The sequence below is a fragment of the Adiantum capillus-veneris genome, chromosome 27 (genome assembly GCF_014529385.1).
Source record: "Adiantum capillus-veneris isolate H3 chromosome 27, ASM1452938v2, whole genome shotgun sequence".
NCBI lineage: Eukaryota > Viridiplantae > Streptophyta > Polypodiopsida > Polypodiales > Pteridaceae > Adiantum > Adiantum capillus-veneris.
The window spans coordinates 104627870-104699958 of record NC_140957.1 but is presented as its reverse complement, the minus strand read 5'-3'; the positions used below and the strand labels follow the sequence as shown (position 1 = coordinate 104699958).

Genomic DNA, 72089 nt, shown 5'->3' with positions numbered 1-72089 from the left:
TGCGTGTTCTGCTCTGCGAATAGGCTGCGCATTCTGCTCAGCGAACAGCACTGCGAACAGTTCATCTTGCGCAGCTTTGGACAGCGAGCAGAGCAAGTCATTTAATGCAGCTTTGGACAGCGAGCAGAGCAGGTCTGAGATGCCACCAAGGAAAAAAATTTATTCCAGGTATGCCTTTGAAAGAAGGCACGCCGACGTGCCTTCTTCCATAAAGGATTATTAAACAATCTATTTTACTTTCTATGTCAAGGGCACGATATTTCTATGTCAAGGGCATGATAAAATCTGATTCTGTGTCATGGCACGATATTTGTGCATGGTGTTGTATTGAACAGTTTGCGTTCTATTTTGATTAATGAGCTCATGTAAAGAGAGCATTTCCAAAAACAAAAGATCGTTAGTTAAGGTTTCATGGCTCTTACTGAGCATGGAAATTTTCTCTTAATCTTAATCAAGGAGAGGGAAGAGAGGCTTCTCATAGCACTCCTAATTTAGTTTTAGTTTTGTCAATTTAGATGCTGGTTTGCTTTGATAGCGAGAAACTTTAAGTGGGTATGTTTGAAATTTTGGTTTCAACTCCTGAGAGAGGGCACGTCGACGTGCCTTGTTTCACGATCTAAAAAGAAAATGTTTGTTTCAACTCATGAGACAGGGCACGTCGGCGTGCCTTGTTTCATGAGTTGAATACGGGCTTTGTTTCATGAGTTTTGATTAAGAGTTTGGTTAAGAGTTTTCATTAAGAGTTTTCATTAAAAGTTTGGTTTCAACTCATGAGAAAGGGCACGTCGGCGCCCTGTTTCATGAGTTGAAAATGATGAGATCAAATGCTTCAAAGCAGACAGAAATCTCATCATAAAGAGTCTGATTATTAATCATAAAACAAGGCACATCGACGTGCCTTGTTTTGACAAAAGTTCTAAATCAATTTTTCTAGCCAAAAGTTCTAAAAGCTTGTTTTACTGCTAAGACAAGGCACGTCGGCGTGCCTTGTTTTGGACAACAAAAGAAGAGAAGTTAGATAAATTTGATAATTTTTGGGTTTGAAATATACACAATTTTTGAAGGTTTTTTATACAGTCTAAATAACATAAGGTTAGCTTTTGAATGAAGAAGTTGAATGTTTGATTTTCTCTTAATCGTTTTATTGCCAGCCCACAGAGAAGTGTTGGGTCCTCAAAGAGTCCCAGACCAGCAAGATTATCAAAAGAAGATGATGCTAACATGCCAAGTACGCTTTTGGATGATGTTAGCCATGTGATGGAGACTCAATTACATGATTTTGGTGATGCTATGGAAGAGGTTGATAGTCAGCCAAATACAGAAACTATTACACAGTGTGAGGATAGCATTCCTGCAGAGCTAGTGCCTCAAGAACAAGAACTTGCAATAGTTCCATTTGTGGTGATACCGGAGGTGGGGACTAATGAAAACAAAGAGGCTGAACTCTACTTGAACAAAGGAGAGGACATTCTAAATAGAACTAGGATGTTTACTTGTCATGAGTGTCCTCCGATTCCTCTTTGTAGAATGGTGACTCATGCTAAAGTAAGAGGTCTAAGAAATGAGGTTAGTAGTTTGAAAACAGCATTTGGCAAGGAGGGCTATGTTGCAGAGAAAGGGGCTTTTATTGTTTCCATATTGTCATGTTCACGTGAAGAGTACTTGGTGACCAAAGAGATCATGGAAGAATGGGACCCCATTTGGAAAGTTGTTAATAAGGAGTTTGAGCAGGAGATCGTTAGGTCTCCATACCTTGCATTTCTTTCCAACAAAATGTTTCTGGTTTGGGATGGAAATCACAGGCTTATGGCATGGACTAGTGCCATAAAAGAGCTCTTTTCTCGCACTAAAGAAAAGCATCAAAGAGTCTTATGTACGATCATTGATCCTTGCAAAGTTCCAGAGATTGCACTGCTTTCAACACTCCAACGGATGAACTAGTGAGTATCGAAACTCTTCTACAATACGATATATCTTTTGTTGTTCTTATCATGATTTATTTGTTTTGGCTTTGTGTAGCTTGAATATTCATGCTCTTGTCCCTACGTCATTAAGGGATGAGATTGTAAACTACATGAGTATATGTGAGGCAGACCATGAATCATATTTGAGTGATCTTCTTGATAAATATCAAAAGGTCATTGCACACATTAGGAAAAAGATGTCAAAGGGGTCTGAGCCTTGGTTTCCACTGACTCGAAGATACTTGGGAAAGTTAGTATACAATGTGAGTATTTATTTTTCTTCTTTGAGTATAACTTTGAAGGACACTATATATTTTGTGTGAGATTATAATTTATTTTTAATAGGTTCAAATGACAATGGCTCTAAGCAAGAAGTTGGACCAACTAAGATTGACAGTGTCTGAAGAAGAGCTTGGCAAAATTGAGAAGAAAGAGAGTGAGGAGCTTGCTCATCGATTTGGAGATAGGATTGGAAAGGTGAGCTAGCGGTTGTTAAGAAAGATAATTTTTTGCCTCAAATAGGACTCTTCATTCTTAATTTTATATGTATCAACTCTTTTGTGTATGTAGATTCTGAATATAATTGATCCTCGCCATGGAGACGTTTGGAAAGAAAAAGTTCTAGCACTTCGTTGGGATAGTGAGAGTTTTGCGACACTAGAAAAGTTGAATCTTATTGCTTTGTCTGATGTCGCTATTGATTCAAAGATACTTTGGCTTTCTCTCTTGGAAGCAAACAAGGCAACAAAAACTTTGTTTCACTTGCAAAGAGGAGACCACTTGTACAGATAGTATGTGAACAATTTTATCTTTTTCTATTTTGTTTGTTTTTCATGGTTTGGACGGCCAACCCTTTTGATTGTTTCAGTTGGATTCGAAGGGAGCTTTTGCTAGAAAAGGTGGGTAGAACTGCAGATACCATTCTCAAAGACTTCATTGACATTCCTGGAGGGTTGCTACTTCCTTAAGATTTTACTCTTGCTAACTACTACATGGAGGTGAAAATGGAGAAAAGGAAACCTTTGTTTCCTCTAGAGTCTCGTGGAGAGATTAGAGAGAAAGGTGTTCTCAACAAGGCACAAAGAATCCCAGAATTGTTGCAAAAAGTGGGGTAACGCTTGGTTTACAGGTCTAACTTTCTCCTCTCTACACCTTGTAATTTATATCTTATTTGAATAATTGTGAATATTTTACGAACATTATTTTGAGAAAGTATTCATCGCATAATGTATTTGTTTTCCTTTGGCTATATAGGTATTTCATTGCATTAAAGAGTAAAGAGCACATTAATTCCATTCCCATATTTTCTCGTAAGTGGGTGGATTTGAATGATGAAACAACATGTATGTATCCTGTGGAAATGCAAGGATTAACTTCTTGGGAAGTAGAGAACTGTCCATGGTGGATCGACCTTGAAAAAGGTCATATTCTAGCAAATGAGAAGGAGCCTTGGATCAAGCATGGAGGAGACAAGGAAAAGGGAGCAGAAAAGGCAAGGGTAGAGAAAGAAAGTGTTGATGTTAGAGAGAAGGGAAAAGCAAAAATCCAAGGTAAAGCCAAATCTTCTTATGTGTATGTTTGCTTTTGAGCGTTTGGTATGTGAAAGAATTTTTTTTTTTCTTAATCCTCTCTTTGTTCTTCTATGTATGCTTCTTTTTATGGTTTCTTTTTGGTTTACATAGATGAAAGCGACACTCTCAAGAAAAATCACATAAGCGTCTCTGAGAGCCTGGATGGTGGCTTGGGATATGAGCATGAGGAAGGCGTGGATGTTGTTGGTAAGAAGGATTTAATCTTATGTGTCTATGGCCATGCATATGTTAGCAGATTATGTAGTCACTCCATTTTGAAGTTTGGTTGTCTATTTTTAGGTAGTTCACTCTCTTTGAACGCACGGAAGTCAATGTTATTTGTACACAAGACTTGGGTTGCAGAGAATGGATTGAGATGTTCGGACTCTTTGTCTGTTGTGGGAGACTATGTGCTCATTGGTAAAGATTTTGCTGAGGGAAAGAAGAATAAAGTTTACTCGCAGATTCATGAACACGTTTTAAAACATAGAGTTGGATGCACTAAGTACACAAAGAAAGGTAGACAAGTGAAGTGGGTTGCAGATTTTGTTTTTCTTGATTTTCCTTATGGTCACGATTTGCATGGGTCATCCATACATCCTGCTTGGGACGAGCTTAGTGATGATCATGTGCGATATGGGATATCTCTATCTGCCGCCACACTCTCTGATTTCGGATGGATGTTGATAATGGGATCTACTGGAGGTAATTTTCTTGGTAGAAATCTCAAATTGATTTATTTTTTTAAATGTAATTTTGTAGCCATCGTATTGAAGGTGAGATTATGGGATTGGTGGAGCGGTATTGCCGAGTGTCAGGATTAGACATCTTCAGACGCATTATTGTGGTGCATCATACTCCATATGGTAGTATGACTCATTCTTCTTCTACCACAGAGGTTGGCAAAATTATTTTTTGTGTTCTCTAGTGCTTTTGTTATGTGTTTTACTTATTGACTATCTTATGCGCAGTACATGACCTCCATGATTTGGTTAGCTCATAGACATGGGCCGGTTCCTCCTGTGTTCCTTCGGGAGTCTAATTCACGTTTTGAGGCTCTAGGGATGAATCCTTAGGACTCAGTCATGTATCACTACCTACCCACAGAGGCTATGGCACGTACAGATACGGGCATGGAGTGGCGAGGTCTGATGCAGAGGAGTGTTTCTTTTGTTGCATGTTTCTTGGATATCCTATCTACACCAGATGCGATATGTTTGGAGCTTGGTTGTGGAACAGCTCCATTGTTGCAGGCATGCCTTGGATCTACACGTCTTTGTGTGTCCTTAGATCGGGACGATGGCATCATCTCATCTTTTGTGTTACCGCTATTGAGTAGCCACACAGCTCGATCATCCACCACTACATATACAGGGAGGGACGACGATGATGAGATTGATCCTCTTGGAGGGGTCACACCATACGAATAGTGAGAGTCTTCTACTTTATGGTCATCGTAGGGCATTGACTATTTCATACATTTGCATGTTTGTATCGATATTTATCTCTTTTGGAGTTTTCGATATTGGTAGTGGCCTTGTGGTTACTTTGTTATGCTTTTTTTTTTTAAGTGTGTTGCCAGACTATGCAGAGGCGATGGCTAGAAGCATGGAGAGAGATCCGCGATATGATGTGATATTACAAGAATGTCGAAGTTATAGTCTTTTGTTTGTAGATGATGAGTGCGACTCCACTTGATATATTTTAAATAGAGCAAACTGTAACACTCTTTCAGATGTGCATTTTTGAAGTTAAACTGTGTCTAAAACTTCTTAGTGTGTGTATCTTTCAAATTGTTTACTTTACATGCTATACTCAATATGCTTTTCATATATAAATGCATGTCTTTGTATAGTGATAAACACTAGATGTTCATGATTTCTATGATTACAAATTAGGGTTAATTTGTTTTATCAAAAAAGAAGGTTGTGAAGTGACAAGTCCTCCATCTAAAAGTGCTTGTTCATGTAGCTTTCAAATTCTTGAGATGTAATTGACTAGATTATCATGTCACTTTGTAGACTATGCAAACATCACAAGTTACTTTTGATTGTTTAAATGGGTGGACAAAGTGTTGATTTCTTTTTAGCAGAATGTGTTTGCCATCATATTATTATGTTCATATGTTTCACTTTTTCTCTTTTGCTACAATGAATACATGTCTTATACTTTATGTGAGGCATTCAACTTTTATCTTGTTTTGAAAAAATGTCTATGAAAGAGGTAGAAGTGCTTAGAGAATAACATTTTCTCATGGTTACTTTGTTATGTTTTTTTTTTTATATGTGTTGCTAGACTATGCATAGGCGATGGCTAGAAGCATGGAGAGCTATACGCAATATGATGTGAGGTTACAAGGATGTCGGAGTTATCGTCTCTTGTTTGTAGATGATGAGTGTGACTCCACTTAATATATTTTAAATAGAGAAAATTGTAAAACTCTTTAGTTTATATGAGATATTCAACTTTCATCTTGTTTTGAAAAAATGCAAAAGTGGCTAGACCAAAAATAGTGCTTAGAGAAAAACGTTTTGTCATGGTTCACTCGGAATCCACATTCGCTCGAAAGGTCTCGCTTGGAGAACGGTGACACTCCATTCATGTCACCTGCTGGGTTGTTTGGATTCTCATTGTTGGCATCTTCTTGAAGATCCAAGTGTTCTACAAAGTTGTAGAATTCATCTTCTTCTTCGTCTTTATTTTCTTGGATCACACTCACTACAAAGTAAGGAACAATATCATAGAAATCTTCATCACAAAACTTTGTTGTTGGACCGTCTTGAATAGCGCACACATCCAGAGTAGCCAAGATGTTCTCCCATTCAAGTGTCTCTAAAGCTTCTTCAGGAAAGGGTTTTGAGATATAATACTTATCTTCAATTTCACTTTCTAAAATACACTTCTCTCGCTTTAAACTTCCACATTGCAAAGCTCCACACATCCACAACTCTTTAGGCTTACCCAACCATACTAGAAGTTCTGATCATGCTACAGTAGTGGAATCAAACTCTTCTACTGGAGTTCTTCTCAATCCTTGTAACTATGGTGCTTAATATTTATTCTCATCGTGGTTTCCATCTGTCTCAGGTAGATATGGTCATAACCCCAGTCCTCGAACATTTTCAATTGTCGCATGAATGGTATTCCTAGAATGATATCATAGTTGTTCTTCTTGTCAAAATTAACAATAGCAAAGGTTTGCTCATATTCAATTCCACAATAAGTAGCAACTACTTTCTCTAGCAGTCTTATGGGCACTTCCGTGTGTCCGTCTGCAAGCTCAAGTTACATCCAGGTAGCCCTCACTGCTGTTTTTTCCTTTTTTTTTTAAGATCTCTTTCGTTGCAATGGCAACACTAGCTCCACTATCAAGGATTGCCATGGTTTTTCCACCTTGGAATTCCACAGGATGAGTGGTGTTCCCATCTTCTCCCTCATACTACTTGCCTACCTTGTTTACTGACATTGGCCGAGTGTTTAGCTGAGGCATTTCAAGCTCTTTGATCCCTTTCGCGATTTGAGTCATTGGTTTTCTTATTGAGTTAACATCACCCAAGAGTCTTAAGGAGGTCATTTCATCCATTCAAAAGGTGAATTATATGTCATGCTTCATTCACTTAGCCTCAGAACTACTTCACCCTTTGCAAAAGACACAGAAAGTAGAATTTGCATGGTCTGATGAGCTAGAAGAGTGCTTTTGTAACATTAAAGTCATTCTGTCAGAGCTACCAACACTCATGCCTCCTTGTTGGGAGTACACATTCTTTGTTAGCTCTAGTGTTGGAAAAGAAACAATTGGGGTTGTTTTGCTTCCCCACAGTACCAGGATGCGACCCATCTACTTTGCTAGTAGGGTCATGAATGCTTTGGAGAGACGCTACAGAGAAGCAAAACTCATGATTCTTTCTCTAATGTTTGCAGTGAGAAAATTTAGATCCTACCTACTACCAAAACCTTTTGTTATTCTCACAGCAGAAAAGTTGTTTCCTTGAGGTCATCTCAAATGAACCTTAGTACTAGGATCTCAAAGTGGAATACAATATTCAAAGAGTTTCAATATTCTTTCAAGGTAGAAGATAGTGTGCATGCACAATTGGTAGAGATTCTCATTTATAGGGTACATGAGAAGGAGATTAAGGTTCCTGAAGAATAAAGACCCTACCATTGCCACCACCAAAAAGTATTCCTAATGCTTTTACCTTGTTCTTTGATGGAGATTTTCGACGAGCCACAAGAAAAGGAGGGGGAGGGCTAGTGTTGCTCAACCCAAGTGGAGAGGTGGTCATGAAAGATAAGGTCAATCTACGAGGTTCAAGTAGCGACAATGAAGCAGAGTACGACATACTAATTCATGGTTTGAAAATGTGCATTAGCCAAGGTATACAACATCCCATGGTAAAAGGGGATGCACTTCTCATTGTGAAGCAGATTTCAGGCATTTGGGCATGCAAGAATGAAAGCCTAAGGACAAAATCTCATGCCATTCATAGGTTGGTTAATCTATTTGAAGAAGTGCAACTATATCATATTCCTAGGAAACAAAATGAAGGTGCCGATTTACTTGCACAACAAGAAATTACATGTGTTGAGAAAGAAGTGCACGTCATCATGGTGGCAAGAGATGTAAAGCAATCAAGATACCATGGATTTTAGTCATTGGCTCCAAATATGGCTACATTTTGGAGGGCGAGTTTCCCCAAGACTTCACAAAAACTCAGAAGAGGAGACTCATGAAGAAGGCAAGCTCTTATCTATTCCTAGAAGGCTCCCTCTATCAAAGAGGGCAGGATCAAGTGTGCAAAAGAGTACCAACTATTGAAGAAATTCCAGCCATTCTAAAAGGTTTGCATGAAGAGGCATGTGGTGGTCATTTTGCCTAAGAGTTAACCGTGAAGAAGATTTTGGTTGCAGGGTATGTTTGGCCAAGCCTGCATGTAGATGTCCAGCATTGGTGTAAAAGCTATCACAATTGTGAGGTAAATGGAAATAGAAGGTTGGTCTATGGTCCAAGGAAAATAGTGCTTGAAAATAAACCCTTTGAAAAGTGGGGCATTGATGCTATGGGTCCTCTTGCCTAGAACAAAAAATGGTAAACTCTACATTCTAGTGGTTGTAGAATACATGACTAGGTGGGTAGAGGCTCAAAGTGTGGAAAGGGTAAATGGAAAAATAGTGCGCAGGTTTGTCCACAATAATGTTTGTTGTAGATTTGACACACCTTTGGAAATTATTTCTTATAATAGTCCAAAATTCATGAAGGGTTTACTCACGGAAGTTTGTGAAGAGCTTCACATTGTCCATCATCATAGCACCCCTACTACCCACAGTCAAATGGTTTGGTGAAGAAGGTTAATGGTGTCATTGTAATCATCATTAGAAAGATGATGCAAAATAAGAAAAATTTGTGGGATGACTTCTTGTATGGTGCCTTGTGGGCATATCGAACCACATACAGGGAGGCCACAAAGTTCACACCATTTCACTTGGTTTATGGTCACATGGCAAAGGGGCACAAGATAATCAAGAAGCACATATGGATCAACTTCTTACCTTGGCTGAGCTTGAGTGGAAAAGAGAAGCATCTTAGACGTGCTACAAGAGGAAGGCTATGCAAGCAAAGAAGAAGCTTAATAAGAAGGTCAAGGACAAGGGGATCAAGGAAGGTGGGTTGGTGTTAAGGTATGACAATTCACTTGACAATAGCTTTTATGCCAAACTTAATACCAGATGGCAAGGTCCGAATGTGGTAAAAAAATCATTTAATTCAAATTACTATCTGCTCATAGATTAAGGTAACAAGGAGCATGCTAAGAAGGTGAATGTGTACCGACTAAAGCCCTACTCGAGTCGCACTCTACCAAAGGATTTGCAAGAGCATCACCACAAAGATATATCATTATGTAAGTCTTGTAGTTTGATTTGTGTCAGACAAGGTGAAGAAGAGCTACAAAGTGAAGATTTGTTTGAGGCACAAAACACGAGACCACTCTCATTGGAAAATATGCATTCTGACGGTACATGAATGTACCATCATCCTGGGGGAGGGCTTATGATAGCCGTTTTTTGGCTAATCAAAATTGCCATAGTGAGCTACCTCACCCTACCAAAATCCCTCAAACAATGTGGCTATCATCACACTTTCACTTTACATAGGCATGTGTGCGTTAGGGGACTTTTCCCATATCTCCTTAAAACCCTCAGCTAGGTAGTCATTGGGCTAGTTGAGCAAGAACAAATTTTTAAAATAAAAAAAATAAAATATATCATGGACCATTTGTGTATAAATATTCCATTGTATATAGGGCCTAAATATAAGGAATTGTCATAACTATTTTGGTATTTATTTAAATATTTCTACATAGATGTGCGTTATTTGCATATGTATGCTATGTACATTGACTCACCATTATCACAATGTTTCTTACCATTTTGTATACTCTGTATTCCATATAGAAATATTTTCATGCAAGCTTCTCTTATTTTTGGTGTGAATCCACTCCAAGGAAAAACCTCAAAAAATACCTTTCACCATTAGTCATGGCCTTTTACTAAATTCCTATTTTTTACAAGTATTTTTCCTTACGTCTTGTAAATAAATATACATCATTAAAAAACAAACGAGGACCCTCCTCATTTAATTTCCTATATTTTCATATATTTATTTTTTTATATACAACTAACACTATTCTAGATTTCATGAATTGTTTATATACTAATCTGTTTTTTTTTCATCATATCCATATATTGTATTTGTGCATAATCCACAACCATGCATGTTTTCAAACCTCTAGAAATCTATTAGGTCATGCTCTCATGCAAGGAGGGGCTCACCTTTGGAGCTTTATGCACATTCAATAAAAGGGGAGTCACTGAAGACTTTTTTTGTGAAGAAAAGTAGTCATTTTGGTGGGATTTTTTATATCTATCTCCACCTTGAATTTGAAGCGGAGACTAAAAGAAAAAATATGGACCAAAATCTGCATAATTATCTCAAAAAAAATTATTATTTTTGAAGCTACCACCGGTGAGATAGGAGTTTTTTTGTGGAACCCAGTCTGCCCACTTTTCTTACAAGTAACCCATAGTCTTCTCTCACCTCCTTTCCTACGTCCACACATACACACACACACACTCATTTCTCCCTATTCTTCACTCAAACCTACAACTTCCATGGTTTTCTCTCACCCTCTTCACCATTAGCCTCCCCTCTCACACCTATAGCTCTCTTTCGAAGCTCTACTTACATCCACCATCTCCATATCTCTCTATATTACTCCCATAGTACATTTTTATTCTACCCTTTCAAGAATGCATAAAAATTCAGCAACCCAACCATACTTAATCTCTCCAAAATGGGGGTTTTTCATTAAAAAAACCCCGTTCTCTTTGTGGTGATTCAACTATGGCGACGACGTGAAAAGAAGAAAAAGAAGAACGATGTTCACTTTCGACAATCTACGCACGGGTGAGTCCAAGATTCCTCAAGGATTCACCATCTCAAGGGTATACCCATCTCATTTACCCCCCTTTTCTCATCCTTCAAGTCATTTTACCCATTGTAAATATATTACTAACTTTTTCTAGTGTTTGCTAACACTAACTACTAACCTACTAACACAAACACCCATTAACCCAACTATAAAAAGAACCTTCCCTCAAGACACGTACATATAATAAAACTCTCTCTCTCTTCCCTAAAACCGTTTAGTTTCATTTTATCTACTATCAAGAATGCACTCTCTTGAGCCCACATCCATGACTCAAACAGACAAAGAAGGCCCGCAATGTTTTGATATTCAAAAGAAATCATAATCTTGATTTGATTAGCGTGTAAATAAAGTTATCGATAACCTTAATGAGGGGTCTCCAACCTATAAATAGGCCTCTTTCCTTCTTTTAAATTATCTCCAACATCTCACAAGCACCCCAATACTCTATACATGAGGAGAGACTTAGGTGTAGCAACCACTTTGTGAGCTTCACACTTTGTGTGAGAGAAGCTTTGATGGTACAGATTGCAAAGTGAGAGAGTGTGAGTGCCCTATCTCAAACCTCTATTGTACATGCTCTTCCATTATCAAAAATTGAGCTTTTGGTGCTTCAAAAGGCATGTCTTGGTTCTAGAATCGTCGTCCTTTCACTTGTGCTATGTGGTTGAAAGCAAGGTGACTCGTAACTTTTAGGTTTTGTCATTGAGCTTGTTTGATAAAGTGGTTAGTGTGTTTTCATTGCCAAGTTTCTTGTTCACTATAAGAGGGTTTTGTCGTGAGAGGTTTCCCAAACCCTAAGAGAGTGTGTGTGTGCTAGCAATGTTTACCATTCACTAATTGTTGGTTTAGTTTATGCAAGCTCTATGATAGTGTCATAGTATACATCCTTACCTTGCAAGTTGTCAATCAGTTATTTGCACAAACTCCATTGCTCTCTCTCTTTCTTCCCTTTTCTTCGACACTATCTTGCACCATTTGGTGTGTGTCTTCGTGTGAGATTGTTTATATGTGTTTTGTTTGCACCTCTTTTGGTTATGACAAAATCTCTCTTGCGTTAGAGAGGGGGAATGGGGGAACACGCGTGGCACAAACACAAGGGACTCTCTATAGCTCAGGGTATCCACAACACCCCTATCCTCTCAGAAAACACCTTCAAAAAAAAACTTCTCACTAGCAGACCACCGCCTGCTCAATTCTTATAGCTCACACACTCCACAAATCCACCACACAACACACACTCGCTGCCACGATCTGTCTCCACCCTTGCACACGCTCACAGCCACTCAATCTCACTCTCTCACACAAAACACCATCGGTCCGGGGGGGCACACACATCCACACAGCCGGCACCGAAGGGAAACATGAAAACACGACAAAGAGAAGGGGGGAAGGGGAAACAACAACAAAGCGGACAAGAGTGGCACGATTGCACTTCACAAAGCATGTACACAGGCTATCAACGCCATCACCATGGCCATTTTCAAGAGAAAAATACAAAGGGCTTTGACAGGCACACTCCTATGTTAGAGAGTTCCACTTTGAAGGCTTCAAACGGCACAAAAAACCCAAGAAAAAACCCCTAATTTGATTAAAATTTGACTTTTATAGGGGGGTCTTCAATTTTGGAAACTGCCCTTACATTTGACCATGTGGCATCTCAATTTTGGCATCTTTTGAAAGGGGTAGCCACCTTGCTTCATCTGCTCAATTTCTCTCCCTTTCACTTGGGGGGGGCATTCGCGATGTCGCTATTGCCCCTTGACACTATTGGAATTAGGGTTGCAGAGAAACACACACAGCTTGGAGAAGACGAAGGAAGCTCAAGGCACACAATAGAGAGTGTGTGTGTGTAATGGAAAGATAGATAGCCCTAGAGTGATGGACGTATATACAATGCTTGGGGGAAAAAACCTTCTAAAGAGGGAAAAAATGCCCCGGCGGTCCTAGTGTGTTCACACACATCACTACCACATGTATATGGTAACAAATCCCCCCTGGAGTGATGCGGTGAACGAGAGCTGGCACATGACTAAAGGGAAGTGCCATGCCCTGACGACATGATGAGTCCATAAAGGGGAGTAAGCCCAAAGCTTTACAGAAAGCTTCACGCTTCTCATGAGACAATCCCTTTGTGAAAATATCTGCAAGGTTGTCCTGTGTTGGCACATAATCCAAGCTAATCTCTTCTAATGAGAGCCTCTCCCTGACATAGTGGTAATGCACCTCAATGTGCTTTGTGCGAGCATGAAAAACTAGGTTCCTCGCAACTGCCAATGCGCTCCAACTATCAGTGTAGATAGTGTTGGCAGTGTCTTTTCCAACACCCAAATCAGCCATAAGGCATCTTAGCCATACACACTCAACCGTAGCTGTGAAGACTTCCCTGTACTCAACCTCACAACTCGAAGTGGCCAAAATAGGTTGCTTCTTGCTCAACCATGATATGCATGAACTGCCAAGCATGAAATAAAAACCGCTTGTGGACACTCGCGTGTCAAAACAACCAGCCCAATCTGAGTCCGAAAAAGCATGTAAGTCTAGCGACAATGATCCCCCCTTGGGATAAAACAAGCCAAGATGTAAAGTGCCACTAAGGTAGCAGAAAATCCTCTTGATATCCTGCCAATGATCAGACCCTGGGCTATGCATAAATCTACTAACCTGTGAGACTGCAAACTAAATATTTGGCCTCATGTTGCATACATAAATGAGGCAACCAACAACAGTTTGGTAAAGAGTGACATCAGCAGGATTGCCAGCATCATGTAGACTCAACTTCAAACATGTTTCCATGGGAGTGGCAATAGGTTTGCAATCCTCAAGTCCAAACTTACATAGCAATGTCTCTATGTAACTTTTCTGACACAGGGCAATACCACCATCACACTGCTTAAACTGTATACCCAAGTAATGATGCAACAACCCCAAATCTTTCATCTTGAAAGTAGCATTCAAATCAGCCTTAAATTCAGCAATATGTCTCTCATTTGGTCCAGTCATCAGCAAATCATCAACATAAAGAACCACAATGAGAAGTACATCATCCTCACGCTTTACATACAATGTGCTTTCTGTTGGACTGTTACGAAAGCCTCGTTTCACCAAATGAGTGTCAGCTTTCTCATACCAAGCACGAGGAGATTGCTTCAACCCATACAAAGCCTTCTTACATCTTCACACCTTGTCCTCTTCTCCTTTTATGACAAAACCACGAGGCTGCGTTACATAAACTTCTTCAAATATATCACCATTCAAGAAAGCAGTAACAATTTCTGATTAATGTACATCCCAACCAAAATGAGCTGCCAATGCACATAGAAAACACACAATAGTCATACGACAAGTGGGAGCAAAAGTCTCTTCATAATCTATGCCTTTTTGTTGTGCATAACCCTTCGCAACAAGTCGAGCCTTATGGCGATCGATCTCACCATACTGCTTGCATTTCAACTTGTAAACCCACTTCGTACCAATGGCCTTTTTCTCAGGAGGCAAATCACATAAAGTCCATGTGTCATTTTCTATAAGTGCATCATATTCTGATTGCATGGCAGCCTTCCAATTTTTTGAATTTTGTGCTTCATCAAAAGACAAAGGCTCCTCAACATCATGTAAGCTAGGCACAGCCAAATCATAACAATTTGATATATAAGATGCATGGCGAGAGCCTGAACGAGTACGACTAGACAAAGGTGCATCCAATTTACTGTCATGGAAAGTGTGCACCAGCCATTTTGGCATGCCTCTAGTTTGCTCATTTCCATCCCTTTCCTCATCAAGTACATCATGTACATCTGCATTAGTAATAGGCTGATCTATAACATTTTCAAAAACCCCCAGAGGCTGTACATTTGCCTCATTGGAACTTACATTTGTATTTCCACCATTGAAAAGAGGCAACAAAGTGTCATAAATGTGCTGTGAGCTTACATTATTGTCTCTTGTACATGACAACAAGGGCTGAACAAAATCTTCCACAAACACTACATCCCGTGAAACCAGAATACACTTTGTTTGCGGAATATATAACGTGTAACCTTTGATTTCAGCACTATAACCAACAAAAATACATTTGACAGCCTTATCATCCAATTTTCTGCGCTGTGTTTGTGGCACCAAAGCATATGCCAAACAGCCAAAAACATGCATGTGCTCAATGGAAGGCTTTCTATCATACCATGCTTCATATGGAGTAATAGACTGCAAAGCTTTCATAGGACACCTGTTAAGTACATAAGTGTGACACATGATGGCCTCAAGCCAAAAAGAATGAGGCAAAGCTTGACTTTTGACCATACATCGTGCCATTTCCGTCAGTGACCTGTTTTTCCTCTCAGCAACACCATTTTGTTAAGGTGTATAAGGCACTGTACATTGGTGTTTTATCCCACGACTAGCCAGAAATGCATTAAATTCATGAGACATATACTCCCCCTCTCGATCGGAACGGAGGGTGGCCATAGTACATCTCGAGACATTTTCAGCCATAGCCAGAAATTGTTTGAAGCACATAAAAACTTCGGACTTCGCTTTAAGCGGAAATACCCATGCATGCCTGGAGTAATCATCAATGAAAGTCATGAAGTAAAGGTAATTGCCCAAGGACAGAGTTTGCATGGACCCACAAACATCACTATGCACAAGCTACAACCTGCATGTGGCCCGAACTGAACCATCCTTTGGAAACTTAGAACGTTGCATCTTACCCAAAATACAGCGTTCACAAACATGTTTGACAGGAGCTTCAAGAGGCAGCAAAGAAGCAACCATATCAGATTTCTGCAAACGCAGCAAACTGGCAAAATTCAGATGACCAAAATGTGCATGCCAAAGTTTTGCATCTAAAATAGCCCTTGAATCTGCAACAGCAGTTGCAAAATTTTGTCCACACTTGTTATACAAAGTGAGCTTATACAGCCCACGGCACAAAAGGCTAGATGCAACAATTTCATCACCAAAACTGAGATCATGAAGTGTACATCTGTCATCCACAAATTTGACTACAAGTCCAAGTCTACCAAGTGCGGATACAGACAAGAGATTTTTCTTGATCCTAGGTACATAAAGTGCATCAACAAGTGTGAAGGAATTGCCATTTGCAGAAGTAAGCACAATCATTCCAACTCCTTGAACCGGATAAGAGGCATTGTTGGCACAAGTGATTGAATTCCCATGAGGGAGAGACTCGAGAGAGGTAAACAATTCACGATGTAAGGTAATGTGCTTTGTAGCACCACTGTCAAAATACCACACATGTAAATCTACAGCAACTGACAAGCATGCATCATGGAAAACAGGATTTTAAGTGCACTCTACGTTAAAAGCCCATTCTGCATCAACATCAGCAACACAGTCTCCTTTCACAGAAGACTCAACAATGGCTGCATTTGTAGTGGAACCACCCTCTTTCTTCTTAGCCTCTTTGGCCTTCAACTTAGGACACGACTTGATCAAGTGATCGTTAACTTTACAATAATGGCAACGCATCTTCTTTTTGCCCTTATCACCAGAATTTCCAGACGAAGTGCTGCTAGTAGAAGCATTGGGAACAGAAGTTTTGCCACTCGCAGCACAACCATAAGAAGTGGCTGCATTGTTGTTACCACCCTTTCTTTGAGAAGCGATAAAAGCCTATCATCAATTGCACGCTATCTAGTCCTGTTTTTTCTGGAAAGTGACTCTTACAACAGCAATGTGCATAATGCATCAAACTTGACAACTTCTAGATTTCCTTGGGTCATAAGTCTCCAAGTACTAGCATAAATCTGGTAAGGATCTGGTAAGGTATCGAGAACAGTCTACACAAGGGAACTGTCTGAATGACTTCACCTACAGAAATAAGCCGCTCATTGATATCCTTGACACTAGCAAGGAAAGTGTCCATATCATCTTCCTCATGCATAATCTTCGACTCTAGCTCTTTACGCAGCAAAGCAATTTTAGCCTCATTGCGACTTGCATAAAGACCAGCCAAAATATCCCAAGCTTGTTTTGCAGATTGTGATGAACGGATGTGAGGAAAAACGGTGCGCTTCACAGACAACGCAATCAATGCATGAGCCTGTGCATCCTTTACATCCCAACGAGCTTGTTCTGCCGTAGGCAAAACAACTCTAATAGCAACAATCCTTGCAGCAAGACCTGCAACATCCTCAACATCGCCCCACATCATCAGAACCAGGAAGTACATCAATTCCCCTACACAATGTTCCAGACGCCCTTTGACACAAGAACGTGTTGCATCATATAAGCCCACATAGGGTAATTGTCCCCATCCAACCTGTCCTCAGCAGCAAACATCTTGAAGACATCTGTGTTGTTGTCAGCCATGGTAAATGTTGTACCTGATGTGAAAAATGCTCAAAAATAGGAGAAATGGAGTGGGAACAACACATGCTATATAGCACAAACCGTAGAAGACTGTAAGACACTCGTTATACAGAAAACGGCACTGACATAAATTCTGCACAAAATGACAAAATTGCCTATGAAGACCTGCTTGTAGTGGAAACAGAGGCCAAAATGAGCTCGAATCAGAAATCCTGCCTCTTCTCTTTCCTTTTTTTCCTCTCCTCCTTCCCTTTGGTCCTGTTTGCCCTTGCCTTTGCCTTTGCTCACCCATCAAACTACCCTCGCTTGGCCGGCTTTGTAATGGCCCCTTTGCTTTGCCTTACATACCTGGCGGTTTGGGTTCTCTCTTCTTCCTTCTCTCGGGACTGCCTCCCACTTGACCACCGTGGGACCCCCCCCCCTTGGCATCAGACCCAGCTGCTCTGGCCCTCTCTTTACCCCTGCGGGACGCGCCCCTTACCCTACCATTAGTGATATCGCTAAGGGGGGGGGGGGGGGGGGGGGGAGGGGTCTTCTTTTAAAAGATGGGGCGGGACTGCAACCCGTGTGAACTTGGCCCCCTTTGTGAACGCCATGCCACTTCAGCACAATCGGTAACCGCCTCCACCTCCAGCGCCAGGGCGCCGCCGCCTACATTACCGAAAAACGTCGACAGTTGCGTCCTGCAGGGCCGCGTGACACCCGCCACAGCGCCCCATGGGGGTACGCCATCGCCAACAAGGGCTCCAAGCTCCCCTTTCTCCAACTCATACCTCAAATGGGCCACATGGCCTAGTTCATATTGAGTACATGCACGAGTTCGCCCTTCGCCTATGGGATCTCACTTTGCCATGTGGTAGCCCGCAGGTAGCCCCCCCTTGGATATCATCCAATGCTCCAAAAAAACCTTTCAAAAAACTCCTCAAGGTGCCCTTTTTAAGCATTGCTATTCTTTATCAGGTAGTTGGAGTTCCAAGCCACCAAATTATGACGGGTCTCCACCGTGGCGGGCCGGGGCCATGCAAACCTCACTGTCCTTTGACTTCTGTAAGTTCACCATCGGAGGCTGCAAAAACCGAGAAAATTATCTGCATGCACTACATTTCCAAATGCTCTCATTTTTCCCAGGGTGTAGCTCGGTCCTCGGGGCTTAGATCGACAAACCGTAACTTCTTGCTGACTCCCCACGGCACCAGACGGTGCATCCTCCGATGCGGGCAAGTAGGCTCAAACCCGGCCCCTGGAAAAATTTCAATCGACCATAACTTGCTAACCAGAGCTCCGATCTGCAATCCAAGAAGACAGACATGCCCCATAATTTGATCTCCATGCATCCATCTGCTAACATCTATCTGGGTCATCTATCCCCATCAGCCTTGCCCGTCGGGGATCTGCTAAACCTTCTAACTTTGCACCTCAATATCTTGCACCTCGTGGCTCCATTTGACGAGCCGTTTGGACCATCTTCTAGAGCACATGGAACACTACATTCCAGAGCACTAACTTGGCATTTTGTACACCTTCATTGGCCATCCCAATCGAGCCAATTTGGTGCTTTTTTAGCCTAAAAATCTACCTTGAGCATACATTCCCGCTTCCCTTTGGCTGCTCAGGACCATGGTACCTGCCCTAGCCTTCTGCACTACACCTGCCTGCAACCTTTGCTTGGCATAGACCACTTTCCAGCACGGACCAACTTTGGTTGCACCAGTGTCCTAGTTCGCATCCCATAACTAGGTGGTGCCCCTTCACTTGTTTGGCTGTGGATTTTTTTTTTTTTCTTGCTTGTGGTTGCCCCAGCGCCAATTGAGCAGCACAGGAGCCTTGAGGTATTTTTAGAGGTCATCTTTCTTGTTGCCCACCCCGGACCACCTCAGTAGATCTACAACTTTGCACCAATACATATGGGACAATTCCACCTTTTCCCTCCTTGACTCACTCTAGTACAAAGCTCACACCTTACACTATATGCGCACATGGAGGGGGACTTGTTGAAAACCAAAACAACAATCATATATGTTGTTTCACACTAGAGGTATTCAATCGTATAATTTATGTGATAGCTTATTGAGAGGGAGTGGAGTCTCCTTTAACCACCCTTCACACTATAGACTTTCCTTTTCAGTGTCTATTACTTGTTTATCGCATGTATCATCTCTTCAAAAACTATGTAGTTGTTGCCATATCACACAAACAGTGTGTGCACCAAATTGCTACTAAAGATACAATGGCGTGTGAGCTCATTATGAGAGGGTCATCCATTCTATAGGAAGGGTTGTCCAACTTGGAGGGCTTATGGGGGATCTCTCTATGGGGGCCAACCTAAAATACAAGATGCATCCCCAAAATGGTATGTCCTCCCTCAAATAATCTATGCACAAACTCTGTTGGCCACTAAGACTAAATAAGCACCTTTCTAGAGGCTATAAGTGGTGTACGTTAGGAAAGGACAACGGAAACCTATATTGTTACTACTAGTTGTAGGGGAGAATTCATGAGGCTTGTTGATCATGTCGAATTATGGGGTGGGCGTTCTCTTTGAGAGGCTATTCCAAATCTTAGGCCCCTGTTACACTGGGACATGCAAAATTTCATAAAATATAATATCTAATATCTAACCAACCCAAATGATTTTCTCATATTAAATTGATCACTTAATGTGGGGGAATAAACGGGAACAAGGGTTAAGATATAGACATGTGCTTATAGATCTATCTCAACACGGGGCCAACAGTAAAGGGGCCCAAATGAAACATGGTCTATCAATGAGCAAGGCTAACCAATGGAGCATAAGACCTTAGGGTTAGCTTCATTGAAGACCTCCAATAATGTGTGTAAAAGTCCTTTGACCTTAGGAATGCTTGAGGTGAGAACCCGACCCAGCTCGAGGTGCTTGTCCTGCTTGTCATGCATGATGGCTAATGTGCTTGAGGTGATTGATGATTGAGGTGCTTCAGATGCTTGAGGTGCTTGATGATTGAGATGCTTGAGGTGCTTGACATGATTGAGATGCTAGGGTTGTACTTGAGGTGAGAACCCAGCCCAAGCTTAAAGTGCTTAAGGGCCAAGATTGTGGTGGGAATTAAGCCTATGCACGAGGGGCTTGAGGTGTCAAAACATCAAATATTCAATCCCTACAAGGAGGGGGCGGGCCCTACATGAGGGGGGAGGAGAGAGAACACCCACACACTCACACAAGGCATGCATGGTACAAAGAAAGCAAAAGGGACACTTGTCAAGTTCCTCCTCATGGTGTGCCTGAAGCCTATTGGTTGGCCACCAAAGGGGTCAAATGATAATTTAGGAGATTTAATTAATTGATTTTGCATTTATCAAGTCCTATCTCTCAAAGGAGAAAGGGGGACACTTGTCCCAAGGCTACCCTTGCTGCTTGTAATGCCTCCTGCTTGTGATTGGCTAGGCCTGGAGGGGTCCAATGAGCTTCAAGCATAAGCTACAAGGGGGGGTCGACCAAGAAAGCTAGGGGGTTGCTGAGAGGGTATATTCACCCATACACACTCACAAACACTCTCATTGTGTGCTATGAAAAGTGCAAGATCTCCCTCTCCTTCTCCAAGCAAGTAGAGGTTGAGAGCCTACACCAACACTATTGGCTATGGAGTGCAAATCCAACCAAGATCCATGCTTCAATACTTAATCTTGCAATCTCCTTCTTCTTCATTACTATGCTATTATGTATGCTAGCAAGAAGAGTTATGATAAGTGAGGAACTAATTATTTCTCCTATGAAATGTTTCTTCTTCCTCTTCCCTACCCTCATTTCCTGCTAGCTCTCTCCACCTTCGAAGGTGTTTGGGGTCTTGGAATTGAGGCTTGGGATAGTTAAAGCTTTCTTCAAGTTTATGTTATGCTTGTGATGCATGAATGTTAGAAGTTGTACATGCCCCACGGAGACTAACTACTCGGAGGATTATCATTTTTTGTAATTATTCATTTATTGAGGAAAACTGATTTTTCACCTTGTAAATATTGGGACTTATAGAAGTTTCCAGATTGTATCCGAGTTTTGATAGATAGATGGAGTAGTTGGATGATTTTGGAACTTTAGGGTTTGAGAATTGTAAGGTATATATACCACTTTTTGACCTTAATGAAAAACCTTTTTGTCATTTTGAAAAACAAGTTTTGAAGTCTATGAGTGAGCGTACTGTGTACGAGAGAGAGTGTGAGCTTCATCTTGACGCTACATGTGCACAGGTGGTCGGAATCAAGTGCGGAGAAGTGCAACGTGTTGCCCCCGACGAGAGCTACGCGCCGATACCTACATTGCCCACGTCATTAGAAAAAGTTTGGACTCAAAAATGGGCCTTGTAAAAATAGCTTTCAAAAAGTGGGGATCGGTAAATTTTTTGCAAATAAGATCCAAATTTGTCGGAGGTTGAATATTTAGAATCTACTCTTCAAATGCTATCTATTGATATATAGCATGCATGTATCGGACATTGCCTTCGTGTAGATCTAGAAAAAGGTGATTTTAGATTACCGTAACGATAACAAAACCTGGCTGATTGAAAAAAAATGGTAGAACTTTCATAGAAGTCATCCAAACTTTTCGGACCTTGGCTCTTTAGAATACATTTTTCAAGAACTTTCCAATGATAAGTCATATCATGGGGTTCTAAGCAATATTTAGAGGGGTCTACCGGGTTGCTTTCTTTTGTACAACTTTGATGATGTGGCACTCTTAAAAGGCCCAAAAATGAGTTCAAAATTTTCCTAATGTACGGTCCGGTTTTGCGAGCTCCTTCTACGAGCTTCATCTGGTGATTGGGTGAGCATACGTTGTCTGATTTTGCACTGCAGCATATCCACGCGTTCACATTGAGTAGAACTACACATTAGGCACTTTAGATTTTGGAAATGAAGACCTGCAAATTTCGGCCAGACATCCTACGTGATTTTGCACCGGGTGTTTTGGGTTGGGGTTTTGGTTCATAGACCTTAGGGAGAGCGACCTATTGGTATTAGTAGGGTCTCCTTCACGTTCAATGGTGTTTCGAGATTGTTTGATGGGTGTTCGGCTCTAGAAAGCGTTGTTGGAAGTTTTCTCTTATGCACTCTTGAAGGTTGTGACTTAGACAATGGGTAGAGACCTCTGTAGGAATTAGTTAGGAGTCGGTCGAGTGTAGGTTGACACCTTATGCTTGCTTCCATGCGCCTGCGGGTTGAGCTTCGTCCTTAGCCGACATTATATGTTAGGTGAGTTCTCGTTGTGCTGACGTCCGTCGGGACGTATCCGTCCAACATTGGCGCCGCTACCGGGGACGAAAACCTTAGGTAGGTGACCGAGACTAGTTCTTGAGGATAGGGATTTTTGGCTTGCCAAGAGTCTCGTTTTACATTTAGATAGGATCAGAGAGTGGAGGACTCTCTAGGTCTTAGAGGGAGTCTAGGAAGCGTGTGTCTGGCCTAGATCCTTCGACTTAGGTAGATTAGGTAGACCAAGATAGTTTTAGGTAGTAGTCGAGTTCTTGAGTAGGAGTTGGAGTGGTAGAAGCGGTGAGAGGAGAGCTTGAGAGTCCGGAGAGGCCAGAAAGCAACCAAAACACCATTATCACCATTTCACATGATGAGTAGGAGTAGAGTAAGTAGGACATCATGATTCAAGATCTAGAGCACTTCATGCATGTATACTTGCTTGGTAAATTCATCACAAGTTTCTAAAAGACGCAAAAAGACACAAAAGTGTGTTTGAAAGCCTGAGAGAAGTCCAAAAGTAACTGTGAGTGTTTCTGATAGAGCTACAGAGCATCGGGAGCCTTTCTGTCAAGAAAAAAATTAATTTCAAGCCAGGAGACATCCTGCGCGTAGGATGTCTACAGACTAATATGGTGGGAATTTTGGGATTTTGAGTTGACCAATATGTTCAGAAGGTGGGGTTTACCCTATTTTCAACTGGAAAGTGGACATTTGACCATATCTTGACAAGATAAGGCCAGATAGACTGAAATTGCCAGACATCCTACCCAAATTATGCCAAAGCATTATTTTGAGACCAAAACCATCAGATGGCTGCATGAGCATGTCTTGCATGATATATTGAGTGACTGAAAGGGGTTTCATCTCATTTGGGTGAGAAAATTGGGTTCAAAGTAGACTTTAGCACTTTTGACTGGAAAAGGCAAGAACAGCTAAAATTGGGGACTTTTGAAATCCAAACCAAAATCTAAGCATACCACTGGGTTACTGACATCAAGGGGGTCAAACAAGCCAAAACGACATCCTACGCGTAGGATGTCTTCTGTGTGATTTTGGACTCCAAACCAAATTTTGAGCATACCAAAGTGATAAGCAACTCAAGGGGAGCCCGTGTTTTCAATTTGAAGCCACTCTGATGAAAAAGACATCCTACGCGTAGGATGTCTAAAGCAAGAAATTGAATCCATATACTGAGTGTGAGCATAGCAAGGTGTTTTATAGCCTAAGGCAAGCCTCCAGGTCAATTTTGGTCCAAATTGAGTTGGTTAGACTGATCAAGATCAGCAACAGGCTGTCGAAATAGATTTCTGACTCTTTAACCAGCTAATAGGTGTCCAAATCAAAAAGTAAAAACAGCTGTGGGCTCAGCACATCAAGGGAAATCCACAGTGCAAAAATCCAGGCAAAACAAAGTAGGAGACATCCTACGCGTAGGATGTCTATTGGGACCTACTCAAGAGAAAATTTGACTGAGCTTAGATAGTGAGACTCCATTTGGCTTAAGGGTTCCAGAACTTCTTTCAGAAGTGAATTTGGACCTTGTTTGTCCATTTGACGAAGCAAAGACTGAATTCAGACTTTTTCACATAAATTGACCAACATCCGAGGGAAGTACAGTTCCAGAATAGCAGACCTAATCCAGAAGACCAGCAGTGTATAAAATACAGTAGTGGTTGAGATTAACTCTCCAGTTATACCAATCATTACTAAGATAACCTCTAGCAGATAAATGCTTTGATTCGATTGCCAAAATTAAACGCTTGTGTACAGGTATATTCAACAACAAAGCAAGAAGTTGTGCGGAAACTGATCCTTTGCCAGGTGAGTGGTTGGATTTGTGATAAATTGCATTGATAAGTTTGATGAATTTAAGATCAGGAAGATACATTGTTAGAAACCAGAAGGTGGCATGTGACCAAGGTAGCTTAGTGTCCACCAAGGAGAGTGTAACTCAGGCAAGGCTAGATCCGCTAGCACCAATTATTGAGGAAGGTAGTGATACTGACACTTCGTCAGACAAATCTTTCTTCATGATGGGTAGTCAATAGCCAGGAGGTTTCACCTATGATGGACCAATGCCAGGAGGAAGCACCTCCCTAAATCCTTTGAATGATTCCAAGCTCACTGTGATCTTCTTAGAGGGAACAAACTCGAGGGGAGCCCTAGTCTATTCTGACTATCGAGGACGCAAGTGCATTTGTATCGAAGAGAGGCCGGCTCATAGATTGGAGATAATCCGAGTCTATGATGATGGAGATAGATTCCGAGACGAAAGGGGGAACCACTATCTGATAGTTAGTAACCCTGAAGATTACAACGGATATGGAGATAACGTGGCAAAAGGGAAAATGGTTTCAAAAGCTCAAGAACCGCCACCAAACATTGATCGACCCGGAGCTATTTTTATGTATGATAAGAAAACAACCAGGGTTCCAACTTATAATGAGAACGTGGGAATCTACAAGCATGAGAGTGAGGGTATATTCGCTTACTTTCATAGCAAAGAACCATACGTAAATGAATTAAGCAAAGACAAAGTTCTTTACTTATTCTCTTATGAAACTTCCATGGGGAAGGGTATAGTTTTTATTGATAGATACGAGCGAGAATACCAACGTATTCTCCCAAAGGAGGTAGAAAGGGCAACAGGTCCAGGAGCATCAGCATATGCCCCTGAGGAAGGGCCAAGAGCCACCTACACCCCAAGCAAGTCGACGAATCCTTTTTCAGAAGATTATGACGCTACCTCACATTCCACCCGACCGCAGGCATTCAACAACCAAGACTAACCAGCAAACCAGCCATCATTGCAGGCATGGCTTAGACAGAGTACAACAATGGAGCAAGACCGAAACCGAGATGGTTATCAAGCCGCACGAGGGCTAAGGGATTTGCAAGAACCACCACTCTATTCAAGGTATCAAGGAGAGAGTAAGCCAAAGACTCTAGGGTCAACAGAGCCCGGAGGGCCACCCATAGAACGAGTTCGAAGAGATGAACCATCTCTGGCGAGAACTGTTAGAAATTATGGCTTAGGAGCACCACTGGGAGAGGAACCAGCCTATTACAGAAGATCTGAGGAGGTATATCGATTAGGACATGGAGATCCAATGATGAGGTTTGTAGACCATCGGAGAATTAGACCTTCTCAAGTGCAAAAATGGGTAAACAAGAAATACACAGGAAGCAGAGACACAAGAGATCATGTAGCAGCCTTTGTGCGTGTAGTTAGAGCTGAAGAGGTGTTAGACTTTCCTACCCAATTTTTAGGGTTTGGACTAACCCTAGAGGATGATGATGCCACTTGGTTTGACTCTGTAGAGCGTAGAGACTTTGAGTCTATGGAGGAAGTGTTTGACAAATTTATCGAGGAATTCTCACAGAGGGGGATAGCTCATAATACCGTCTCACAAATCCATATATTCAAACAGAAAGATGGGGAATCTGTACGAAAGGCAGCCCTAAGACTAAAAAGATATGTTAAGTTCTGTCCTGTGGAAGAACTGCCAACTCAGTCCAAACTCATGTTGATATTCTAAGGAATGCGGATCTCCAGAAAGACTAACATATGAAGAGGAGCACGACGTTGAATGAGTTGACCAAAAAGGCTCTTTACCTTGTGGACAATTGTGCGGTCTACAAAGAGGGGGAGTTCAAAGACCTTGACGACGATTCATCTTCACAACAAAGTGGAAGCAAGTCTTCTAAGACAGCACCGAAAGGAGAAGTAGTTGTAAATCAAGAGCTACTTGTAGATGAAGTGCTAAAAAAGATTAACTTGTACGCCAAACCCCAAGTGGTGTGCTATTGAACGAAAATGGACAAACCATGGGACCGAGGAATGTTATTATAACAAGGGATATGTGAGAGAGAGACCTTACACTCCCCAAGCTCAGGTAGCTTCTCCTCAAGTTCCACCAATGCCCAGGTATCAAGCAGGCAACCTACCGGGACCTGTAGGTGTAGAAATACCACAACCAGTGTTGGGGCAACAACCACCCCTACCACGATTACAACCAGTCGGTATAAGATACACACCAACCGTAACCAAATCAGAGGATAAGGCTTTGGTGCCTATGCATGCATATTATGAAGATCCCAATGGGTATGCTGCAAACTCTGTCTATTATCCATCGGAAGAACCCTCGACACCAGAACCATGGAGCATGATAGGAAGTACAGGACCACCAACAGCTGCACAGGCAGTAGGAGAAGGGAGATATAGCTTAGATGAACGAACATTGTTGTTCATAGCCAACGGAGGCATGGGCGGACAGAGACATGCATACCAACAAAGAGGAACCCAAGGAGCACCTCAACAACCCAAAGGGCCCTGCTACAAGTGTGGTGGAGACCATTAGCTAAGAGACTGTCCTCATGATGAAATCATTAGAGTCAATGCATACTGCACTGAGTGTGGAGTTACTCATTTGATTCCAGATTGCCCTAAAAACCCAAGCAAAGGAGCAAAAACCACCTTGAACATGCTAGAAACAGTACCTTCCAGTGGAGGGTCCAAAAATGAAACAATCATACCTATTCAGGCAGTAACACGAGCCCAAGCTCAAAGAATGACGAACCAACCCATAGTTGAAGAGCCAAAAACCGATGCCCAAAGTTCAGAAACGAAAATCAAAGAAGCACTTGGAAAGCTAGAAAGGCGCGTATGAAAGCCAGGAAGGAACGACAGCAAACAACTCTATCGGAGGAGTTAAAACATACAAAGGATAGATTAGAGTGGTTAGAGTATCTAGCTAGCTTAAGCTCACACACCACGGAAACCATAGCACCCAAGGAAATAGTAGAGCCCAAAAGTGCAGGATCAGGAGGATCTGTACTGGCAGACAAGGTAAATGAGCAGTTGGATGCGCTTCTAAAGGCTTATGAAGCCAGACTCAAAAAGAACCAAACCCAGGAGCAAAGGTGGATGACTTATCCATATGCGGAAATAGAAAAACAAAGGTTGGAAATGTGTAAAAAGATGATGGAAACAGCTCAATCATTGATGGAAGACCCTCTGGGTAAACCTGCAAATTGGCATGAGGCACCAACTCCAACACCTACCCAACCAACTTTAAAGGAACGTGTAGAAACAAAGGAAAGACTCACCAATGCCTATGAGTCCAAAGGAGAGCCTATCATAGTGCCAAATACCACAGATGAGGCAAGTGACGGGTTCCAACCTAAAATATTGACAGAAATGGGTAAAGACTGTAACGGTCTAGACGATCTGTGGAAGCAAATTCGTGAATCCAACGAGGCTAATAGGATGAGTAACCACATGAATAGCACGAGAAAAGAAAAGAATGTAATCTTACCTCCTATTGAAGAATTTGAGGCAAGGTCACAAATGAACTTTGAGATACATTCACAAAGGGGAGACCAAGGATCAATTAGTTCGGGGCACAGCCAACCAGACTCTCTAAGAACTTTACCCTCTTACCAAGGAGAGTATGAAGCTAAGTCGGAAGTGAGAGCAGTCCCATCTCAAAGACTTTCTTCTAACAAAGTGATAGATTCGCAAGGATTGATTGAGTTATTATCCACCACGGTGGCATGCACAATCACATTAGCAGAACTCCTAAGGTTACGACCAAACATGTGGACCACAGTAGGTAAATGCCTAGAAAAATTTGGAATGAAAGACCCCACCTTGAGGCTACAGGAAAGGATCAGAGAGTTGGATAGGCCTCAACTAAACACTAGGCCAGTACCATTAAACAAGGTCGGAGAGTATTGCGAGGGAGAAGATGGAAACACCACGCTACCAGTAGAATTCCAAGGAGTAGTTTCCAAAGCTATTCTTGACAGTGGAGCGAGAGTTGCTATCGCCACCAAGGAAATCTGGAAAAAATGGGAAAAACCAGCTTTGAGAGCTACCAGAATGAAATTGCAATTGGCGGATGGGTTCATGGAGAAGCCTCTAGGACTCTTAAAAAAAGTGACTGTCACTTCGTGCGGGATCGAGTATGAGCATACATTTGTGATAGTCGATTTCGACAAAAAGAACAATTATGAGATCATCTTGGGACGACCATTCATGCGACAATTGAAGATGGTCCAAGATTGGGGTTACGACCACATATACATCAAACATGGTGAGACAACAACTAAAATACACCTAAAAGACCATAGTTACAAAGATGTGAACCAAACACCTGTGGAAGAGTTTGATTTAGCTACAGTAGCAGGATCGGAACTCCCAGCATGGTTAGGGCAACAAAAAGACCTATGGATGTGCGGAGCTTCACATTGTGGAAGCTTAAGAAAAGAGAAATGCGTCTTAGAAAGAGCAATTGAGGACAAGGGGTATATTCCGGAACCTTTCCCTGAAAATGCCTTGGAACCCCTAGAATGGGAACATATACTAGCAACATTGGATGTCTACACCATTACAGATAGTCCAACAACAAAATTTTGCGATAAAGATGGCTATGATGTGCTACCCTACTACATGGTAAACATTATACCAGGAGAAGATGAGACGATAGAACCACCAGAACAAGAAGAGTTTTATAACTCCTCTGAACATCTGGAAGTAAATGATGATGCAGATAATGAGTGTTCAGACACCTCAAGTGAGCGTGGAAGAGAAATCGAGAATATCAAGTTTTATGATTTTGCTAATCAGACACCTCAAGTGAGCGTGGAAGAGAAATCGAGAATATCAAGTTTTATGATTTTGCTAATCAGCACCCTAGAAACCAGGAATGCTATAGGAGGAAACGAGCAGGAAACAAAGTGAGAGAGAACCTGATGCCCAGGATAAAAGGTAAAACTCGCTATTTGATCCTTGTAAAAACAGAGGATTGTGTAAAAGATCAAATATCAAGAAGATTCTCAAAAGATCGAAGGAAAAGAACGCGAAAGGAAATAAAACAGGAACAAAAAGCTAAAAACGAAACAAAATCACAAAAATCTCAAAAATCAAAAAAAGAAACAACAAAAGACCAAGAGTGGACCAAATTGGAGCGTAAACAGAAATACCAAGAACTGAAACGGTCTTTACGTGAGATATGGACTACTGAAGAAGATAGTGATGATAAAGGGGAGTCCGAAAAGGGAAATATGAATATACCATCACACTATCGAAAATTTACCATCCAAGACAAAAAAATCATCATGACACCACCAGTCAAGGAAAGAACCAACCAAGAATCTTACGATGGGCCAGAAAATACAAAAAGGATAGACCTTGCAGAACCAGGTGAAAAGCCTCAGCCGGTCTATATAGCAAATGATTTAGAGCCTGAAGAAGAAGAACGGCTAACACAACTTCTCAAGAAGTATAAAGATGTGTTTGCATGGTCCTATAAAAACCTCAAAGGAGTGGATCCATCGATATGCCAACATACAATTCCTTTGAAATCAGATGCAAAACCTAGCAAACAACATCCTTCTATATATAATGACACATTTGCTAAACGAATCAAAGAAGAGATTGATAAACTGATGGAAGCTGAATTCATCTATGAAATCGAACATACAGATTGGGTGTCACCCATTGTGGTAGTTCCCAAAAGGAATGGAAAACTACGAGTGTGTGTAAACCTCAAAAAGGTAAATGCAGCCACCATAAGGGATAATTATCCCTTGCCAATCACAGAACATGTACTTGAGTGGGTAGCCGGGAAACGGGCTTATTCCTTTCTGGATGGATTTTCAGGATACAACCAACCGGCAATAGCAAGGGAGGATCAACACAAAACAGCGTTTGCCACAGAATGGGGAATTTATGCGTATCGAATTATGCCGTTTGGCTTAACTAATGCCCCAGCTACCTTCCAACGGTTAATGACGCACGCGTTCAAAGAATACCTAAGAATATTCTTAGAAATTTACGTGGATGATCTTTGTGTACACTCTCTTCTACGAGAGGAACATATTGACCATTTGCAAAAGGGCTTTAAAAAATGCAGGGCATATCGAATCTGCCTTAACCCGGAAAAGTGTATATTTATGGTTAAGCAAGGCCGCATCTTAGGACACATTGTCTCAAGAAATGGCATAACCACTAATCTAGACAAAGTCAAAGTCATTGTAGACCTACCCAGGCCTACTAATGCGAAACAAGTGCAATCCTTCAGGGGACACTGCGGATATTATTGAAGGTTCATATACATGTATGCGGTTATCACACAACTTCTGTATCATTTGCTAGTCAATTTCGATTGGACCGAGGAGTGTGAAAATTCATTCCAAAAGCTGAAGGAAAACCTTATATCAGCACCTGTACTGAAGGCACCAGATTGGGAAAAGATATTCCATGTTCACATTGATGCTTCTGCATATGCAATTGGAAGTATTCTGGCTCAACCTGGAGACAGAACAATGGATTTTCCAGTTTGTTATGCAAGCCGACAGTTAAACAGTGCGGAAAAGAACTACACAACCACCGACGAGAAGGGTTAGGAATGATTTATGCTGTAAAGAAATTTCGGCATTATTTGCTCGCAAACAAATTTGTGTTCTTCATAAATCATCAAGCTCTTTTGTATCTGGTAAATAAACCATGCAATACAGGGAGAATTGTACGCTGATTTATTATATTGCTAGAGTTTGATTTCACAGTGGTGGTCAAAAAGGGTAAAACCCATCTACAAGCGGATCATCTTTCAAGGATACACAACGGGGAAGCTCTTGAAGGAGTAGATGATGACATACCAGATGCTTATCTTTTCAATGTTGAAATGGTACCCAAATGGTCTCAGGAAATTGTTAGCATTCTTTCCTTTGGAAGTGGGTTTGATAATATGGAATACACATCCAAACAACAAACGATACGACAAACAAAAAAACTTTCAATTGATAGCAGGACGGCTGTATCATCTAGGATCGGACTAAATCCTACGATTATGTATAAATCCGGAAGAATTCGAGTGCTACCTTGAAGAAGCACATGTCCAAGATTGTGCATTTCATTGTTCAACAGTGAAAACACACCAGAGACTGAAACAGTTAGGGGTTTATTGGCCAACTATGTATGCGGACACACATTCTTATGTTACCAATTGTAGTATATGTAGTGCCAAACGACCAGTAGATCACGCGACATTGTTTCAAGTAAACATTGCACCTGCATGGAGTCAATATATCATTGATTTCTTAACCACCAGAACGCTTCCTGAGAACATCACAAGAGCACGAAAAAAAGCTATAGAGCTGGAAGCTCGTGACTTTCAGTTGATTGGGAACCAACTCTATAAGTGAGGAAAGGACAATCAACTTAGAATCTGTGCAAGTGAAAGTGAATACCTGCTGACTCTAGAACATGCACATAGCGGAATAAGTGGAGGCTATTTTTCGAGCGATAAGACGGCAAAAATAGTGTTAGCCTCAGGTATATGGTGGCCTACATTGCATATGGATGCTGAAGAGTTTGTAAGGCGTTGTGACGCATGTCAGCGCACCAAGGTACCGATAAAAAGAGACGAGATGCCACTACGGCCCATGATGGAAGCAAGAGCATTTGCAAAATGGGGCATTGATTTTGTGGGACCTATCTCACCCCCTGCATATCGCACCCATACCCAATATATCATTGTGGCTACGGACTATCTCACCAAATGGGTGAAAGCCAAGGCAATGCAAAAAGCAAATGCACGCACCACTGCACAATTTTTGTATGAGAATGTTTTTGTTCGATACGGGTTACCAATAGAAATTGTTAGTGACCGTGGGACACATTTTCTCAATGAAGTCATTGAATATCTGCTAGAGGAATTCATGGTCATACATAGGAAATGTGCTCCATACCATCCACAGGCCAATGGACAAGCTGAGGCCACAAATAAAACACTATGCATGGTTCTCACTAAAATAGTGTCAGAGTCACGAACAAATTGGGATCAGCAGCTACACTCAACACTATGGGCATACAGGGTAGCTTACAAAACATTGATAGAAACAACACCGTACAACATGGTGTTTGGCCTAAATGCTATACTACCCATAGAGATTTTAATTCCAACTATACGAGTAGCGAAACGCTTAGAATGGAAAGGGCATGAGCTCTCTTCAAGAATAGATGATCTTGAAAAGCTAGATGAACTCCGCTTGAGAGCTGTAGCTTCAATGTATGCTAAAAAGAGAAGACAAAAAGAGTTTTTTGACAAGCATGTGCGCACTAAAGAGTTCAAAACAAGTGATTATGTACTTGTTTATACTTTGAAGCAACATGCCAAGAAAATTAAAAAGCGAGGATGGGACCCTTTGTGATTAATGATCTATCACAAAGTGGAGTTGTCAAGCTTGCTACATTAGCACGTGAAGAAATGCCGAACTGGATTAGTGGATGTCGACTGAAGAAATATCATCTACCACTCACACAGGAGATGCTCCAACACATTCATCAAGGAAAACAACGAATGAAGGAAAAACAGAGAGTACGAGAGGAAGCTCAAGCAGAAGCAAAGGAACGCATTACAAAACAAAGACTTTTGCGACAACAACAACAACAAAGTGGAGCACCATTGCGAATCAATGCCATTCGAATGACGAAGTTGGATGAAGAAACATCGGAGCCAATAATTGCAGTCAAAGTGGGCAGCAATCAAGTTGAATCGACGGCATTGCTTGATTCTGGAGCTCAAGCAAATTTGATCTCTTACGGATTATACCAACAGCTCAAATCCACAGGTCAACTTCATCCTACTCCTCAAGTGCTGGAAAGTAGTACATCACACCCGTTGAAAACATTAGGATGGACTATATTGCATGTTCAAATACATCAATATATTTACCCACACAAATTCTATGTGGTGGAGGATGAAAGCACACAACACCCAATGATGTTGGGACAACCTTGGCAAAAAGAGTACAATGTGCAGATAGATTGGAATGCGAACGCAGTCAAAATTCAGCATGCACAAGAACAACAAGTGATAGCCTTTGCGCAGCAATATCGAAACAATCAGCTACAAGCAATGCAATCACTGGAAAAAGATCCAAAAGCAAGAATTCCACCAAAGAACAACATGATACCAAAGGCCAACATACAGGTAAAATCCAACCATGCTAACTACATACAGACGAAGTCACCAACCACAGTGCAAAGACCTCGATTACCAAAACAACAGAAACAAGTATGGATGCAGAAGGATAGAAATGACATGGCAAATAAACAACAATGCAACGAAAGAATTCAACCGAAGCAGATAGTTCAACCAAAAACCAAGGGCATAAAACAGATATGGATCCCAAAGAAAATGCTCAAATATAAGTCAAATGTCACTAGCATTTGGATACCCAAACAAAAGCAAAAGGAACTCCCTTCAGTACAAGCAACAACGGAAGGTAGACAACTGCATTTGAAACAAGGCAACCAACTTATGTGGATGCCAATCCGCAACAAAACAGTGGCAACAAAGGAAGTAGCAAAACATCTACAAAAACAAAATACCAATGGAAAGCAAAGGCAATATGGTCCACGGCCATTCCGGCCAAGCCAATCCTAACCATAGAAACAACTATGGCTATATCAACAGAAGCGGCAAAGCGATTGCCTTTTGAAAAAAAGACAATTAAACAGAGAGAAGTAGAGTTACAGCTGTTACTTGCAAAGAAAACAGGAAACCTCGACCGCGAATGCCAATAATCATCTTGCTTATTCCCTTCTCTTGCACATCATTAATTTTTCCATGCATTGACCGAGTATGCATCAATTAGGGCCACATTAATCGGCCAAGCATTAGCACAACTTTTTCAACCTATGCACGGCACATACTCTGAGGCGATACCTTGTCGTCCAGGAGGACTCCGGCTAGGAGGGGGGGGATGCATTCTCAAATGCGGAACCAATAGCAAAAAGAGCAAAAAAGGGGCATGATTTTCGACTATTTTAAGGGTTTTTGTTTGATTGCGAAATTTTCTGGACTAACCCAAGAACATATGCCCTTATACAGCATGTATCTATAGGTATATGGGGCCAAACGCCAAATCAAGCCCTTAGGTGTGTGTATATAAGTAGAAATAGCCATTTTTCGAGAAAAATATTGGTAAAACGGAGAAATCCGACCATAAAAATTGCATGTGAGTATATATAACATTTTGCGGTGATGTTTGTGATTTATAATGATTTTTGGAGATTTTCTGGGTTTGATTTGCTATTTTCCTTTTAATTTTGCTAATTTTCGGCAAAAAACTTCAAAAATACAAAAAGCAGGTGAAAAACGGTCGTACTGAAAAACAAAAAATATGGGGATGATCAGTGACTATAGGACAACCTATGGTACAGTGGGGGTGCAATTATGAGACTGGAGTGGAAAGCGTGTTTTGGCCAAGTTTTGATCGAAATGCCAAATTTCTGGTAAACAGGTCAAATGAAGTCCAAATCAAGAGATTTTTGAACCTAAACCACATCTTGCAAGAAGATAGGAGCACATGTCAAATTTCATGAAAAGTGGTTCGGGGACCTCCATTATAAGAAATTTTCACCTCATTTTTAGCTCATTTTCACTATTGACTTTGTGGAGAGAGCTTCTGCCACCTAGAGCGGACGGACCTTCCAGCAACTTCTACGACGCGCAGAACTACCCGATGAGCTCCAGACATGAGAGGTAGGCTCACCACCTTGAGCTTTTCGCGCATGTTTGTCATTATGTCGCGAAAACTAGGGTAGGGATCACACACAAAGCGGGCGGTAGAGACCTACAAGTAGAGACGGCGACCTAATATCTAACCCAAAAGCAACAAGACTTCATCGGCAACTTACCCTAGCATAGGAAACCAGTCCTGGATGTCCAAAGGCAGTAGAAAACCATCGGGAAAAACCCTAATTCCTAGAATCCCGCAAGAGGCGACCAAATGCTACCAAAATTCATGGGTAGGAGCATCTCGACATGCTCAACAAATCTATGTGACCCGCATGACCAAAAAGTGACCCGAAGCGGCACTAAACTTCAGAAAGGGCATCAGACATACAAAGCGTCAAATTGCTCTTGCGGCCAAACCGCATGCCTGTTTGCCACCAAACTTCACGAGCGGGTTTCCTAGACCATCAACAACCAAGTCCTATGGTGGTAGACCACCACAAATCATCGAAGATATGTAAACGCAACCACGGGTGCTTCTAGAGCGACAATTGCCAAATGAAGCTCCAGTGAAGCCAAAGTCAACAAAAACCATACGGCAAGGATCCCCAAGGGATCGGGAAGCTATGAAGACCAACATCAAGAAATTTCATCGCCAAAAAGCACTCCAAAAGTCAGAAAACGGCTCGGAGGCTTTGAAGTCCACACAGGGAGTTAATTTCTATCCATTTGACTTTTTTGTTGAAATTAGGCTTAACACTAGGTTGGTAACCTAACAGGACATAAAAGTGTCCTTTCAGGGTTTTGAAAAAAATGCCCTGCAATTGATCATGCCGTTGCTGAAGTACCTCCAAGCGTGTTGGTCTTGGCAGAATATACTCCAAAACCATAGTAGATCCACTCATTTTGTAAAATCCTTTCATGAGGTTATAGTTCAAGGCCTACTACACATGGAAAAAATAAGAAACTTCTAAAATTTCTCATCTTTTGGTCACACCAAGCCTCCAAAGTTGATGGACCATTACATTTTCATCAAAAAAACAGTCATTTCTTACGTTTTGTTGCATAAAAATAAGATTAGGGATTTTTGTAGGACTTGAGATAAATTCCCTAGTTAACTTCAATGGGTTCGTGATCAAAACATATGATTGCTTCTCACTCACTATTTTTTGTTTTGCCAAAAGAAATAGGTACAAAAAAATTGAATTTTTACCATTCTGCAAACCTATCATCAAAGTTTCTATAGCCACGCTCAATACAAATAATATATGCATGTTTTCTTAGTTCCCTATTGTCCTTTAAGTTCATAAGGAGCCATGGAGCATGTCAAAAGAATAATACATCTCTTACCAAGGGGAATCTTGGGGACAAAGATGAAGTGTTAAATATAGCAAACATGAAAAACCTGGGTTCAACATTATGAGTTGTAGAATAGGGAGTGTCCTCATGTCAGACTTCTGAACATTTGGGAACACACAGAACCACATGTTCACCCCTAACAAAGGTTACATGCCAACATACTCTTTCAGCACACCTACTAAGTCCTTGACTTATGAAACTATCGGTATCCAACCCCACCACAACAGGTGTTCAAAGTTGAAAACCTAACCTAAGCAAATTCTAGAATAAGAAGAGAATCACCTATTCAGAATGCATTGTGCTAACGTATGCTCTTAGCAGATCCTTTAGCACGGTTTACTAACGTATGCGCTTAGCATATCCTTTAGTACTAAATAGAATACTTGTAAGCTGCCCATGGGATGAATAACAGCAGTAAGAGTGAGGTACTTTCCCAAGCCACTCACAGACAGTCTTCCACGACTGACGACAAACTATGACTCAACCATTGAGTATCCAGCCATATACTCGATATGGAATGGAAACAACCAACTAGGTTGAAGGTAGATTGGAGGTTCCAGCAACCAATCACTAACATCCATACTCAGCCATCACCTTGTATGGCAGGGTGTAAACTCATACTAAATCTGCAAGAGAGATTGCACTAGCAGTGCAAAAGGGTGCAGAAAGAATAAAGTCCATGGATTTGCATGCCGCTCCAAATAAATTTGTGTTAAACACTAGGGCCCATAACACCTAGTGTGCATGCATTTAACACAAACATATCCAAACCGCAATTCCATGACGAGACTTTCCACAATACTTACGTGAAAATCTTGCAACAAAGTTGGACCATAATAGAATGTGACAACCCGGTCACACCTAGGAACCAACCATGAGACCTTCTCATGAACGTAGCATACTTTGCAGCAAAAGTTGGACCATAATAGAATGTGACAACCCGGTCACACCTAGGAACCAACCATGAAACATTCTCATGAACGTAGCATACTTTGCTATATGTAGAAACGACCCTCCGTTAAGGTGGTTTCACAGCACTTGTAATCACAACAAGTCTGTACTTAGTACCCGACAATTTTTGGCCACTGAAATTGTTCTTGATACTGTGTGCGTCAATTGGTCTAATGAACGGATGCGACCAGCACCTAGGGACTTCGTCGCGACACATCATTTCGAATTGGGCGCCAGTGTCAGTCCCAGAGACTCATATTCTCCACATGTGGAATATGTCTCAAGTAAGGATGCCAGGAAAAGTGACATCCATCAAGTACGAGTTGTACTTGTGTGTGGAGGTAACTATGAACACTCTGCGACGCGAGTGAGAGGGACCCTCATTATCATGCTCCACAGTGGCTAAACCAAACTCCTTGAGTTCTTAGACCATGTTGTATCCCATGTGACAACATGTGCCAAATCGAACCCTACAAGTAGGTTCGTAACAGCATAAGTCAAGAAGGTAGATTGGACACTTGGCCCAAAATACTTTGTGCCGACATGCCCTTGGCATGGCTCTGTAACATTCAAGCGTACTTATACGTCTTGAAAAAAAAAAACAAGCAAAGCATACAAAAAATGGAATAACACCAAATTAATAGATGCGTACCTGGAGGTTTGAACGTAATGTTCACCTACCAGTATTTAAACAGAGAGGAGCACATCTCCTACCTAAAAAACAAACAGCATTGGCTGAGAACCGTGGGTGTTGCCTTCGCAATCCAACCCCTTTGGTTAAAATTTACGTAGTCAAATCCCTTGGTAAGACCCTTTGTAGAAACGGCTCAACTAGCAGGTAACGGCAACCAACATAGTTAACCGTGTACATAATGATTGGAATCAACTTGAAAAGTTGAGTTTGTCCGCTACCGTGTGGTAGATTGCGGAATTCTTTCCTTGAAAGTCTAACTAAGAGAGATCAAACTGTGATCCTCAATGCCTATGGGGTGATGTAGCAGTCACCCGTCGAGTCGTACCCCAAAACAATATGTCCATAGACACTCCGTAGTGCTATAGAGAGAGCAGGAAATACACACAAGTGAACTGCCTAGCTCATGTGGACAGCCATGCTGTCACCACTGATTGCTGCATCTATACTTCCTTATAGATATCAACTACTGTGAGTTGAAGATTATCAAAAACTCAGCTTGAATGTCGCACTGAAAACATGTAGTTCAAAACTCACACCCTAAACATCCGTAATGACAAGACTCTTGCTTGTGCATTAACGTCGATGTATACTTCCTTGGGTAGATCTGTTCAATCTTAAAAACAATCACCCCAAAGAATGCCAATAGTTGGGTCTTACCCTTGGCCTGACAATGGCTCTTCGCCGGTGTATCTCATAGCCCTTATGCAAATTAGTGTTCAATGGACGAACCAATGAAGACTAATTTGAGTAGCATCTTAGCCACGTGCTAGCTGAGAGTTAGAGCACCTTGGCTCAGGCTGACTCACGAGCAAAACACGTATCCAAAGCTTCTTAGAAGATTTTTCATTTTTCCCTTAAAGAGAGGGAGAGAGAAGAACATGCTAGGCTGTGGAACTGTCCTTGAACAACTATGGTGTGTATAGTTGATTGCCATGCTCGTGTGCATCTTATGCCTAATGTGCAGCGTATCCTAGAAGCATGCAACAAGTTTCTGCTATGACTCTCTCATTGAGAGAGGTAACAGAAAAACACAACCACATCTTGATCTACCTGCCTTGCAGGGTCGTGGTTGTATGAAAATGACGTAGCATTGGCACTTTGCCTGTGAAATAAGTCCTAGATTTAGGTTCCTTTTAGTGTTGTTGGGTGTTGATAGCAACCAACCATCAGGTTCAACAATCCATCACTGAGTCTGTCCTTGACAGAATTGCGAGTGTGATAGCGGAAGCATAATGCATAAAGTGGTGGAAGCCATGCCACCTTCTTAGCATGCCTTGCATGCAAAAACGTAAGCCCTTGGCTACTATAATGGTCTCAAGCGTGAGAACCAAAATCATAAGTGCCTTGCACAGAATAAACTAGTACGGATTTTGTGAGCTGACATTCCCTATTTTGCCCGTTCCACAAACTTGTGTGCCAAAGCCCTTGATTCCAAATCAATGGCAGTATCTCGGCACAAGGGAGAAGCCGTGCCAAAGCACTTTGCTTTGCACAATGACAGTAATTGTCATGAAATTTTGTAGGAGAAAACTTGCTCACAGATGGCTCATAGCCATATGTGGATGTCGGATAGATGGCTCATAGCCATATCTGATGTCTCATAGATGGTTGATAGCCATATTTGTTGTGCAAGTGGGAGTTGGCGTGTACACAACTACGCTCTCTTGCGCCATATATGCCCGTCGGGCATGAAATGAAATAACTTGCAAGCATATTGTCAAATCCTTCCCAATTTTTGTATGCTCCGAGCATAGCCCAAACGTGGGGAAGCTCAATGCAAGATGCAGAAATTGAAGCCTTGCTTCATATAACTATGTCTGGCCTCGTTGCCAACAAATGCTATTGACGACATATGCCATAACAAAGAGAATCAACCTTGTCGATCATGTACAAAAAATTGACCTTGTCAAGCAATTTCAACTGAAAGTGGTTAGCTCTGGGAAAGCACCTTTGTCGGCTTCTGAAAGCAATGACAAGAGGTCGGCCATGCCGAGCTCTGTGCACCCTTCATGAAGCCGAGCCACAGGGTGTGCCGATCTCCTTGAGATTCCATGGGCATCAAAAGTGAACTGCTGATGATCCGTGCAGCAGATCAGGGCTGCAAGTACTCAAGCCATGCTTGAGCCATGTTGGCATGTGAAACAGTGATTCGATGCCAACAAAATGGTAATTCTTAAAACAACTGTCACAAGCCGTGCTTGTGCTGGGAGTGTCTAAATTGCACTCATATATGTTGCAGGCAAGTATATGAGGCTTGTCATGCTTGTTCTAACCACAGAAGCACCTTGTGCTTGGCATGTGTGGAAAAATAGTTGTTACCAGCCTTGCTTGTGGATGAGAGGCCAAAACACTTACTCGTCTAGTGCATGCAAAAATTACACAGCATGTCTGAAAAACTCTGGCAAACAAAAACCAAATCTATGCATACCTTGCCTTTGAAGGTCAAAGAGCTACATCAGTCGTCGTTGCACTTGCTTGCTTGGTTGGTTGCATGCAACCATAATCACTTAACCTCGCTTTTGTGTTGACGGGTAACCCTTTCGATTGCCATGGCGACAAGCCCCAGGAGTCTGTTGCCTCGACTTTAAAGAATGCCCGTCGTATAAACGGTGTGTGCTTTCCTGAGCAAAACGCCGAGGGTGGAATGCCGAGGTCGAATACAATTGTCTGCAGATATATGCAAAAAATTCTATGTGAAAAACGGCCCATACAGCCTTGCCGATGCCGTGTCTTAGTCGCAGCCCTGGCCGATTTCGAGAAGGAGACAATGTCCTGTGGTGTGGCGGGGCCCCTAGGATGGCCCGTGGGCACCCTAGGGCGCCCACCAATGTAAAAAGAAAGTAAAAAGAAGACGTTTTTGGGTGATGGCAGCAGCTGCCGCCTGCGCAGGCCAAAAACCTTGCATGGGGACGCGCTACAGGCGCTGGCTGGCCAAGAGACTGTGTCGACATCGCTTCCTTGGCCCAGGGCGATTCTGTAGAGACCATGCATGGCCGATTTGATTCAGGTCGCCGACACACCCTCGTCCATGCTAGGGTTGTTGCCCACGGTTCTCTGTGCCGAGAAATCTCGCCATGCCCGGTTGAAGATGAGAGAGAGATAAAAGCCAAAGAGCCATGCCTTCCTTTGCTTTCCCTCTCTGCCATGGCCTTCTTGCAGCACGACCTTGCCATGCATCCATGAAAGGACTTTGCCATGCTGCTCCTTTGTCGCCGAAAGGAGGACGAGCTTCCATGAACCGCAAAGAGAGAGAGAGAGAGAGAGAGAGAGAGAGAGAGAGAGAGAGAGAGAGAGAGAGAGAGAGAGAGAGAGAGAGAGAGAAGGAAGATCCATGGCCTCCATGCCTCTTTCTTCCTCCCCCTTCTCCCCTGAGCTCTGATACCAGTGTTAGACCATGGGGGACTGGACCATGCAACTCTCCACCCAACCGTGCCATATATAGACTCCTAGCCCGTAAATATAGCGCCCCTTGACCGCATGTCCGTCCTGGCCCTTGGCCCTGCCCTTGGCCTGACAGCAAGGGCATTGCAAAGATTCCAGGCAATGGAGAAAGAAAATCAAGCAATAGCAAAAAGAATGCAAGGAGTTGAAGAGGAATGTCAACAGCTCAGCAAATCACTGATAGATGCCGAGAGGGAAAGAGATAACCTCTGACCCTACAGCTGGCTGAGGAATCTAAAGAAGTTGAAGCCATGAGAAACACCAAAGAAAAGGCGGAGATAAATGAAGAATCCAGCTAGGATGAGTTCCTTGAGCTCAAGGAGCAGCTCAAAGTGAAAGATCAAACCATCCAGAGGCTGCGGGCATCCCCTGCCAGAGTCAGAGCTACTAGCTCGACTCACATCACTACGGAAATTCAACTCTATGAAGAACAAATGCAAGAACTTCAGAAGGAGCTGACTCTAGAGAAAAAGCAAAGATTGATGATGGCAGAAGGGTCTATTGTCATGCAAACAAGAATGGAAGAAGACCAAAAAGCCCTAAAAGAGGAAGTAGAAAGTATAAAAAGAAAGCTCGAGGAGGCGGAGAGGATAAACACCGAATTAAATAACCTCCTCATGAATATGGGCGAAGAAGCTGAATCAGAAAAAGAGAAACTCCTAAAGCAGATTGAGGAGCTGAGAGGACAGCAAGCCGGAGAGCAAGAGGGCACAGGGCCAGCAGCCAATGAAGGCATCGATTTAAAAAATGTGGCAGATCCGGTGGACACTCCTATGCAAGAGGAAATCCTAGAAGGATCCTCTCAAGAGCCACAGGATCTAACACAAGACGAGGAAGAAAAGTTGCGTAAAGCAATAGAGGCGGAGATCAGAGAGACAACAAAGGAAGCCTTGGAGTGGGAGCAGAGGGTTTTCAAGTCCATGACCATCCAGAAGATCGACGCCAGCAACCTCAGGCGCGAATGGCTTAAACCCTCTCTCCCATATCCATTGCTGAAATATGAAGCAGCCACCATCAATAAGCGGATAAGAGAAGAGCCGACCGTACCACTCTACAATGCAGATACCTCCCAACCAGAAGGGGTCAAGCTAATTGTTGACTCTCAACCGAAATGGAGGAAGACCTGGCTCACAAAGTACCCACAATACCTAATCCACTTGGTAGAGGCACCGAAAAACATCAGAGACAACCTCAGCTTTTGTCCTCTACCAAGAATCAGGATGTGGAAAGCCCAGGAGATCTTACAAAGAAGCCGACCCCCTTGGCTAAATTACCCTAAGTTGCCGGGCTTGAAGGCAGATGAGAGAATAAGTGTCCAATACATGGTGAAAACCCTAACGGGCGCCATCAAATTGTTCACTGGCTCACCTGACCTTAGTGCATCATGATGAAGAAAATCTTCAAAACACTTTTAGCAGTATTTGAGACTTTCAAGCCAGACCAGCTGACAGACAATATCTTTTTCTTCCAAGATACTTACAGATGCGCTTATGATATGTCTGATCAGCCTTCCAAGGAGGTGATACATGCGCTGTATCAAAGGATAATGTTTCTACCATCCTATCACCTATAGGCCTTTGAAGAAGCGTTCTACACCGGCTTCTTCACAATAAACACAGATATTTTTGGCCCAACAATCATGAACTTGCATGCAAGATACGAATCACTAATCAAGATGCGTGAAACTATACGATGAAGAAGCGGATCAGCGGCCATGTCGGGGACGACATGAGCAAGGAGGGGGGGAGTGTTAGAAGTCGGACACACCCCACGGAGACTAACTACTCGGAGGATTATCATTTTTTGTAATTATTCATTTATTGAGGAAACCTGATTTTTCACCTTGTAAATATTAGGACTTACAGAAGTTTCCAGATTGTATCCCAGTTTTGATAGATAGATGGAGTAGTTGGATGATTTTGGAACTTTAGGGTTTGAGAATTGTAAGGTATATATACCACTTTTTGACCTTAATGAAAAACCTTTTTGTCATTTTGAAAAACAAGTTTTGAAGTGTGTGAGTGAGCGTACTGTGTACGAGAGAGAGTGTGAGCTTCACCTTGACGCTACGTGTGCACCGGTGGTCGGAATCAAGTGCGGAGAAGTGCAGCGTGTTGCCCTCGACGAGAGCTACGCACCGATACCTACATTGCGCGCGTACGGTCCGGTTTTGCGAGCTCCTTCTACAAGCTTCATCTGGTGATTGGGTGAGCATACGTTGTTTGATTTAGCACGCGTTCACATTGAGTAGAACTACACATTAGGCACTTTAGATTTCGAAAACGAAGACCTGCAAATTTCGGCCAGACATCCTACGTGATTTTGCACCAGGTGTTTTGGGTTGGGGTTTTGGTTCATAGACCTTAGGGAGAGCGACCTATTGGTATTAGTAGGGTCTCCTTCAAGTTCTATGGTGTTTCGAGATTGTTTGATGGGTGTTCGGCTCTAGAAAGCATTGTAGGAAGTTTCCTCTTATGCACTCTTGAAGGCTGTGACTTAGACAATGGGTAGAGACCTCTGTAGGAATTAGTTAAGTGTAGGTTGACACCTTATGCTTGCTTCCACGCGCCTGCGGGTCGAGCTTCGTGCTTAGCTGACATTATATGCTAGGTGAGTTCTCGTTGTGCTGACGTCCGTTGCGGCGTATCCGTCCAACAATGAAGTTTTCCATCTTCATTGCATCACCTAGTTCACAAGGAACACAAAGATTGTATTGTAACAAGTCTTTCTTAATGGGAGAAATCGTAATACAAATGCCTTTTGGAGGGGGGACCGGCTCCACATAAATCCGGTCCTCAACTCTTGTCATGTTCTCTAAATTCTCTCTTGCAAAAGTATTGTTCATGCCAAGTTAACTAATTGCTATGATTATGTTGCTATCTTCAATTACGTTCACCCGCTATGCTCACAAAATCATTTCTCAAAAGTACTCTCATTAATTTCCGCTACTCTCAAGTTAAATAGGCCAATTTCATTACATTGGTATCAAAGCATTTGGTTTCTCTTTTCTTGATTAAGAAGAGAGGTCCTTAAGTAGACTATAAATGGTTGATGTTGTTAATTATATTAGGGTCAGTGGAACTGGGATCTATTATCGGGTTTGTTGAGTCCACTATGTGGAATATGGTGCACACCTCAGGAGCTTTGGACTTAATAATGGAATCTTTTTAGCCTTCCCTATAGCTTTACCATTATTGATCCATAAGAAGTCCGAAAGGAGCTAGCCCTCGGCAACTCTGCTATGTTAGACCTTCTCCTCTACTCTCTTTAATTAATCACTTCGAGCCGTGGGTGTAGATACTTAAGAGTCAATTTTCAAAGGCTAAGAGGAGTGGCAACTAAGGTTTTGAATTGCCAAAGCATACACTAAGTACATACATAAATTTTGTTAACATGGCTAACAATAATCAAGAGAGTAGAATGAACATTGATAGCTTTGATTTTTCACATGAAGGTGCTAATGATGATGCTCCCATGTTTGTGAATTATCTCGTCACTAGGTTGCAGCACGCTATGGGCAACCTTGCTTTGCAAGCCGAAGTTACTCAACAACTTCGTGCTTATGAAATTTCCCTTCCTCTCCAAGAGGAGAGAGAGCTTAGGAGGCCTCTTGAAGAGACACCCAAAAGAATACTCTCTCCCATTCGAGAGGAGGAATCTAAAGAGTAGGAAAGCAGTGAAAGTTTAAGTTCCTCTGAAGATATGGCTCCATGAAGACGGCGGTCTAGACGATCGCCCTCTCCTCCCAAGAGGAAAAGATCAACACATAGTCCTTCTCCTCGTCACTCCAAAAGGGAAGAGAGGAAACAAAGGAAGAAAAGGGCTAGGAAGAGGTCACCCTCTTCTCCTTCTTCTTCACCTTCCTCCTCTTCCGACCAAAGCTATGGCTATTCTCCTAGAGAATAAGAGGGGAGGACATCGCAAATAATTTTCTGCATGGTGAAGGTTACAAAAACTAAAGAAGTTCAAGGAGGGAGGAAAGAGTATCTCTTTTCTCACCTATGATGGCACCTTTGGTGCTACCGACAAAGTGTTGGCCTTCATCCAACAATTTGATGCGGCCTTCGGAGACAAGGGCTTCATAGAGTCCTACAAGCTATGCCATGTAGCCATGCACTTCCAAAAATCAGCTTGTCAATGGTGGGCTAGCCTTCGTGGAAACGGTGAAGCCCCAAAGACATGGAAAACTCTACGAGTTTCCATCATGAAGCAATTCCTTGCCAACGATGCAAAGGACACACTGCTTACCGAATGGAGCAACTTGAAGCATCTCTCTCATGAGTCTATCCACAAGTATGTAGACAAGTTTTGGGATCTACATCTCAAGGCTACCGTCTTTCAAAAGATAGACTTTGCTAAGCAAAGGCAGCAATTCTGTGCGGGATTACCTGAAGAGATGGCCGAATACATCAACTCTCAATGGCCTGGTACTATTAGTGAAGTAATCCATCACACCATGGTTGCTTCACGCATCAATTTTCATCAAGGGGCTAGATGTAATGTCAAGTTCATGGAAAACAAAGACAAAAAGGATGCAAAGGGGAAAACGAATGTTCAAAATTCTTCCCAAGGCACTTCCAACAACAACAACAACAATCGGTCTAAGGAGAAGGGAGTTTACAAAGGTAAAAACAAACTCTCGCCTAAAGATCTTGAAGCTTTTCGCAAGGACCATAAGTGTTTCAAGTGTGGGGAGCAAGGACATGGCTATCATTCTTGCCCCAAGAAGAATACTCTCAATGAGACTTCTAGGGCTTCCACCATCGAAGCTCCAATAGAGGATGCTCATTGCAAAGGATCATCACTTTCCTATGCTTGGGAAAAGGTAAGAGAGCATGATGCCTTCATCTTGTTTGACCCTGGCTCTACTCACAACTTCATATCAACGGAGTTGGCCACCAGGTTGGGCATTCAAGATTTTGAGATGGGAGATATGGTAATGGCTGATGCAGCTTTCAAGGGACAACAAGCCTCTGTTACTCCCTTGATTTGGAAGTTGAGGCTTCATGTCCAAAGCTATGTTGACAAAGAAGACTTCTTCATCTCTCCTCTCCAACATGAGGATGCTATCCTAGGGGCGCCATGGTTTGATCGCATGGCTGCCCATATGAAGTTCCCTGAAAGGAGAATCTACTTCACCTACAGGGGAAAGAACATGCATATAGATGCTAGTGAGAGTGGTCATACTATTTCACTTGTAGATCCACTTGCTTTTGATAAGTCAATGAAGAGCTCAATTTTTGTGTACATGATTTTTGTCAAAGAGTCTCTAGAAGATCCTAATGTTTCATCAAATGTAAATAGTAGGAATCAAGAAGCGTTAGACTTGTCTAATTTTCTAAAAGTATTCCAAGATGTGTTAATCAATGATACCCCTATGGACTTACCTCCAAAACGAGGGGATGACCATCGCTTTGAGCTTCTTCCATGAAGCTCACCGCCTAGCAAGCCTCCTTATTGAGTCTCACAAGCTCAACAAGAGGAGATCATGAGACAAGTACAGGAATTGGTAGACAAAGTGATGGTGAGGCCTAGTTCCTAATACAAATGCCTATTGGAGGGGGGACCGGCTCCACATAAATCAGGTCCTCAAATGTTGTCATGTTCTCTAAATTCTCTCTCTTGCAAAAGTATTGTTCATGCCAAGTTAACTAATTGCTATGATTATGTTGCTATCTTCAATTATGTTCACCCGCTATGCTCACAGTCATTTTTAAAAAGTACTCTCATTAATTTTCGCTACTCTCAAGTTAAATAGGCCAATTCCATTACACAAAACGTAGCCCATCTGAGATGGCGATTCCTCATTGGCTACGTGAAAAGCAAAAGGTGGTCTCCTCACCTTGTCCGAGTGTCGGCCTTACCAGCCCGACCATCTTTTCCCTTGCACGGCCATCTTCCAAATTGGAAGCGCAATTGCAGCTCACAGGGCTCGAGCTCTGACAACTAGCGGCAAACGCGAACGGCTTACCATATGGCCACATGGCATTTGCTAGTACAAAAGGCCGTTATTTGATCTATAGTTGAGTGTGACACACTAGGACGGATGCCCTAGAGTGACAGCGGCATTAGGTGGGGTCTCCATAATGGAGGACATATGGCGTGCCCTTTAGGGTTGAGCTGATGTAAGGAAAGCATAGCTTGAGGATAGCCCATGCAAGGAAAGTATAAGTTGGGAAGAAGGCGTGGATGGAGCCCGGAGGGATGAAAGGAATTGTGCGTTGCTTGTGAAACTGAAAGCGAATGTGGGTGGGTCTATAAAAAGGAGGGGGGTTGAAGGCAGAAGGCCATTTCCAAGGTTTCCTAGGCTATTTATTGTCAGATTACACCTATCTCTGGAAGTGAGATGGCTCTCGTCAAGGACAGCGCCGCGCTGAAGAAGGCTGCCGAAGCGGCCGTCCAAGAGGCGCGCACCGATATCAAGTCGCTACCAGTCGACTCCTCAAGTGCTTTTCTTCGCCTTGCGTAAGTGTCATTCTTTCTTTTCTTTGCCCACAGAGAGAGAGAGAGAGAGAGAGAGAGAGAGAGAGAGAGAGCTTTAGCTGAAAGGCAGAATTAGGAAAATAGGTTGCTTATTTAGAAACTTTGCAAAGTACACTTTGAGAAAAAGGTCCACAACTAAGTAGATATTAACTGTCATTCTTAAACTAAAATGCCTTAATTAGCACCAGAATAGGTTCTCATAACTTAGACCTACCATGTCATGCTTGTTGCAGATTCTATGATGCCATCTTACATAATCATATTGGAAAGGATCATAGGCCGAGCGGCTCTATTCGTATGAACGACTCTATTCGTATCGGGAAAGAACAACCGTCGCTTGACTTGAGAAAAGCAATTACCCAGCTTGGTAAGCCTTTTATTCCTATTCAAATCTTTCAATGCAATTTTGGGGGTGTAATTATGTTTTGAGGGTCCTTCTCAAACTGTTCCATGCTCCTTGTTTAGCAATTTTCTAGCGATACTTCTTGCTTAACTTGAGAAAATTAAGCCTGAGTGAGGTCATAGATGAGATGTTTACGACCGAAACAAGAAACACAAACACAAGAAGATTTAGAAAGTTTCTCATGTAGGAAAACGGAGTCTTTTCCAGTTTTTCATTACAATGAATAACATCATGAGCTTTTGTTCAAGAGGCACCGCATACCTAGCTAGGTACGATTGGGGGCAGGGGACCACCGGCCTCCCCATCGGGCCGGCGGTCCCCTGCACCCAATCGTACCTATCTAGGTATGCGGTGCCTCCCTCACAGAAGCTCATGATGTGGAGGTAGTCACAATGTGGGAATTATTGTGAGAATTTGTCCAAAACTTCTTGTGAAACGTCCATGACACACACGTACAAATATAAGTAGCATACACCCTCTATAGTTTTGTGATTAAAAATTATGAAGATCAAGTATTTTCCTCCATGGAGCCCACGTGCAATGTCACATAAGAACGTGTTTTGTTCCCTCAAACAAAATGAAGCATGAAACGCTTAAAACGTTTCGAAACAGGACAAGAGGTTTTATAGAAACGGTTTAATTTCAAATTTTAAAATTAGCCATATATTATGTATGTGATGTGCAATGTCATTTACCACTTGTGTGATCATGTATGTAGGAGGGATCCACCTACTAGACTCTTAAATATTATGTTTCCTCTACTATAGTAGTAGGTGCTATGATTTCTAGAAATTGTTTTTAAGTAGAATAAGCAAAAATTCCTTCTAAAAACAAAAGAAGAAGAAGTCTCACTACTTGCCTGCCAAAATTTGAAAGGGGGATTTTTTTGGTTAGAGTTTTGGCATCTCAAGTGAGCTGCCCAATGTGATCCGATTATTTAGTTTGGCTTTTAAGTATTTATTTTACTTATTTGTCAAATTCTAGGTAGGACAATTTAGTGAGGTTTGCTATATAAGCAACCCCTTGCCTCCATTGTATACACATTTAGTTATTCATTGTTAAGGTTGATTGGTTTAGGAGACTCCCCCCCCCCTCCCACACCTTTGTCTCTACACTTTCGCATTGTCGACTTTGACATGGTATGAGAGTGAGGTCGTGCTGGAAGACTCTTGGAGGAGGCGGAGCTGCACAAAGAAGAGAAGAACCCTTGGTGGTGTAGTGAAAAACTGTTCGTTGTCCTTGCGTTTTAAAACGCAGCTCTCGGCCAACACCGGATTCCCTCCCCACCTCTATGCGTATTTTGAAACGTCGTCGTTACCCCTTTCTGTCGGCACCGCAACCCCCAGTCACGCCAACATTTTAAAAGGCTAGGCGTTTTCTCTCCTTTCTTGGCTGTGCCAACGTGTCCTCTATCCCTTGCGTTCTGATAAATGCGATCAGAGGCCACTTTGATGTCGACCCTTGGTTCCAACGTTTTGAAACGCCGACGTGAGGCCCAAAAGCGACAACTCCCCCTTCCATTGTGCATAGCGTTTTAAAATGTTGCATGCAACGATGTATTGAAGCATCCCTTGGCATGCTGAGAGAGAGAAGGTGGCATTGATTTGGTGGCCTATGAGAGGCACATTGTGGAGCAGTTTGGGAGACCACGAGGCGAGCGACTTTGCAGTTGAAGAGAGGGATAGCAGAGGGTGCGGAGCAACTTGGGAGAAGCAGAACTTTGAGCTCTAGAGAGGGACATCAAGAGCGGCTTGGGAGCATTTCGAAGGTCTTTTAGGCAAAGCTCCGTGGATAGGCGTGGGAGGCGAAGAGGAGGACATGATCAGCTTGGGATTAACTTAGTTCTATTTTACGGCTTGGTTTGTGCGGCCACCTTTGGAATGCTAGAAGGCTTCACAGATTTTCAGATCTTGCAACTTCAACAAGGCCCATCCTTGCTCGAACACCGACGACATTGACCAAAACCAACAAGTGGCTATGGATAGGAGATCCACCATCCAGTTAGCGGCCTATGCACCGGCACATTTCTCCAAGAAACCGGAAAATTGTTTGGCTCGAGATTGTGAAGCCAAAAACAAATGGAGGAGTTCGCTAGAGGACAACGACAAAAGCAAGCTTGACAAGGATGGTAGTACCAGTATGCAGTTAGTTGCCTCGGTATCCACAAGGACCGACAACTCGTTTTATAAATTTGACACGACGCTTTGTTTGGCTCAAGAGTTTGAAGCCAAAGGCAAAAGCAAGAATTCAGAGATAGACAAAGACAAAGGCAAGCTAGACAGAGATTACAGTAATAAAGATTTGATAGAGGAGATCGGCATGACACATGTGGCGGCGGCCATAGTGGCCTCGACGTCATATCCCTAATCAAACGGTAGTTGCTGCCACTAGCTTCAGCGAGAGAGGCTTGTGAATGGAAGAGAGAGGCAAGCAAATTAATTTGGACCCTTGGGTTGGAGTTCAGGTTATCAGTGTTTGGACCTGAGTTCGAGGCACACGCATCTAGCAGGGAGCCAATCGGACGTATCTAAAACCCTATGGATGATTGCACCGATCCATTGTTGTTGGTCAGACCATGAACAAGATGTGTTCCACAGTTCATTATCTAGGAGTATTATATTTTGGATGTGATGTGTTCACAGTTTATGAGTGTACGTAGTGTGGTCTACATTTCAAATTTTCTAAAAGGCAACCGATGCTCAAGATGACATTTTTCTAAGGTACAAAGTTGAGGGTAGTAAAGCCGAGGTGTATCCAGCATGACAGCTATTGCTGGGGTGTCCATGGTAGCTTCTTCATGGACTTTGTCTCACTATTGACGTCCACTATGAGCTACAAAGAGGATGTTAGAGTTTTTGTATCTCAAGTGAACTGCCCGATGTGATCACATTATTTAGTTTGGCTTTTATGTATTTATTTTACTTATTTAAGTCTGGGAACCGAGGTAGGGGAGGAGGGAAAATTTGGGGGAGAATAGATGAGGCAGGTTGTGATGGTACAAGGGGAGAGGAATATTCCCATTTATTGAATTTCGTTAACTCTAGGTTGGCAAAGGGAATACCCTAAAAGTCATTTTATTGAGGGTTGGATTGCTATATGAGTAGCCTTACTAGTTCTCAATATGCTTCCGTGTCTCCAAGGAGAGGAAACTAATTAGATTGAAGGTTATGGCCTAATTATGAAAATTCACCAATGTCTTTTTCTAATACTAAAACTGAACTTTCATGAATGTTTTGGTAGCTATAATGAAAGCTATATGTATTTTTTATTCTATAAGTGGATTCCATATCATATATATATATATACACACACACACTCCATATAGCTAATAATACAATTATGAAAAAAAATTTCAAGAGACTTAAATTAGTCATTTTGAGTTAGCAAGTATAGGCACCTGAACATCGCTATTTTTACAGGAAAATTGTGTTGTCTTTGTAGCATTTATCAATTCTAATCATACCTTCCAAATTTGCCTACAAATAGATGTCATTCCAAGGAATTGTAAAGAACATAATGTGAAACTCTACTTTTTTAAGTTTGCTATTTTTATGCTTGTTTATTGTCAAATATTCTAGTAGTTAGGAGACTTTCCATACCTTTCATAGGTATGATGGCTAACTATCTACTAACATAATAAGGCGGAAGGGGGAGCCCTTTACACGTGTCGCAATCTGCGACCGGAAGGCTAAAGTCCAAAACAAAAACAAGCCCCTTTGCACGCGATAAGAGAGAGAGAGAGAGAGAGAGAGAGAGAGAGAGAGAGAGAGAGAGAGAGAGGCCGCCGAAGGCGACCGGCCGTACTAGTATATCTATATATCCAAAGTGAACTAATAAAACTTACAATTAGTGGTAGTAATAAGCACAACTGTATAAAAGTTGATGATAGATTAACGGTGTGAGAAAAACACGATATCTTAACTTAATTCTCTGGCTAGGAAGCAAAATGTGGAGGCTAAGGTAACTCCACGGTTCGATCAAGAATCCATTTATGTCTATGGAATTAGTATTATGATCTAGGAAAATTCCTATCATTCTTATTATTGATTGATCCCAAGGAATAGCTATTTTGAGTAAAATACAAGAGGATACCTTCTTAAGAGACATATAAGGACCAAATGGTGATGAATTTTGAAGCTTACTCGTTTCTTACATAAGAAGTGGTCTTTAATTCAAGCTCAAGAAGAGATTTTGCAAAACAAACAATTCTATTAGGAGAATAATTTTTTTTTTCCCGAAACCTTGAAAGGACACTTCTATGTCATGTTAGGTTACCAACCTATTGTTAAACTTGTGCGAGTATAGGTATTTTGAGTAAAATGCAAAAGTGTATCACCTTAAGAGGCATACAAGGACCAAATGGTGATGAATTGAGTCTGAAGGTTACTCATTTTTTTACATAAGTAGTAGTCTCTTAACCTCAAGCTCAAGAGAAGATTGCGAGTATGACCTTGATATGTATGATTAAGGGTTAACCGTTTTCGGAACAAAAATTATCAGAGAGAATAATAGGAGGTTCTCTCTCTCTCTCTCTCTCTCTCTCTCACACACACACACACACACACACACACACACACACACACACACACACGGATGGTGGTACTCTACATGTAATCGATCAATAATTTTTGTGGCACAACGTTTTATCTCGATTTTTGTGGCTGATGAATATCCTATAAGGGTTCTATTTAAGTGTCACCTTGTTGGGATTGCCATCTGGATTGCTATGGGTCTCCCTCCTGTTCTAGGGTATTCACTTTCTTCTTGAGGAGGATTCTCAACTTCCATGTTATTTAAGGCTCTTCTGTTGTTATTCTCTCCGCCTTTGTGGTATCTGTCTTCGTATACGACTATAATAGACCGAGATGGAATTGGGAATTATTGATGGCTTTGATGCTAAAAACTTCTTAATTTATACTTAGTAAATTTGGATCTAAAATCTCTAGTAAAATAGGCTCAAGGATTTTTTTTTCAATTTATCAAGTTTTGTACAGATGCAATCCCTGTTTGATGTAATATTAATTGACCATAAATGTTTGGTACATATTTGAAATTATTGAAACTTCTTTAAAGAATAAAATTTTAGTTTTTCAAGTTACTTGTTTTTACATATGGATAAAGTATCAACGATAAATTTTGCAGAGACTCTTAGAGGGAAAAAAGAAAACGTGAAGCTATATCTCTCTTATGCAGACCTTTACCAGGTTTCATTATAAATTTCGTCATTCCACAATTTTTTTATTGCAAAGTTATGTAGCTTTGCTTTCTATACATTTTAAGTTATTGCACACTCAACTTATTCTCTAAATATCAAAACCTTGTAGCTTGCTGGAATTGAGGCAGTTAAAAGACTTACCGGGATGGATATCGCGTTTCAACATGGACGTGCGGTAATAAGATACAATTAATGCTAAAGGTTTTTAAATCTAGTTGATTGAGCAAGGCAAGGTGTAAAGATTTTACACCCTCTCTCTCTCTCTCACACACACACACACACACACACACTCACACTCACACACACACACACTTACACAATATTAAACATGCATCTACACTAGAGATATGGGCATGGAAGTTCTTGTACATCGTATGGATGCCCATATCGTACAAATACAGGTACTTATAACCATATGATACAACACACTATGCGACAAAAAATAAGAGTTTCTTTAAAAACACCCCGTACTTATCTAAACCATTATTGAGAAACCTCAAAAAAAGCTTTTCTTGAAATAGTTTTTCTTCCTTATCTAATTTCTTAAATACTTTTTCAAGAAAAACAGGTTGTAGTGAGCGAGTGTTTTAACCACAAATTTGATTGATAGGTGTAGAGAGGCATTAGGAAGACAATGGGCTCTAAGAGGGTCTTTTTATTTGGTAGTTTAAGAAAGTCAAAGCTTTACTATTGGGAAAGCAATCAAAGGACATGTTTTGAATTCAAACAAAACATGGCTAATTTATTCAATCCAATTTTTCTCTCACCAAAATGAAATTTAAACTCTAGAGGCTAAAATCATATCATGTAGCATATCTACGGAAAGAGTTCAATGTGTAGATCACAAACCTATAATCTTTGCTCAAATCGGAGATTCTTATGCAGGAGGTATGGAATGCCTGAAAATCACTAAATTGTACATTTTTTTTTGGGGAGGATAGGGTGGGGGGGGATGCATTCTTTGACGACTCTTACACCTTTCTTACACACCCACCTATTCTTGCACACATGACATGCACCTATTTGTCAAAATGTTAATCACTTTCATAATCTCGTGGCAAATAAAGAGGCCATCCTAAAACCCATTCTCTTCCTAATGAAGTGTGCTTATTCCAACACATCTAGTAGGTCATATTTGCACAATATAAATTCATAGGCACGATATACTTCGTTATTGTTTCTCTTACAATAATAGACTAATGCAGAGAGCTCGGTTGTATTTTGACAAGTCGCAAAGAGATAATGGTGAACCCCATGACCAATGCATCATTTCGCTATATGATTTCAGGGGAATCACTAGTAGTATTAGGGAGACGTCACTTACATGCACCAAAATTTCTTTTTTGACTCCTATATACAGAGCCCTCCTTTGTAAAATCTATTTGTTTTGCCTTATAAAGACTTCCTATTGTGCACTCACATGATACCATATGATAACTCTTAGTTAATACTTCGGGTGTGTGATGATGCAATTTTGTAGAGTAGCAACACGATGTGCAAGTTACTCCGGTTCTTACTTCTTCTGTTGGAAAAATATTCGATGTCTTATCTTGGTTTCTTAAAGCGCCCAATTGTACACTCACACAATACCATATGATAACCCTTAGTTAATACTTCGGGTGTGTGATGATGCAATTTTGTAGAGTAGCAACACGATGTGCAAGTTACTCCGGTTCTTGCTTCTTTTGTTGGAAAAACATTCTATGTCTTATCTTGGTTTCTTTAATTTGAATCTTATCCCTTATTGTTGGTGGTTAGGCAAGAGATTAAGAAATGTCCTTGTTTTTGTAGGATTCTTGTTTACCCATACCAGAGGATGAGTTGGAACAATTTAAACGTATTCAAAAAGGTAATCTCCACATTCTTTGCGACTTTTTGAATATCATTTCAAAATTTCCTTGGCTTTCTTTATATTCAATAATTATTATTTTTTATTTTATTGGATAATGAAAGGTGAAGACTTCCAAATAGTAAGAACCACATTTAGTCGCCTTGGTTTTAATGACAAGGAGATTGTAGCACTCTTCTCAGCAATCATATATTTGGTATGGTTTGTCTTGTTTGGCATGCATAGCATGCGCGCACACTCAGGGTTTAATGTGACGTGCTTTTTCTAATGTGTTTCAATTCATAGATGGATCCTTCTCTATTCCCCACCGTCGAGGAACCTTCACATGTAGAACTTTGGAGCATTTATGAGTAAGTATTTTAGTTTGCTTTGTTTTGTGGTTAAGAGAGCAACCATGTCACCAACTTTTATAAATCCCATCTTTGTTGATAATGAACAACTAGTTACTGCATCTATTAAATCTTCAACAATAAACATTTGTTGTACTTTAAGTAATTTTGTCATCTTTGTTTCCTTCATGCTAGAAAAGTTGATGAAATAAAGGTATACAACCATATTGATAGCTACATATTGATAAATGGAAGACCGAAGCAAGTCCCGCAGTACCTGGACCTCTGAACAGACGTACTTGATCGTTGTCACGCCCAAATCAAGTTGGCGAAATGGGTCTCTCAAGGGATTAGTCATGGCCCTAAGAGGGTAGATAATTGTGGACTCTCGTAGTCCAGAGGAAACTATTGACAAAAGCGTCTGCCTTCAATTTCTGGGTGCATAGTCTAGGTCGTTCTTTTTGTATACTTTTTTGGTGTATGAGGGGAGCGGGCGGGCGTGCCCTACCTGACTCCGAAAACAAAAAAACATATAAGATTGATGGTAGAGCATGGACAAAGCCAAGTCACTAGTACTCACCAACCATGGTTTAAAAAACGACACCTTCAAGAGCTTGCCAGTGTAGATGGGTTGGAAAATATCTCTTATCCATAAAAGTAAAGTATAGATTTATGGGAAACTCCTTTGAAACTCTTGATAAATTTGGCATTTAAAGTGTATTTTTGACAAATTTATCTCGCAAGATTACAATTGATTGGAAAATTTGGGCTTAATTATATTTATGAAATAGCCAATAATTTTAAAAAATAGGCCTTGAAACGTAATTTTTCTTGGTTTCTAAAGAGTATGTCCTACACATTCTGGAAAAACAATTGAGAGAAGAATCTTTACAAGATTCCCTTATGGTGATGGAAATGGCGACGTGAGCGTGAGCAAAGGACGGAAAAGGACGCGCAAAAAGTTAGCTGGGAGCTGTAGCGCGACACGTGATGCAGGAGGGAGGAGGGAAGTTGTTTTTTTTTTTGAGCAGCTTCAAAGCTGCAACAGCCCCAAATTCTTGGTCGAGTGGTTACGGGAACAGTTTGAGGGTGATACTTAGGGTTTCGAATCGGTGTTACCCTTTTGTAGTATGGGTTCTACATGGATTTTGTAGTGCTGCATCATACTCTTGATCATGGAATAATATATTTAGCATCTTGAGGCGATTCTCCGCAGCCCTTGCAAGCTCACACAAGAATACAAGGCTGTAATCAAAGGAGGAAGATAGGTAATACTCACAGTTGGAAGAAAATCTTAGAGGTTAAAAAAACATAATCACATATGTTAGTCATCACTGCTACTTTTCTCACTTTACATACCAATCCTATGGACCAGTGGGCAAACATGGATTCTTTTTTGACTTCTTCGTTCATAAAACAGTTTTTTTTCCCGAATCGAGAAGTTTTTAGATGTTGAAAGAAATTCATGCAGTACTTTTGATGCAACCCCATTTGTGAATACCTGAGTGGAAACCACATCAGTAGATTGGTGTGTGTACACACACACACACATATACATACATACATACATACATACATACATACATATATATATATATATATATATATATATATATATATATATATATATATATATATATATATAGAGAGAGAGAGAGAGAGAGAGAGGATTCATTATCGTCCTTGAAGGTCATATTTGACCAATGGGACCAAAACAAACCTATCATGTGGGGCGTGTAGAGCCATTGGGACCAAAACAAACCTATCATGTGGGGCGTGTAGAGCCGATGCTCCCGGTTTTTAGGTCACAATTTGAAACTTTAATTGCACTAAAACTTGTGTAGGCAAGCTCAAAATCTAACCGTGATTTTACAATTTTATGGACATAACCTTTGTTTTGGAGGCATTCCTCATCAAAACAGAATGCAATAAAAAGTATTAAAAAACAATCCTGATTTTTTGCATGCATCTTCTAAAGTATAGCATTACATCATTTGCATATAGCAAAAGTATTGTTAGGTTGTTGGAACCACTCATATCCAAATGCAAGTTGGTAAAATCTCAATATTTCCACTTGTAGGAGCTAGCGAGCACTAGTTATTAGATGTATATAAGAGTCCAACTATGACAAAACTAGCATAGTTGCAAAAGACTCTTTTATAGTTATATATGACAAATAATTGGTGCATATGTGTCCATATAGGACACATATAGTTATCATTATTAAGTCGTGCGCGACCATCTTGTAATAATTGTTACAGTGCCAATTAGTAATGATAGTGCATCTAGGACAAATCTAATTAATCTACAAAATCGTTTTCACAATGAAGCAATTGACTATGCATACTATACAGGATTGATCATTAGCTGGTTACTTTAGCATATAAACACACTCACATCTTTAATCCTTGTATAATGCATAGGGGAAAGTTCTCATTGAAGGAATGAAACAAACCAATCCTCAGAGGGAAAATTGCCTTTCTTGGGATTCCTTATTTTTTGCCCTCAACAAAAATAAAAGCAAAAAGAAATACTCAATAAGTAGCAAATAGTTAGCATAAAGCATTCAAAGAAGCGAGAGAGGAAGAGAAACAAGAGGCGGAGGTGGTTATAATTCGTCAATAAATGCAGCTAAGAAAAGAATTATATTAAAACATAGAAAAAGTACTCTCATAGATCTCTAAACAATGAGAGGGGGAATGGTAATGAAGGAGCTGATAGGAGTAAAGACAAAAATCATAGATAGATATAGGCACACCAATGTAAGGGGAGAGAGAGAGAGTTTGATGAATCTTAAGTAGAGGACATAGAAAAATTAAAGTGAAAATTACAAAATACCCTGTCATTTGTGGAAATTCCTAAAATACCCTTAATATTTTGTCCTAAATTCCCAAAATGCCCCTCAAATTTTCCAGAACTCCCAAAATACCCCTGATTTTGAGATTAAATATCTCCAAAGATGGAGTATCTATCAATACAATATGCTAAAACTGGAATTTAAGTTGGGTATGTAGGCTTTGGCGATGAATTGATTCATTAATTTTTAGACATAATTGTCTTTTTTTGCGAGGTGATTTGTGAAAAATTAGATACTAAGAGGATCTCACTTGTCCAAAATAAATAAAGATGAGAAAATCTTGAACAATCCAACCAAAATAGATACAAGGGTATATTGGGATTTTTTGAAATTTGAGGGATATTTTGGTAATTTTCCCAAAAGTAAATTTGAAAAAAACCCACGAAGAAGGGAAATATTTTGGTGAGCAAACATATGATTGTAAATATAAATTTGACATGCCACTATTATATCCATGTATCACATCTAAATTTCTATTTTATAAGCACAACATTACTCGTTTCTTGCAGAAAATTGAAGGATGATTTTAAACCGGGACAAAGCTCAACAAAAGTCACTTGCGCAAATCCAAATCAGGGATCAAGCTCAACAATAAATTCAAATGTGGAACCAAGTTCAAAAAGTGGCTCTAGTGCTTGGTGCGGCTTGGTTTTAGATGCTTCGTTTCGTGAGTATGTTGAGCTCTTTGCCAAGGTAACTCTCACTTCTCTCTCTCTCTCTCTCTCTCTCTCTCTCACACACACACACACACACACACACACACACACACACACACACACACACACATCTATTTGACAAAATAGAAATGCTATTTGATTTTGTCCAAGGAAAAGATTTATGTAAAGGGAATAGATTGAGAAGCCATTTTACTGCGACACGGTCCATTTCTAACGTTATTAAGTACAAGCCAACACCATGTTCGGGGGTGTTGGCCTGGTGGTTAAAGTGAGGGGCTTTAAGCGCACCCACTATGGTTCAACCCTTGAGACACGTGGGTGTGGGTGAGTGGGTGCAATCTTGTAAAAGTAGTCGAAGCTAAGCTTCAAAGGACCAAAAAAACAAGGATGGTCAAAATAGTGTTGAAGGTGTCCCGATTCATAGCTTTGGAGGTTCAATACCCGTTGATTTTTGACTTAAAACTGGCTCCTTTGTTTTTACATGGGAATTTCTCCTTTTCTATCCCACACACAAACGACAACATCGCAAGTGATGTCGCTAGGAGGCGATTCCTAGCACTACCATGTGAGCCAAGGAGAAGTTAGAATTCTATAGCAAACAGAATATTTGCCCAACGCCTTAACCCTACATTGAGAACATCCTTTAAGTATGCAAATGTTGCATGGCATTCATAGGAGCATGGTTTTAGAAGAGCTTTGTCAATAGAGAATATCACCCTTTTAAACATGCACTTTACATTTGAGTGTTAGCAAAGTCCGTTCTTGAAGAAAAATATTTCCACTGGAAGTATCCATTGTCATTCACAACGTGCTATTTACCCTTTTAAAAAAAAAAAAATGCTTATCTTTTTTGTACCTAGGAAAAGCAAGGAATTTTTAGAGTTTTTCTACAATATGCTTGCTAGGAGGATATTCTATATCTACGTTATTGCTAGTGTTATTTTTTGGTTTTAATGTTTACCATTTCTTTAAATTTGAAGTACTTCATGTAGTGAAGCTTGTGGTTTATTTCTTAGTTTTTAAAAAAATTCTTTGGCACATTAAATCAGCAAAACAAGAATAACATTAGTCCTAAGGTTTACGCCATCCATGCAGGATTCTGAACAGTTCTCATTGGCATATAAATCTGCTCATCAAAAGCTCTCTGAGTTAGGATTTCAATCAAGTCTGCCTCGGGCAAGTCTGCCTCCGGCAAGTCTGCCTCCGGCGGCGATCGTTGAGTACCACGACATGAAACATGGGATTGCTTTTGCGGTGGCTATGACTATCATCTTTGGATTTGTGGGTTTCTTCTATGAGGCAATGCGGAGTTAGCATATGGACAAAGAGATGTCTTGACAAAATGCACGTGCTTTCTATGTTAATCTTGCATTTCATTAACGAGCCTTAATCAAAGTCAATAAAAATCACTGCTATATTGTGTATCCTAGTCTTTTATCTAGCCTTTTTAGAAATAAAAAAGTCATCTCTCATAAAGTTCAAGAAAATCATTTGAGTTATATGGAAGAAGCACCTTGATGCTTTTCTTTGCGCTCTCTCGCTCTCTCTCTCACACACACACACACACTCTCTCTCTCTCTCTCTCTCTCTCTCTCTCTCTCTCTTAATGTAGGTCTTATGTAGATAGTGTTGGAATGCCCAAGCAAGTGCCACTGCCAAAGGCTTTACCGTTATATTGTTGGTAAGAGCGAGCGAGACCTGTCGTAGGCGGGTTGCAAGAGCCACTCCTCTTAAAGATCTTGGGAGATATATCCATATGGTACGAAGCATAAGGGGAAAACTTATCTCTCTCTCTCTCTCTCTCTCTCTCTCTCTCTCTCTTTCAGCTTTTGGAAAGATGATGGTTAAGTAGTACATGGTGGTAGAGCGGAGAGGAGAAAATTGGAGCTTACATTCACTATTATATCTCTTAGGGTATGTAAGAAAATGACACAAATTCGAGTAGAAGAAGATAGCCTAAATTGACTGTGTGTCAAGATCTTTGTGTTCCTTCACTATGCGTTCCACCTCATGCTTTCCTTGAGTCTCTTCCTTGAGTCTCTGCCGATCGTCGCTTAGCTTCAATTCCTTGATTATGCTCCACACCATCAAAAACTTGCCACTGTCACTATCATTTGTTTGTGCAAGCCCTCAATATCTCACATTTCACAAAACAATTAGTGTATCTTCATCAGACTTGAAGATGACAAAAATCTCCACGTATTGTCAAGCTGCATACTCATAAGTTTTTCAAGGCACACTTGGCACCCTCTCAAGTGTGTTTTAAGTTGCATTCAAAATGATTTGGTACCTTTGAGGTTTGCCTTCTCATAAAGTTTCTTGACAATTCAAGTTTCATGTTGCTTCTGAGTTTCATGTCCTCTCTTCAACCATTAGGAGCTTATCTTACAATTAAAAAAAAAACCCCGTGACGAGTGGAAAAACCTTTGACAATAATAAATCATCATTTAGGGAGGGGTGATGTTCACACACACACATCGGTATGTGAGCTCTAGCATAGTTGTTTGAGAGGCCAGTATTGAAAGTAAACCCCCCCCCCCCCCCCCCCCCCCCCCCTTTCTAACACACACACACACACACACTCTATCTCCCTCTCTCTCTCTCTCTCTCTCTCTCTCTCTCTCTCTCTCTCTCTCTCTCTCCATCATTTAGGGAGGAGTGATGCTCACACACACATTCATCTAGTCTTCACCCCAAAATAATTTACTCATATGAATGCCATTTCTTGGGGCCATGTGAATATGGTTCCTTGAGAGGCCAGTGTTGGGAACCCCCCCCCCCCCCCCCCCCCCCCCCCCCCCCCCCCCCCCCCCCCCCCCCCCCCCCCCCCTCTCTCTCTCTCTCTCACCTCCTCTTCTGCAGAATATATGGCGATGGCAAGCTAGGTTCACTCTTGCTCTCTTGTTCTCTCTCTCCTGCTCTTTAGCTCCCCCTGGCTAGCTGCCCATTCACCTCCCCCAACCTAGCCTCCCATTTGCAAAATAAGGTATCGTCTCCCCTTCCGGGCCCTACAAATATAGTGTCTTGAATCTCCTCCCTATGCCATGTGGAGAGCAATCCAGAGAGAGAGAGAGAGAGAGAGAGAGAGAGAGAGAGAGAGAGAGAGAGAGAGAGAGAGAGAGAGAGAGAGAGAGAGAGACTCCCTCACACCCTCTCACTAATAAGAACCTACCCATAGAACAGATTAGAGTCGCACGTCGTCCCTGTTGATCTTTGTGTGGGCCTTACCAAGCTCGTCTGGGTGCCTCTGTGCTTGGCCCTAATCATCGGCATTGGCTTGGTCCTAGCCTTCATGGGGTTGCAATCTAATGAAGGGCTAGTTCTCATAGGCTTTAGCGCCTCCACACTCATCTCTTGTGATGTGTGGGACATGTGTGTTTGTGTGTGTTTTGCCGCCTCGTCGAGCATCAAGGAACATTCGCCTGAAGCAGGAGCTCCCACCACGTGGCCAAGGGAGGGGCCAGAATCCATTCCCCCATTGTTTGTCCAATCAATGGACATCTGATCTTCACCTTTTCCACCTATTTAGCACATTAATAATCATCATGGTGTTTGACTAATCAATTCATTTCAATCACAACATGTAGGCTTCCTGGGTATTGACTATGCTTCTGACATAGAACTGTACACCAATCGCTACGGAATCAACTACATCCATGATACCAATCTGACAAATGAGGGTAGAAAGATCAAACTAACCAATTTAGCACATTGCCTACTAAGAAAAATTTGCTTTATCAAAGACAATGGCAATGAGTCGAATAGTGTCATGAAGAAGTACTGCTACAACTTCAACATAGGTGATGTGCAAGTGGGGGCCTTCTTTCTGATGAGAGTGGGGATATGGGAGAGGATTGTGAAATAAAAAAAGGCATCACTAACGTGTGATGCAACTTTTGATTGGCCTATGTATGCAACTTACATTGCACATTGTTGGGGGTACCATCGTAGCATAGCTCCAATGACCAACAATAATGTCAGTCCTGAGGGATGAGCTACCCACCTAGGACATGGAAACGCTAATCATGGAAACATGAATGGCGACTTTATGAGGTGAGTTTCTAGGCCTATCGAGGAGCTAAGCCACGATGTGTGACAAATCAACCCAATCTCACACATTAACAATTGCAAAGACGCACACATCACTAATCTCATCATGCAACACACTAATCACAAGCGCACACACATAGATCTATTGAGTATCTGCACTCCAATCAAACCTACATGCACACACAAAGAGTAGAGAGAAATTACACAAGATTAGAGAGAGATTAACCACTAATTAGTTATATTCTAGCTAATCAAAGAATCATTAGCAATCATAAAAAGTATGAGTGAAAAAAAGTGAAAGAGAATTAAGCATTGATTAATGTAAATCAAGTCACATGAGCAAGGGGAATATCAAGGATTACATAGCCGCACATCTTATGAGCTCTCACCAAAGAGTGGTCTCCACAAATGAGGCTAAGAACCCTAATTCTAATTACACACTACCTTATATACCTAGGGAAAATTTATGCATTGCCCGGGTGCCCAAGGCCTGTAGGGCTCCATATCTCGTTGAATCTGCAGCCTAGGTACACCTATCCTTTACAACTTGGACCTCTCATTGATCTCGTAACGCGTTACCAATATTACAATGGCTTGAAAATAAAAAATTACAATACATGACCATCTTGGGAAAATGTAAAAAAAGTGTAATATCATAATAACTAATATCTAATTCTCTTAAATGATTTTCTCATGTTAAACTGAAGACTTAATATGGGGAAGTGCCAGGGGAGAAAAAGCTAGAATATTGGTTAAGCTAGCAGACCGGCCACAGTAGGGATCCAAAGGAGGGAAAACAGGGATCCAAAGGGGGGCCATCTGCGAAAGAGCTAAGTGCAACAATGGGCTCCACAGACCTTAGGGTTCAGCCCATTAAGACTTCCAAAATGCTAAGGTTCCAAAATTCAAAGGTTGTGTCCAATGGGCAAAGGCTTAGGAAATTGGATGCTTTGTGTGTGTGTGTGTGTGTGTGTGTGTGTCCCAAAATGTCTTCACGAACTCCTACATAGGAGGGGGCGAGCCCAAGAAGTGGGGGATGAGAGAGAAGTAGGGGATGAGAGAGAAACACACACACACACACACACTCACTCACAAGCTTCCTTTGTACACAAGGGGATGAGGGAGAAACACACACACACACACACACACACACACACTCACAAGCTTCCTTTGTACACAAGGGGAAAGAGGGACACATGTCAGCCCTCTAGGCCAGATGCCCACAAGGTGTACTCAAATCCTATTGGATGTCCTTGGAGGTGGACCAATGAGAATTAGGCTAGAGTAAATCTTGTTTCATTCATTTAAAAACACTTAATAAAAGAACCAATAAGAATTAAGCTCTCTAGAGTGTGACATGGAGGTGACAGGTAGAAAAGTGAAGATGACATGATGGTACAATGTAATTTGAATTGGGGAGGGACGAAGGGGGGGGGAGGGGGGGGGGGGGGGGGGCTTCAATCTCAACCATTAGATCCTTTTTTCATCCAATGGATATCATCATAAGGCGCCTTTCAACCTCCACCCTTCATCTTGAGTGAGATCTAGTGGCTAGGATGGGCTCCCCTCTCTTCAAAATGGCCTTTTCACCTCCTCCCTTGATCTTGATTGAGATCCAAAGGCCGAGATTGAGCCCCCACTTCAAATGGCACCTTTTAACCTCCACCCTTGATCTTGTGCAAGATCCAATGGTCAAGATTGCACCCCCACATCATATGGAGCCTTGCTCTTTTACCCATTAAACAACTTGCACCTTCCCCTCCAATTAACCAATGGTCCATCTTCCAAGGCCTATTAAATATGGGCCAAAGACCCCACTAGTCAGTTTCTTTTGAAAACTGACATATTCTAGCTCAAAACCACTAAGAGGTTTTTTGTGTCCCCTTAACCCTCTACCAATTAGAAACTTAATCCCAAACCTTACAAGGCCCCAAAGAAGTCCAATATTTTCCTAATGGGAGATGTACATCTTTCTCGTAAGACTACTCCTTCTTCCTCTCAATCTACTCTCATACCCCGCTAGCTCTCACCATCTTCGAAGGTGTGTGAGGTCTTGGGTCTGAGACCGTGAGGGAATTGATGTTGTGTTTGATAAGTGTTTTGCTGAGTGCTTGAAGTTTCCATCTTCATTGCACTAGCTAGTATTGAAAGAATTGTATTGTAAAATGTCTCTCTTGATGGGAGAAACCATAATACAAAGCCTTTTGGAGGGGGGACCGGCTCCATGAAAATCCATTCCTCAATTGTTGTCAATTTCTTAATTTCTCTCTCTTTTGAAGTATTGTTCATGCTATCTAACTGTATACTTTTTGTTGCTCTCTCCACCCAAGAACTCTTGTTATTCTCATTAGGAATCTATTCTAATGAAATGCTCAGTATGTTCATGCTATTTTCTGCTACACACAAGTTGCTAGACCATTAAATATTACATTGGTATTAGAGCCCAAGGTTTCTCTTTTCTTACTCAAGAAGGGAGGCCCTCAAGCTAGCTATAAACGGTTGGTATTATTAACTGAATGTGCGTAAGTAGGATAGGGATTTTTCAGCCTTACAATGCGCCTGCCTTTGTGCAGTTAAAGGGGCATCATCGTCGAGAGCTATGGTCTTAATAGTGGAGTCCTACGGGGCTTGCTTATGACTTAACCACTATTGAGCTATTAGAAGCTTGACAGGAGCCGGTGCTGTTTTGGTGTTGAACGACCCTCTCTTCTATTCCTTACAATTAATGGTATTCGAGACACGGGTACAGTAGCTTGAGTGCTTTTCCTAAAGGGGTAAAGAGGAGTAGCAACTAGGGCTTGAAGTGCCAAAGTACACCTAAAAAGTTTACACCTAAAAGTTGTTAGAATGGCTTGACAATAGTAAAGAGAGTGAACTTGATGTTGATAACTTTGATTTTGCCAATGAGCAGGCTACTAATGATACCCCGATGCTTGTTAACTATCTTGTTTCTAGACTTCAACAAGCCATGGGAAATCCATCCCTCCAAAGTGAACTGTAATGGCAGCTTCGTGCTCATGGGATTCTCCAAGCTCCCCACCATGACGAGAGAGCACCTAGGAAGCCTCCTTGCGAGACTTCAAAAAGAGGCCTCTCTCCGATTCGGGAAGAAGAAGAGGATCCATATGAAGGGCTCAGAAATTTTCTCCTTGATGACGCATCTCCTTCTCAAAGGAGAATTCAAGAGCCCCCACTGAAGGAATGAGAAAGAAGTGAGTCTCCTGCCACCTAAGCGGAGATGGATCCACGAAGACGACGGGCTAAACGCTCTCCATCACCTCCAAAACGGAGAAGACCATCACATGCTTCTCCACACCATAATTCAAAGAGGGATGACAAAAATCAAGAGAAGAAAAAGGCGAGAAAGAGGACATCCTCTTCTCCATTTTCTTCATCCTCTTCCTCTTATGAAAGTGATGGTGAAGACAAAGAAGATCAAGGCAAAAAAAATGCGAGAAAGAGGTCAACCTCTTCTCCATCTTCCTCAAATTATTCACCTTCTGAATAAAGTGATGGTGCAACCTTTGAACCATCAAAAAGAAGAGGCCATAGGAAATCCTATGCCGCGTGGAAGAGGTTGTGCAAGCTCAAGAAGTTCAAAGAGGGTGGGAAGAGCATCTCCTTCCTTACCTACAATGGCACCTTTGGTGCTACGACAAAGTCTTGGCCTTTATCCAACAGTTCGATGCGGCATTTTTGAAGATGAGGGCTTCACGGAGTCCTCTACGCTAAGCCATTAGCTATGCACTTTCAAAAGTCCGCCAGACAATGGTGGTCTAGCCTATGGGCCAACAGTGAAGCTCCACAAACATGGAAAGCTTTAAGAGCTTCCATTATGAAGCAGTTTTTGGCCACCGATGCCAAAGCTAAAGTACTCACCGAATGACAAATCTTGAAGCTATCTCCCTACGAATCCATTCACAAATATGTAGACAAGTTTTGGGACTGACAACTCAAAGCCATTGTCTTTAAGAAGTTGGATTTTGGAGAGAAAAAGCAACAATTATGTGCGGGCTTAACTGAAGAAATGGCGGAGTATGTCAACTCCCAAAGGCCACGCACCAAATCGGCGGTTATACACCATACTATGGTGGCTTCTCGAATCAATTTCCAAACGGGGGCTAAAAGAAATTTTAAGCCCATAGAAAACAAGGGTTCCAATGAGCCTAAGGGGAAGGACAATGTCCAAAAGTCTCCTAAGGGCAACTCCAACAAAGCTAAGGAGAAGGGAGTTTACAAAGGTAAAAACAAACTCTCTCCTAAAGAGCTTGAGCATTATCGCAAGAATAACCGCTGTTTCAAGTGCGGCGAGCAAGGGCATGCATACCGCGCTTGTCCCCAAAAGAACACCCGCCATGAGCCTCCTAGAGCTACCTTGGTCGAAATCCAAGAGGAGGAAACTCACCACAAAGGATCTCCTCTATGCCATGCTTGGGGAAAGGTAAGAGAACATGATGCTTTTATTCTCTTTGACCTTGGTTCTACTCAAAATTTCATATCCACAAAGGTGGCCACCAAGCTAGGCATACAAGCTTACGAGATGGGAGATGTCCTACCCATAGATGGTGCTTTCAAGGGGCAAGAAGATTCAGCCACTCCCTTAGTCGGGAAATTGAGGCTCCATGTTCAAAGCTATGTGGACAAAGAGAACTTCTTTATCTCTCCTCTCAAGCATGAGGATGCAATCCTAGGGGCACCATGGTTTGATTGCATGGATCCCAATGTCAAATTCCCTGAAAGGAGAATCTCCTTTAGGCTCAGGGGAAACCAATCGCTTGGCTTATTCCTATTGGCCAGGAGGCAAAGGGGTCCAATGAGAGTTTAGTTGAATTAATTAATTACCTAAAGCTCTCACAAGGGGAAAGGGGGACACATGTCAGAAGGCTATCACTCATGCTCCTAAAATCCTATTGGCTAAGCCTGGGGACGTCCAATGAGATGCTAGCAAGAGCAAATAGCAAGAGGGGTCGACCAAGAGAGAGAGGGGCTGATTTTTCAAGGGGAATTATCCACACACACCCACACAAGCTCATGTGTAGAGTAAGAAGACTCTCTCTCTCTCTCTCTCTCTCTCTCTCTCTCTCTCTTCTCAAGCTTTAATGGAAAGCTTATCACCTACTCCAAGATTGTGAGAAGGGAGGCCTACACCAACAACTCTTGCCTTTGTGATGCAAATCCAACCAATAGCAAAGCTTCAATGCATGCTCATCTCCTCTACCATGCTAATTACTAAGCTAAGCTATGCTAATATGCATCTTTCTCGTGAGGCTACTCCTTCTTCCTCTCAATCTACTCTCATACCCCGCTAGCTCTCACCATCTTCGAAGGTGTGTGAGGTCTTGGGTCTGAGACCGTGAGGGAATTGATGTTGTGTTTGATAAGTGTTTTGCTTAGTGCTTGAAGTTTCCATCTTCATTGCACTAGCGAGTATTAAAGGAACACAAAGAATTGTATTGTAAAATGTCTCTCTTGATGGGAGAAACCATAATACAAAGCCTTTTGGAGGGGGGACCGGCTCCATGAAAATCCGATCCTCAACTGTTGTCAATTGCTTAATTTCTCTCTCTTTTGAAGTATTGTTCATGCTATCTAACTAGGTGTTATACTTTTTGTTTCTCTCTCCACCCAAGCACTCTTGTTATTCTCATTAGCAATCTATTCTAATGAAATGCTCACTATGTTCATGCTATTTTCCACTACACACAAGTTACTAGACCATTAAATGTTACATGTAACTCCAATCTTCATTGTTTCTCCACATTTATCTTTCAGGTGCTTTGTAAGTCTTGGGCCTTAGAAAGCCTTATCTTTGACGTGCTTCGTAAGGCTTGGGCCTTAGAAAGCCTTATCTTTGACGTGCTTCGTAAGGCTTGGGCCTTTAGCAGCTTTTGTTAACTGATGTCAGATCAACTAACATTCTCCCCTTTCGATTTTAGTACCCGTCCTTGGGCACTATTGAGAAGTTTCCATGGAGGCTGTGGAAGGTTTTTGATTGGTTGTCAATGGGCTATCTTCATTTCTCATTAAATTTGTTGATGAGGTTCATTCTGGTATAGCATCTTCATTAGTCCAATTTTTTTTTTGATGTGTGAGATGATGTTGGATTTGTCCGTCGTAGCAACATATGATGAGGCTTTTGTTTAATTATTAAGAGTATGTACAAGATAAGTACAATGGCGAGGATCTAAATTGGGTCTAATACCTTGATAACCAAAGGAAAAAAACTCAATGGGGAAAAAGTTCCTTTGGGATACACACATTATTTGAGTACATATGAGCATGAGAAATATTATTAAAGTACTGAAGAGATTATTTGTTGATGGATATGGAAATAAAAGGGTAGCAAATATAGGAGGGTAGCATGATGGAACATTGGTTTTACTGTTGTAGTCCAATCAAGGTGCATAGTGTAAAGAATAAGGATGCAAGAGAGCTACACAAGACAAGCACAAAGCACACAGAGATGGAAAGCTTCTTCTTCTTCTTCGCTAAGAAAAGAGAGTACAAAATGACTAAGTGCTAAAGCTAAAAAGTAGCACATATGTACATGCGGTCACTAAGTGTGAACTCGCTAGAAGCGTACTAGTCTGGCACTATAAGTGTAGTCCAGCTGTAGAATCACTGGCAGAGATCCTCCATGTCGGTCACCTAACGCGCCAGTGAGTAAATGCCGTAAGCGGCCAAGACCCGTAGTGGATGCCAGCTCAAGATGTAGAGCTCGACATCTCAACACTCCCCCTCGAGCTCTGCATGTCGCAAAGTCCAAGCATAGTCCGAAAACGTCAAGATTCTTAGCTCCGAGGGCCTTGGTAAAGATATCCGCTATCTGCTCCTCTGTGCTGGCGTAGACCAAGTCGATGTCGCCTGCCAACACTCGCTCTCGAGCGTAGTGGTAATGGACCTCTATGTGCTTGGTCTTGGCATGGAACACTGGGTTCCTAGCCAACTGCATGCTGCTGAGTTTGTCACTCTGAGCCAACCTACACTCCCAAGTCCTCAAGTAATGTGCGTAGCCAAGCTACCTCGCACGCAGCAACTGCTGCACCCCTGTACTCGGCCTCTGTGCTCGATAAAGCAACCGTAGGTTGCTTTTTGTTGCTCCAAGTAACAGAATCACTCCCAAAAGAGAACATGAAGCCACTCGTAGATCTCATATCAACAATGCTACCTGCCCAATCTGCATCTGTATACCCATACAATGCTAATGGCACATCTGCTACATAGAACAATGCGTAGTCAAGAGTCCCTTGCACATACCGAAGTGTGCGTCGTACTCCATCCAAATGTGGCTTCCTCGGAAGCTGCATGAACTGACTCTTCAAGCCTACTGTGTATCTCAAGTCTGGTCTCGTGATAGTTAAGTAGATTAGACTACCTACAATCTTCCTGTACATCTTGACATCCTCAACAACATCACCCTTCTCTGCACTCAGCTTTGCATTCACATCCAAGGGAATAGAAATTGGCTTACAATCAGCCATACCATACTTTGACAACATGTCCAAAGCATACTGTCTCTATGAAAGCCATACACCCTCTGGAGTCCTGATCACCTCAATGCCAAGAAAGTAGCGCAACTCGCCCAATCTTTCATTTCAAACTCCTATTTGAGAAGACCCTTCACATGGTCAATCTCCATAGAATTGTCACCCACAATAATAAGGTCATCTACATATATGGTAATGACCACAATCCCCATATCACTCTCACGTACATAGAGTGAATGATCAGCATGAGCTCTCCTAAAACCAATACTGACAAGATACGTGGAAATCCTGTCATACCATGCTCTAGAGCCCTGCTTCAAACCATACAAAGCTTTGAGAAGCCTGCATACATAATCTGGGTAACCTAGATCGACATAACCAGGTGGTTGATCCATATACACTTCCTCTTGCAACTCACCATTCAAGAAGGCATTCTTTACATCCATTTGATGCATAATCCATCCTCTAGATACAGCCACTGCTATGACAGCTCTCACAATCGTCATCTTTGCCACTGGAGCAAAGGTCTCCTCATAGTCTATGCCATACGTCTGTGCATAACCCTTTGCGACCAGCCTTGCCTTGTGACGCTCAATGTTACCATCAGCCTTATGCTTTGTTTTATACACCCATTTACAGCCAATAGATTTCTTGCCACTTGGCAATGGCACCAACTCCCATGTGTCGTTTGCTTCCAATGTAGCCATCTCTTCATTCATTGCATCATCCCAATGCACATTTTCAACTGCATCCTCAAAACATGTGGGCTCCACATCCTGCATCACCTTAGCCATGTAGGCTTGGTGATGTGCTAGATACCCATCATAAGTCAATTTTTGAACTGGATTTCTGACTCTGTTAGATCTGCACGGTCCTGGATCACTCCTTTGCCCTTTAGCATCTTCTTGTACTTTCCTTACACCAGGTGTCCTGACAGCCGGAATTCCAAATTCCTCATCAAGACTTTCTTCAGAACCATCTGAATCCATGTCTATATGTGAAAAACCTGATGATGCATTAGCCATAAAGGGAGGTTCATCAACCTTTTCCTTTCCTTTTCATGATACATTCCCTGTACCTGCTAATGGACTAACCTACGTACGTAGTCTACCATTCCATGGCTTCTCAACAGAGCCACGAGAAGAGGACTCTTGTGGTCCACTCAAAACCTGTGACTGTGGCCTCACAT

The 72089-nt window shown here is 41.6% G+C and overlaps 2 protein-coding genes and 1 pseudogene across 2 annotated transcripts; 2 read left to right on the top strand and 1 right to left on the bottom strand.

Annotated features, from left to right (window-relative positions):
* Positions 1-1932: 1932 nt before the first annotated feature.
* On the top strand, positions 1933-4965 carry LOC147422490 (uncharacterized; annotated as a pseudogene).
* A 35651-nt stretch (positions 4966-40616) lies between these two features.
* Positions 40617-41306, bottom strand: LOC147422489 (uncharacterized). The gene has a single exon (XM_086503574.1). It carries the CDS (start codon positions 41304-41306, stop codon positions 40617-40619), a length of 690 nt encoding a protein of 229 aa, XP_086359700.1.
* Positions 41307-47835: 6529 nt separating this feature from the next.
* LOC147422488 (L-ascorbate peroxidase 3-like) lies at positions 47836-60893 on the top strand. Its single transcript, XM_086502894.1, has 9 exons — positions 47836-48015; positions 48267-48400; positions 53579-53640; positions 53761-53826; positions 55443-55500; positions 55605-55696; positions 55786-55850; positions 59196-59379; positions 60459-60893. Exons 1-9 carry the CDS (start codon positions 47897-47899, stop codon positions 60675-60677), a joined length of 999 nt encoding a protein of 332 aa, XP_086359020.1. The 5' UTR covers positions 47836-47896; the 3' UTR covers positions 60678-60893.
* The last annotated feature ends 11196 nt before the right edge of the window (positions 60894-72089 follow it).

Bases quoted from the DNA above. Each gene is read 5' to 3' on its own strand.
- LOC147422488 (XM_086502894.1), top strand. From the start codon at position 47,897: ATGGCTCTCGTCAAGGACAGCGCCGCGCTGAAGAAGGCTGCCGAAGCG. The intron at 48,401-53,578 runs GTAAGCCTTTTA...TAAATTTTGCAG, and splicing joins AAAAGCAATTACCCAGCTTG to AGACTCTTAGAGGGAAAAAA. The intron at 59,380-60,458 runs GTAACTCTCACT...CCATCCATGCAG, and splicing joins ATGTTGAGCTCTTTGCCAAG to GATTCTGAACAGTTCTCATT.
- LOC147422489 (XM_086503574.1), bottom strand. From the start codon at position 41,306: ATGGCAAAGTCCTTTCATGGATGCATGGCAAGGTCGTGCTGCAAGAAG.